At 54.3% G+C, this 69,751-nt stretch overlaps 2 protein-coding genes across 2 annotated transcripts; one reads left to right on the top strand and one right to left on the bottom strand.

Annotated features, from left to right (window-relative positions):
- The first annotated feature begins 9,944 nt into the window (after positions 1–9,944).
- Positions 9,945–34,602, top strand: Casq2 (calsequestrin 2). The gene is made up of 11 exons (XM_070006418.1): positions 9,945–10,299; positions 16,290–16,374; positions 17,572–17,672; positions 18,628–18,739; positions 19,860–19,933; positions 22,796–22,926; positions 24,182–24,227; positions 28,213–28,267; positions 31,437–31,537; positions 32,615–32,689; positions 33,559–34,602. The coding sequence occupies exons 1-11, from the start codon at positions 10,066–10,068 to the stop codon at positions 33,796–33,798; spliced, it is 1,254 nt and encodes a 417-aa protein (XP_069862519.1). The 5' UTR covers positions 9,945–10,065; the 3' UTR covers positions 33,799–34,602.
- Positions 34,603–36,896: 2,294 nt separating this feature from the next.
- On the bottom strand, positions 36,897–68,380 carry Vangl1 (VANGL planar cell polarity protein 1). The gene is made up of 8 exons (XM_070006417.1): positions 68,281–68,380; positions 62,577–62,747; positions 58,257–58,389; positions 51,616–52,223; positions 45,177–45,310; positions 43,403–43,535; positions 42,771–43,005; positions 36,897–40,761 (listed from the first exon to the last, which is right to left on the bottom strand). Exons 2-8 carry the CDS (start codon positions 62,645–62,647, stop codon positions 40,501–40,503), a joined length of 1,575 nt encoding a protein of 524 aa, XP_069862518.1. The 5' UTR covers positions 62,648–62,747; positions 68,281–68,380; the 3' UTR covers positions 36,897–40,500.
- Between the last annotated feature and the right edge of the window lie 1,371 nt (positions 68,381–69,751).

The raw sequence follows: 69,751 nt of genomic DNA, 5'->3' as shown, positions 1-69,751 counted from the left end.
AGCAGCCTGACGTGCCTGCCCCTGCGACCACCCTACTCCTACACGCGTGCCCACCTCAGACCCAGAAACCAGCGCTCCGGAAACGCGCTGTCCATACCATTTGCTATTATTTCTTCTTGTTCTCCCTTAATATTTGGTTAAATTCTTTTTGAAAACATCAGGTGGTCTCAGCTGTGCCTAGAGGAACCCTGGAACACAGTCCACCAACCGTTGAGCCAGGGTGGGAGGGGGCGGCCTGTGAGCCCCAGGGTGAGACTCAGGGAAGCTAAAGGGACCCTGCTTAGAGTCTGTTCCCCCACTCCCCTCTCCTACACCTCTGTGGGCACTTCTGGAGCTTGATTTCCTAAGAAAACAGTTTCCTGGAGCCAAGTACCTGTGCCCACGCCTGTGATCCTAGCTACTCAGGAGGCTGAGCTCTGAGGATCACGGTTCAAAGCTAGCCAGGGCAGGAAAGTCCATGAGACTCATCTCCAAGGAACCACCAAAAAGCAGAAGTGGTGCTGTGGCCCAAGTGGTAGAACAACAAACAGTCTTGAACAAAAGAAGCTCAGGTAGAGTGCCCAGGCCCTGAGTTCAAGCCCCAGGACCAGCATGTTCGTGCGCGCATGCGCGCGCACACACACACACACACACACACACACACACACACACACACACACACACACACACACACACACACACGGCAAAATCCAGTTTCCTTGCAGCACATGTGAGGTGCCAGGTGATTGTATAGACACCGGACTCACCCCAAGCTCTCACAAGTGCCCGGCACAGGAGCGGGGTCAGAACATCCTGTGGCCTGTAAGTACCCCGGAATGCCTCTGCAGAGACCACAGCTCCAGGTTCGCAGTGTGCAAAGGGCATCCCGGATCACCTCGGAGCCCCTTCCCTTCCAAGTCACGTGTCACTGGGCATGGGAGGAGGAGGGGCCAGTGCACACCTGTCCAGATGGGACCATGGCCATGCATGCCCCACGGCCGGAGGTGGTGGGCACGCAGACCCCTACAGGAGAGCAGCCACGCAGGCCCCGGCCTTCCTGCTTGCTCAGGTTTCAAGGCTGAAGGAACCAGCATTAAAATCCCGAGCCCAGTGCGCGGCTCCCAAGTTTGATCCGCAATAAGAAAAAATAAGAGTAGGAGGGCGTCTGCTCTCAGTGGACCCCAGGAAGGGCGCGGGGCTGATCTGAAGGCAGTTGGCACCCAAGGCTCCCTTTTCTCTTCTCTGCTTCAGTTCCATATGGAAGTGTGTTCCACCTAAGAGTCTTGAGCGGGCTCCGGCGGGCGTTCTCCATGCTTGGTCATCAGAGGAGGAGGAAATGGCCTCTGACACACAACATCCAGTTACGAATCTCTGAGGGAGGCCTGGGCCTGGCCGTCTGGGCTGGGTCCCCACTGAGGCCTGGCCCTGACAGCGGGCATAGGCAGAAGGCTGTTAGGAACAGATCACCAAAGGAGGCTGTCCTTCCACGCAGCGAATCCGTCCTCGGGGGGCCCCCGTGCACGTCCATGGCGCTGCTGCCCACGGTCCCAGCCTACCTATTTTAGATGAGTCTAGATTCCATTTGCAACAAGAGTTCAAACCTAGTCTCCCCCAGAGAGTTTTCTCCATCCATCCAGTACATTCTCTGCTCCTAGCTCAGGCCGAGCCTTCCACATGTGTGTACAGTGTGGGTTGGCGTATGTTTGGCAAGGGTGCCTTTGAAAAACACAAACTACCCAAACCTCTCATTTTGCTTTGCCACTTTCCGTGGTGTGAGTGTTCCCGCCAGGGCGGGGCTTGTGTTTGCAATGGAACGTCACCGGATCCGCCAGTGGCCGCTGGAGCCAGCAGTGACAGCATCCCGCCATACCGACACCCCTGCTGGCCCAACCTGGGAACGCGTGCTGTACAACTGGGGTGCTTAGGGGTTTCGTGCTTGAAATGCATCGAGTCAGTGTTGGTCTAGTGTACTTTGTTGTAGGTGTATACAATCACATTTTAATATTAGCTATGTTTCATCATGAATTCATAAAGTGTCCTCTCCCTCCCCACCTGTACTCTTGGCTTAGCTTAATCGCTCAAGGCTGGTCCTCTACCACATAGGCCTTAGCTCCACTTCTGGCTTTCTGCTGGTTAGTTAGAGATATGAGCATCATGGACATTCTTGCTCAGGCTGGCTTCAAACTGTGATCCTCAGATCTCAGTCTCCTGCGTAGTTCGGGAGACAGGCATGAGCCTGGCTTAGATCATCTTTAATAGGGTTCAGATTCTCAACCCCAGCGACTTGGGAGGCAGAGGAGGGAGGCAGATCACTGGCGGAGGCTGACATTTATTAACAACACTAGCCTGTGAATCCAAAAATAAAGAATAATATTCTTTTAACTACCAAAAAAGGAATGTAAAGAACTGACCAAGCCAAAGCATAAGACCCTATCTGAAAACAAAAAACAAAAAAGAAAAAGGATTGGGGTGTGGCTTAAGTGGTAAGAGCACTTGCCTAGGGAACAAGAGACACTGCATTCAATCCCCACAACTGACCCCTGGCCAGAAAAAGAAATCTCAGAGCTAGCCTAGGGGAAGAGAGAGGAATTGAAACATACGCACACGATCCATCTAACTTATCAGTTATTTCAGTTCCGGAAGGTCACTTAATGCTTGACTTCAAGGACCCTCTGCTCTGGAATCGGGGTGTGTGACACGAAAATGAACTGAAGGGACCAAAGTGTGTGGGGACAGTGAGCGGGTGGGGGAGGCACTTGGGGGCTGAGGTCACCTCCGTGGAGCTGGTGGGTGTCTTGCGGTCTGGTCCCACAGCAGAGGGACCTCCCTGTCACGTATCCACAGCTGCTTGGGCACTGGGGAGAGCTCTGTCCCCAGGACAGACCACGGAAGCTGAGCCCCCTTCCCCTCCCCACACTGGTCATCAGCTGGATGACAGTCAGGGGAACTCGAGGTCAGAGGGCGGCCATCACAAACCCAGCCCGGCACGAGCGAGAGGTGGGTGGGGGTCACTGCTGCCACTCAAGGTTACACAGGACCCCCGGTGATGGCCACAGACTCGCGAGGCCCAGCCTCCTCCGGCTGCGGCCCTAGCCACATTCCTTCCTCCAGGGGGCGATGTAGCTGGCTGCGGAGCACCTGGCCAAGCGCCCGCCACAGGGAGCACCCCGACTCCCTAACCTTGAGACTCCGGAGAACGTTGAGGGACACTGCCGGAAGTCTCCTGGGAGCAAAGGCACCTCTGATGGAGAGCAGCCTCTCTGGTCTCCGGCACCCAAGAGGTGACAGGGATGTGTAATGCGCCCCAGCCTTTTCATTCACTTATTCACAGCGGTGAAACCACAGCCACTGTAGATGGGGATACCCCACCCCACCCCGAATAGTTAACAGAGTGGTGGGTGACCGTGCATCTTGGGTGGGGAGTGAGGGCTGCTCAGACCCAGTCCAGCACTGGGACATCAGACATTAGCTGCTTCTTCCTCTCCTCCTCCTCTCTTCCTCTTCCTTCTCCTCCCTAACTAAGAACCTCAAATAATAATGTAAATGCCTTGGCACTTGAAATAAGAGTGCCGAGAGCTTTCCATTCAGGGACTCCATGTGGCGTCTGGGCGGGGCGGGGCCAACCCTGACTCGGGCTCTCAAATTAGCCCTCAGCTGCCACATGTTTGGCCTATGGTGGATATTTATTCAGTGATCTTTATTCTTAACTGTTACAGTGTCCTATTTGCACCGGCAACCCACTATTGCACAGACGAGAAACGAGGAACTGAAATGCAAGCGGAGAGGCGACCTCCAACACCCTGCTAGTGTATCTGACCCAAATGCCCATCTGCACATCCAGATGTCTCAGAGACATCTAGCCAGAGCTCACCAACCCTCTCGTGCTCACGATGGAGTTTTTGTCTTTCCTGGAGCTCAGGGCTGGCCACAGGGCGGCGGTGTTTCCCTGCATGCCTGTGCGGATCTTACTGCGCGCCTCGCTGCACACTGGGGTTGTGTCCCCATAGTCCTCGGATTGTTTTTGACAGTGGCCTGTGTGCCATTGGGGCGGTCCACCTCTTCTGGGTACCCAAGGCCTTGGGGGTCTGGGGAACCTTGGGGCCTTGGTCCAGGCTGAGGCTGATTCCATTCATCCCTTGCTCGGACTCTTATTTTTTGACTCGATTTCACGAGATTAGAGATAAGGGTTGCTGAGGGTCTGTGGCACATGAACAGCCCAAACCACAGTGACAGCTGAGTGCTAATCTGAGACACGGACAGGTGTGGAAAAGCCGCTGATGGCGCTGGCAGGAGGAGAGGGGAGCAGGGCCCCCCCCCCCCCGCCCCTGAGCTCGCTGCAGGGTGCCGGCTGACCTTCTCACAGCCTGCCCTACCTCTAACTGTGCTAATTATTTAGAAATAGACAAAAACTATAAACATACAATGACTCAAGCAAGTGAGACCTGCAAGAACCATGGCTGTCAGCTCATACAAGGATGCCGCTGTGTGTCCGTTTATAGACCACAGCTGTGTGCTAATGATGGTTAAAAAGTGTAAACTGCTCACAAGCCCTCTTCCCAAAACCAAATTTCTACTCTGAAACCCTAACAGCTTCCCCCTCCCCCCCACACACAATGTGGTGGTACGGGGATTTAGGCAGGGGGGACACACTTGGGGGAGGAGACATTGGGCCATGAGAATGGACAAGAACATGGACAAGAACTGTGCTCTTCTGAGAGGCACCTCAGCAAGACCCCAGGTCTTCCATCCCGTGAGACCACAGGAGAAGGAGGAAGTGAGTTTTCATGAGACACCAAGTCTCCTAGCACCTCCATCATACAGGCCCCCAACTCCACGACTCTGGGAGACAAACTCCTGCAATTCCTAAGCATGGTATACTTCTGTTCTGTTAGATTAAACACATGGACTAAGATACTAAATTTCAACCTGTAGCCCAAATGGAGCAACAAGAACCAAACTTAACTCTTAATGGAAATAGCAGACCACAGTTATGAGACACTGTACAGCAGACCATGGAAGAACACAGCCCCAAGGGACTAGAGCCAGCTGACAGCCTCCTGCTGGGCCCTGCCACCCAGGGAGAGATGCTGGGTGTGAGGTGACCCTGAATCCACACTGAGAAGGGGCTGACCATCCAAGGAGACGGCCCGAACCTGCAGGCTAGAGGAGAGCTGCCCAGAGACATGTCTGAAGTCTGCACAGGGCATCTGTCAAGTACTGAGCTATATGAAACCTCCTCTCCTCTCATCTCTCTTCTCCTTTCTCCCTTTCTTTCCTTCTTCCTTTTTCTTCCCTTCTTCCTCTCTTTTCCCTTCTCTCCCTCCCTCCCTCCCTCCCTCCCTCCTTCCCTCCCTTCCTTCCTTCCATTTTCCTTCCTTCCTTTTCCTTTTTTTTTTTTGGGTCAGTCACGGGGCTTGAACTCTGGGCCTGGGCACTGTCCCTCAGCTTTTCAGCTCAAGGCGAGCTCTCTATCACTTGAGCCATAGCGCAACTTCTAGTTTTCTGGTGGTTAACTGGAGATAAGAGTCTCACAGACTTTCCTTTCCCAGGTTGGCTTTGAACTGCGGTCCTCAGATCTCAGCCTCCTGAATAGTTAGGACTACAGATATGAACCATTGGCAACCAGCTTTCTTCCCTCCCTCCCTCCCTTCCTTCTTCCCTCCCTCCCTCCCTCCCTTCTACCCTCCCTTCCTTCTTTCCTTCCTTCCTTGCTTTTCTCTTCCTTTTTTTTTTTTTTTGTCGGCTGTGGGGCTTGAACTCTGGGCCTGGGCGCTGTCCCTCAGCTCTTCAGCTCAAGGCGAACGCTCTACCACTTGAGCTACAGCGCCACTTCTGGTTTTCTGGTGGTTTATTGGAGATAGGAGTCTCACGGTCTCTCCTGCCCGGGCTGGCTTTGAACCGCGATCCTCAGATCTCAGCCTCCTGAGTAGCTAGGATTACAGGCGTGAGCCACCAGCGCCCGGCTTCTCTTCCTTTTTTAAAGTTGTTGGTGTCATATTTTTCTCCTCCAGTACTGGGGTTTGAACTCCTTGTACTTGGTCAGCGACTTGCTTAACACTCTACCCCTTGAGCCACACCTCCAGTCTGGCTTTTTGCTGGTTATTTGGACATTCATTCTCACATACTTTTTCTGTCCGGGCAGGCTTCAAACTTGAAACTTCTAGTCTCAGCCTACTGAGTGGGTGGTATTACAAGTCTACAAACTCACTGTGTTGCTAAGAGACATAAATTGCTTAAATGTGTAAGAACTTTCACAAAGGCCTACACAAAGAAACGCCACGTATTTATTTAACAAATATTTACCCAATACTACTACAGGCCCAGGCAGGCTGGGAGGAATGCTGAGCCATGCCTGTTCTGTGAGGCTAGTCTGAGATTGAGTCCAGGCACTGAGATTTTTGAGCTTCCTGGGTCTGGACCGATGGTGATTCACATGGGTGGCGTTGTGTGGGGGGCTGTGCGGGGGGCTGGCAGGCGGAGCCCCGGGGCAGGGCTGGAGCGAGTTTCGGGGCCTGGCATTCCTCCGTTGCCTAGGCCAGGCAAAGGAGCTGCTCGGCCTCTGGGCGTGGTGTTTCCCATGTTCACAGGCCTTGTTTTTCTGACATGGATCTGACATGCCTCTGTGGCCGTGTGCCTTTGAATTTAATTATTTATCGGTGTGACCAGATGGTGGTTGTTGACTTGCACAAGTGTGGCGTGGCGGCGTTCTGTGTTGGCTCCGTTACTCAGAGTGGAACGGCTCGGGTCACAGCCATGGCTTCACCGAGCAGAGTGTGGAGTTTATACAGATGTTTTATACACCGTGGAGTGGCCTTGGTCAGCGGGCCCCGGCCCTGGTGGGACCCACAGAAAGGGAGGGAGGAACAGAATGGACAAAGTACGATGCCATGAAGTCTTCTGTCCACTGGGTGGAGCATTTTAGCCAAAGAAGCACCCGGAGGTCTCTCCTGGGCTTTGCTAGGGCTGGCAAGCTCGGGCTTGTCTGGAGTCTGCCGGCCAAAGCCCCCTCAAGGACTACGCAGCCCTGGTGTGTGCCGGCCTAGCCTGCCAAGGGGCCTTGGTGTCCATGTTCTAGAACATGCCAAGAGGACACTGGTCTGTGTTCTAGAACTGGAAGGGCAGGGATCAGCTGTCCTCCCACAGCTCAGCCGTGTGGGTGCTGAGGGGTGGACATTGCTGGGCAGGTCACTCCAGTGGGCACAGCTGCCTGGATGGAGGCCGGTGGGCCTTCCTGTATGGGTATGGCCTGGGGTGGGTGAGAGAAGGCGAGCTCTAACAGCTGACATTGACCCAGGAGGAAAACCAAGACGACATAAGGAGGGGGGGGGAGCCTGTCAGCCCCCCCTCCAGTGCTGTGGGGACCTCGCTCCCTGGAGGCCCTGCACCCTCTCCTACTGCTTGCTGACCCAGGCTTTCCTGTGCCCCCCCTGGCCCCCCTCCTCCCCCCGCAACCCCTGGTTACAGCTTGCTGCCATGGGCTTTCCCTGGCCTTTCTCCTCCTTGTTCAGGGCAAACACTTGGCCTGACACCTTTTGCACACACACACACCTGTGCACACGCTCACATGCACACTGACACATGCATATGTTCCCGTGCATCCATACAGGTACCCCACACATGTGCTCACACATGCATGCACACACGCCGGTGCCTTCACATTTTGGTTTTTGATTACTGTTCTCATAACTGACACCCGCAAGAGTGTCTGGTGCACACAAGATCCCATAAGATTTTTATTTAACCAACAAGCAAGCGAACAGACCATCGTGTCGAATCCCCATTTGCTTGGAACTTGAAAAATAGCCAATAAAATAATATATGCAAATTGCTCTCTCCCTTACCAAGAAGAAATAAATGCAGAGGATTGAGGTTTGAAGATTCTAGATTCTTCCCTCGCGGAGTGAAGGCATGGGATTTGATTAAAAAAGACCTTTCTTGGATTGTGTGCTGGTAGCAAGTGTCTGTTTGCATTTGGTTTGTTCATGTTGTTTTACCACAACAACGAAATATACCTGCTTATGGATGCATACAAATGCTCAAGTCTGCCAGGTTGCGGGAGGAGTTGCGGCAGCTAATGTGTGGAATACAAGCTTGATCCAGCCATGTTCACACAATGGACAGAGCTGGTGACCTCAAAGCACAGGTCTTGTGAGCAGACCAACCTGCCCCTCCCGGTCTGGCAGGGTCTGGGCGTCCTTGAGGCTTCCCCGAGCCCCACACAGTGCTCCTGACACTGGGCAGGAACCCCACAGACAGGCTTTGCCGTCAGAAGACACACGTCTGGGCTAAACTCAGTTAAAGAACACTTCCCTTGTTCCTGGCAGTTTTGCCAGTTGTAAGTCAGCAAAAATGAACAGACTGTGCCTTTAAATACCTCCCAGCTTTCCAGTCACAGAAGAAAAAAAAAAAGGAAAAAACCACAGGTACACACTAAGAAAAGTGGGCCAAGTTCTAAATCCGGCTGCCTGGGGAGAGATGGAGCGGGACGGAGTCGGGAAGCTGACCTTGGAAAAGGCAGCCAGCCCTCGCTCCACCCAGCAGCCTTCCACGGGAAAGCTCCCGGCCGGGGCTCACCGCTGGGATCCTTGTCCCTTCTGGTCCCAGTGAAATGACAAAGCCATGGCTTCCTAGGATCAAGAGACAAAGGCATGGCAGTGAGCTCCCTGCAGACCCCAGACTCGTGGAGAGAGGCTGGAGGCTCGAGCGGGTGGCTGAGCTCCAAGGTGGAGCTGAGCCCTCTCCAGCGCCGTCAGGGAGCTTCCCACGGGCGCTGAGCGTGGCTGCTCCGGCCTCGGGTGTCTGCGAGGCTCAAGAGGAGAAGGCGGGAGACAGCTCCGCCAGCAAGCTCAGGAGCCCTCTCCTCAGGACAGAAAGCCACACAGGGGGTTCTGGAGCTCTCCTGAGCGTTTCGAGCTCCCCAGCCACCATGACCCCCATTTATGCAGGGGCGAACAGGCAGATGGGACTGTTGAACCTCTGCATCCATCTTATCCATACTGGGGAGGAAAGTCAACACACAGGGGTCACCTGTGGCTCACGCCTGTCATCCTAGCCACTCGTGTGGCTGAGATCTGAGGATCGCAGTTCAAAGCCAGTCTGGGCGGGAAAGTTTGTGGGATTCTTCAACTAACCACACACACACACACACACACACACACACACACACACACACACACACGCACGCACGCACGCACGCACGCACGCACGCATACACGATAGCTGGAAGCGTGTGTGTGCATGTGTGTAATGAGGGTGGTTCTTCTGTCACACCAAGGCTCAGATGCAGGCAGTGGAAATGAAAAGGAACTGGGGTGTTGGGCAGGCTGGGGTCTCAGAGCCCCTGGTGGGCTGGGCTGGCGCTGAAGGATGTCTGTGCCCGGTGCCCAGTGCTGACAAGGCCACCAGGACCCGGCGTGGAGGCTCGGCCAGGGCCAGGTTTCCAGGAAGACTTGGCCAGGCCAGCGGAACTCGATCTCAGCCCTGGGCCCCTGCCCGCTCCCGGGCTGCCATTCAGCGGGCAGAGGACGGTGGGCAAAGGACGGGCCTTGCGGCACCACAGGGTTTGACAATGCCACCTCTGAGCGGCACCTGGCTGGGCCTGAGCGGCTGCTGCCTCAGTTTCTCTGTTTCTCATGACCTCTCTACCCGGACTTCTCCCCACCCCGCCCCCATCTTCCATGCCCTCTCTCCTCTTTCTCTTTTGGATGAGTGGGGTGTCCAGATGGCAGCACACGTACACGCCCCTGCCCGTGGCCTCTCCGCCCTCAGACACGCTGCCCAGAGCATCTCTCCACAGTCACGTCGGACTTGTTCTTTAAATTCATGGCACCGTTTATTTTTAGCCTGAAACAACTGCATCCTAAAAATGGAGCTCTTAATGAGCCAGGGGCTGGGCTGGGCAAGTGATCCAGCCCCTGGCCCCCCAGCCTCCCCCCCACCCCCGCCCAGGCCTCCCTCAGTGCGCATGTGCCCAGATCCTCCACTCCGTTCCCAGTCCCCAGCCCAGGACCACACGGACCTCCAGCCCAGGGAACCTCCCTGCTCCCACTTGCCGTGTTGGGGGAAGAGAGAGAAAACTCTCCCCAGATGGAGCGAATTCACCTCCTGGTGGTGGGGGCCTGTCTGCTGAGCTGCTGCAGGGCGGAGGAAGGGCTGAACTTCCCCACGTACGACGGGAAAGACCGTGTGCTGAGCCTCTCAGAGAAGAACTTCAAGCAGATGTTGAAGAAATACGATGTGCTCTGCCTCTACTACCACGAGCCCGTGTCTTCAGATAAGGTGGCACAGAAACAGTTCCAGATGAAGGAGATTGTCCTGGAGGTGAGTCGGGGGGAGGGGAGGGGAGGTAGCTTCCTGCCTCGGTGGGCCCAGGGGTCAGGATGCCTTTGGCCAGGGCTTGGGGTGTGGAAATGAGGGTGCAGAGCACACATCGCCTTTGGCGATGGTCTTGCGTTAATGCCAGGATGTGTGAGTGAAGCCCACAAAAGGGAAACTGACAGTCCCAGGTCAGGTGCACAGCGGCGTCCCGGTTGGAACTTCCCTCTGGCTCCATGGCTTTTCCTGAGCGAGTGTAGAGTGCCGGAGGACAGGATGTTTAGGGGTCACCAGCCGTGCTGGCCCTCTCACCCCCACTCTTGGGGACAAGGGTTGTTTGACCTTGCCTCTCTGCAGCGGTTTTCCTCTGGCTTTTCGCTACAAGGCGTATAGTGTGGCATTCTCAGCCGCACATGCGTGAGTGGGAATTTTTTTCCTCTCAGGAAGTTCTTGGTGTGGGCACAGGGACAGGCTGACGTCACTTCTTATTTTATCTACATGATGCGGCCTCTCGGCCACCTGGCACCAGGGCTGCTTCTAATCCCCTGTGAGTGGCTCAGAAACAATCTCTGTAGTATCTCACGGCAGCTGAGGGCCACCCACAGCCCCAGGGCACCATGCCAGAGCCCTCCCAGGCCCCCTGAGCCTCCTGCAGGCCCCACCCCAGCCCAGCCCTCCCGCCTCTCTGCAGAGATCCCCTTGGGACCTGCACCGCTCACTGGCTAGTGCAGCCAGACAATTTGGGTTCATCAAATAGTTCGATCACTAAACTTCCCCCCGGGAAACTCAGGATGAGCCGAGATCCCCAAGAGATGGACTATAATACAATCCCACAAAGCCACCCAGGATTCACCCAAATAACTTCACCAACGTAAGAAGCATCCCGGAATCCCGAATGAGTTCTGGGGTTCACTGCGCTGCCTCTCGTCTGTGAGGGCCGAGTGTGGGGTTCGGGCCTGTCTGTGGACGCTCAGGGCAGGGGGCAGGGAATGAGGCGAGGACGCGGGACCTTTGGGTGCAGAGAGGACATGGAGGGGAGCAGAGTTTACTCAGCTTGAGAACCGGCGCCCACATAGCTGCCTGCACACCTGCTCCCAAGCCCACTAGCAGAGGACCGATCAGAGCGCGCTCATGGCCAGCTGACGGCATGCTGTTGTCTCAGAATGAGCCCACAAGAGGCCCTGACCCAGCTGCACACCTTCCCTCTAGGCAGTGGTGACAGCAGAGAGCAGGAAGTTCAGCCTGGAGCTGATCTGCTAACTCTAGACTTCTATGACCAGGACAGGGAATGCAGAATTTGCTGCTCTGGATTTTCTCTCCTCCTCCTCCTCCTCCTCCTCCTCCTCCTCCTCCTCCTCCTCCTCCTCCTCCTCCTCCTCCTCCTCCTCCTCCTCCTCCTCCTCCTCTTCCTCTTCCTCTTCTTCTCCCATTTTTTCCTTCCATCCATCTTCTCCCTGCTTCTTTCCTTTTCTCCTTCCTTCCTTCCTTCCTTCTTGCCCTCCTTCCCTCCTTCCTCTTTTTCTGTCTCTGTCTCTGTCTCTGTCTTCTCTCTCTCCTTTCCTGTGCCATACTGTCCCCCTTCCCCCCCCCCCTCAGGCCATGGCCTGTACCTGAGCGGTAAGAGGCTCTGACCCAGGTCATGTGGCCACATATGAGTTCGGTCACGAGGGCCGGGGCCTTTGTCTGGGTTACAGGCTCAGCCCTGCCTCCCCCAGCGCCTCCCCCAAGGCCTCACAGATGGAGGAAGGCTCAGAGGGTGGAAGCGCCAGTCTGCCGGTGGCCCAGCTGTGCCTGCAAAGAGGCGGGCCTGTGGTCATGGACCTTAACATCAAGAGTCTCCGAGAGGGGCTCGTCCCTGAGCCCCGGGTCCCTTGTTAAAATTAGTCCCTCTGCTCCCACCACAGCTCCATCCATCTCCCTCCATGGAAAAGTGCTTACCCCCAACCTTTTTTTTTTTTTTTTTTTGCCAGTCCTGGTGTTTGAACTCAGGGCCTGAGTTCCTTTTGCTCAGAACTAGAGTTCTATCACCTGAGCCACAGCACCACTTCTAGCTTTTTCTGTGATTCCATTGGAAATGAGTCTCACAGACTCTCCTGCCCTGGTTAGCTTCAAACTGTGATCCTCAGATCTCAGCCTTGTGAGTAGCTAGGCATGAGTCACCAGCACCTGGTGGAAAGGTGCTCTTACCACCAATTAACCATCAAAAAGGCAGAAGTGGAGGCGTGGTTCAAGAGCTCACGTAGTAAAACACCAGGCTTGAGGGAGCAAAAGGTCCTGCGTTCAAGCTCTAGTACTAGCACACACAGTCATACACAGGTTCATGCACATGCACACACACACAGTCACACACAGGCACACATACACACATACACACGTTGTGTGGACATTCACTCGCTTCCCCTGTGCTCCTTTCATTAGGAACCTGTGCACACAGCGTAGGAGAATGACAGAAACCTGTGCCTGCAGTGTAAGACCAGGCTGTGCCACCCAGGGAGGGGGCCACGGCATGCCCCTGGGCACCCAAGGCTCAGCTCGCTACCTTAAAATATAAACCACAACATAAAAGCCGGGCGCTGGGACTCACACCTGTAATTCTAACTACAGGAGGCTGAGATTCAGGGATTGTGGTTCAAAGCCAGTCCAGGCAGGAAAGTCCGTGGCGAGACCCTTAGGTCCAATTAACCAACAAAAAGCTGCAAGTGGAGCTGTGGCTCAAGTGGTAGAGTGCCAGTCTTGAGTGAAAAAGCTCAGGGACAGCGCACAGGCCCTGAGTTCAAGCCCTAGTACCAGCACAAAGGAAAAAGCACACAGACAACCAAATCTCTGTGGTCTTCCTGCTTCAGCCTCCTCTCATGGGTACAAGGTGTGCGGCTTGCTAGCCCCAAGGCCCTCAGCCTGGGCCTGACTGTAGGGCGTGGCTGGAGGGCGTGGCCAGAGGGCACAGGCAGCGGCCAGGTAGGAGAAGCATCAGCTCTCCCGTTCAGGGAGGACTGGAACCTGTGGCAAAGCCAGCTGGCGGCAGGGAGTGTCATAACCACAGCTGCTCAGCCTGTGGGGTACCGGGGTGGGGGGGTGGGGGGAGATGGGCTGGCAGTCAACGCCAGGCCGCAGGACCATTCGCTCAGAGCAGAGATCGGGTGACATTCAGGTGCCTCAATTCCAGACTCTTCTTTATTTTCCGACTCTTGGAGCTACAGCAAGAATCGCTCCTCACTCCTTCACGAGGCCCAGTCCTCACACCCCACGAGTGGAACAAATCCCACCTCCTCGCCTTCCTTCCTCCTCCACCTCCCGGGAATGGGCGCCACCGGAGGCTCCTCCCATCTTCCCCGTCGGGGCGGATGGCAGACGTGGTGAGATCTGGGGGTCGTGCAGTTCTGTCCGGCCCAGAGCACCGGCCACGGCCGCTCTGCGCTCACCCTTCCTGTCCCCGCGAGGCTCAGCGGGCCGTCCGCACCTGCTGCAGCCCGTCCTCACCACCCACTCGACGTTTGGTGCCCGGCACCCTGGCTTCTGTCCCAGCTTTCCATTCAAGGTCATCCGTGACTTACCAGTCCCAGGAGCAGAGGCCTGACGGGGGCCCTGGCTTGTGCCAGGCCCCAGGGACACGTGACGTGGACAGCCACTGGTTCCCAGGAGGCTGCGGCTGACCCACCCCTGCCCACGGCCTCTTCCCTGCCCCCTTCTCTCACCTCCGCTCTGCGTGCCAGCATCCTTTCCCAGAGTCACGGTCCCAGAAGCCGACGTGTGTCTTGCTCTGTCCATCTTAATGAACGGTTAGCATTCTCCTCCCATTTCCACACTGTAGACTTTTTGTTTGGTGTTAGAAGTAGGTGCTTTAGCCTTTTCACTCAAGACTGGTGCTCTACCGCTTGAGCCACAGTTCCACGTCTGGATTTTTTTGTGATAAGAGGCCCACAGGCTTTCTTGCCCAAGCTGGCTTTGAACCATGATCCTCAGATCTCAGACTCCTGAGTAGCTAGGATGACAGGCATGAGCCAGCGCCCTGCCCAGTCCTGCGTTGTGTAAGTCACGTGTAATCATAACATAGGTCCACATGTGATTGGGATGGTGCACAGGGCGGAGCAGAACTGCACAGGCCTGGGCTGGGAGAGGCCCCACTCACACTCCTTTCAGTTCTCCATTCAAGTCTTTCTTGTGTGTAATTGTTACCATTGCTAGTGTTTTTCTTCTATATTAACAGCAGAGAGGTGCTTTTTATTTTAAAAGGCATTGAGGAATCACCCAGAACCAGAGGAAGCGTGAGACCTTGTACTTCAATACACGAAGAAATGAAATGCAATGCAAACTCCTTACAAGTAATAAATGGATCTAGCAAGACACATGTGAGCAAGATAATGGCATTTTGGTACACTAGCAATATGACACCAACGATAAAAATATCATACCACTTACAATCCCTAAGATAACTTAAATCAGATTTAAATCAGGGGAGATTGGATGTGCTTCAGGGTGGCATGGATGTAGACAAACATTTGCATAGAAAAATAACAAGAAGACTTACAACGTTGAAAATTACACCATGCAAATGAAAGAGACCAGAGACAATCTAAGAAATGGAGATGCGTACAATCTTCATGTTTCAAAGATGCAATATAGGAAATACATCATATACTGGCACAAAAAGATGGCATTCTCCCCAAGCTGGCAGATTGAATATACAGATTTAATACAATCCCTCCCCAAATCCTAGTAAAATGTTTTGTGGACATAACAAAGCTTATCCTCAAACGTATGTGGAAAAGTCAAAGAACTTCAAAAAAGAATAAAGCCGGGAGAGGAACTCACCTGTTTCCAAGACTTACTACAAATCCTAAGGGTATGTGGGGAAAAAGCAACGACAGGACTGCAGAATATGAAACAGGACTGGAAGGGGATGAAGCTAAGTTCCTAACATTGAGAAGAGAAGAACAAACAAGGGTCCCACAGACTGCTGTGTGGGTGGAGTGTCAGCGTGGGGGGATGGGGACTGAGGAGAGAAGCCAGGAGGCGGCCCCGCATGCTCACAAGTGTGTTCCCATCACAGTGCAAACACAGGTGTGGGGCAGACCCATCCCTGCTGGCACACAAAGGTAAAAGAACCCCAACCTGTCTTACTCCTTACACCAAAGGTATCAAACAAGGCCAGACACCAGGTGCTGGGGGCTCACGCCCGTCATCCTAACTACACAGGAGGCTGAGATCTGAGGATCACGGTTCAAAGACAGCAGGAAGGTCTTGGGAGACTCTTAACTCCAGTGAACCCACAGAAAGCAGGGAGTAGAGCCACTGGCGCCTGCTGTTCCTCCGTTTTATAAGCACGACTGGGAAAACTAGATAAATACAGATGGGATCTCCGCGTTATTTCTTACAATTGCATGGCAACGAGTGGTTTTAAGGTTAACCTTTAAAAAGCAGGAGTAGAGCTGTGGAGAGGGGCAGCTCAGTGAGTAGAGCAATTGCCTGAACATGAGGACATCTTGTGATCTGCAAATAACAACAACAACAACAACAACAACAACAGCAATGTCTCTTTTAGATTCTCCCCTCTCCTAATTCATTCTGGAAACTTCTCCACACTTCCTATTCTCTGCCCTTTGGGATGGATGGTAGGAGTTGGCCCATAGCCAGTGGGGTCTCCTTTAGTCCTGGGGCTCAGATTCTCTATTCCAGGCCCTCTTGGGTTCCTACGTGGGATGGTTTGGCAGCTTGGGGGCACAGAAGACAGCTGTCTGGGATGTGCGGGTGTTCTGCTCTGCTGCCTTGTGGATTCTCTCTCTCACTAAGCGCTCTCTGCCTGGGGCAGAGCTCAGTGCCCGCAGGGCACACACGCATTCCTCTCCGGCCCATTCCCAGCATGTGTGGTTCCTTTTCTAAGTGGCCAACACAGGTTACTGCAGCCAGGGGTGCGCTGGTCCCTGAGATGTGAAGGAGGAAGGCCTCCTCCCGCGCCCCCAGCCCTGCCCTCAGCCCCCCGCTCCTCTCTGTCCTTTCAGCTCGTGGCCCAGATCCTGGAACATAAAGACATCGGCTTCATGATGATTGATGCCAAAAAGGAAGCCAAGCTTGCCAAGAAATTGGGTAAGTGTGATCGGAGAGATAGAATAGGAAGAAACAAATTGTGTCTTGTAAACAAAACAACACAACGAAGTTGTATTCTTGTTTGATAACTGGATTCATCTTAATAGAAAATAGCCTTAGTCCCGGGTTGAAGAATACTTTCATAAAAGCAACAGGCTCTGGTGTCTCACGCCTGTGATCCTGGCTGAGCTGTGAGGGTCACAGTTCACAGCCAGTCCTGGCTATGAGACGATCTCCAATTAACCAGGAAGAAGCCATAAGGGGAGTTCTGGCTCAAGCAGTAGAGAGCCAATCCTGAGTAGGAAAAAGTGAAGTGAGAAAGGAAGAATGCAGACCTCTGAGTTCAAGCCTCTCCCTCTCCCCTTCGCTCTCCCCCTCCCTCCCTCTCTCCTTCTCTCTCTGTTTCTGTCTGTCTGTCTGTCTGTCTCTCTCTCTCTCACACACACACACTGTACTGTTAGAAAACTAAAATGGGGTGGGAAACTAGATTTTTCTTTTTTTGGGGGGGGAGGGTCCGGTCGTGGGGCCTGAACTCTGGGCCTGGGCGCTGTCCCTCAGCTCTTCAGCTCAAGGCTAGCACTCTACCACTTGTGCCACAGCGCCACTTTCAGCTTTTTTCTTTTTGCTTATGTGGTGCTGAGGAATCGAACCCAGGGCCTCATGCATGCAAGGCAAGCGCTCTACCATTGAGCCACCTTCCTAGCCCGTTAGATTTTTCTTTTAAGTTAAAACCCAAGTGGACTTGTTAATTCTTGGCTATTTCAAATGGAGTGCATACTTTGAGAGCTCTGTGTGTGTGTGTATGTGTGTGTGTGTGTGTGTGTGTGTGTGTGTGTGTGTGTGTGTGTGTGTGTGTGTGTGTGTGTGTACTGGGGCTTGAACTTAAGGCCTCGAGGCCCTTGCTTGACTTTTTGCTCAAGGCTGGCACTCTGCCACTTGAGCCACAGCTCCACTTCAGCTCTTTTGTGGTTAGTTGGAGACAAGAGTCTCACAGACTTTCCTGTCCAGGTGGCCTTTGAACTGTGACCCTCAGATCAGGCCCCTGAGCTGCTGGGATTGGGATAGCTGTGTGGAGGTGGTGTTTGGAGAGGTCTGGGTCTTTGGTTGTGCTGACCCCATCACTGTTCCGACCAAGTGAGGGCTTCCCTGGTATCAGTATGGCCTCAATGTTGACCTCGAGCCTCTCGGTGCTTCCAGGCTTTGATGAAGAAGGGAGCTTGTACATTCTTAAGGGCGATCACACAATTGAGTTTGATGGTGAGTTCGCCGCAGACGTGTTAGTGGAGTTTCTCTTGGATGTGAGTATCTGTGCGGTGTACCTGTGCAAGCCGTCTGGGCTGGGAGACGGGGAAGGAAGGGCGGGAAAGCAGGGTACCCTGACAGGGGCCAAAACAGGGCCTTGGCCTTCACGGAGAACAACAGCATCCACATTGCAGGGCTGACTCCCTGTCACCATGGAAACAAGGCACTGGGGTCACAGGTCTGGATTGTGTCACAGCAAGATGTGAATTCTCTCACTCAGTGCAGCAGTCTGCTACACTGGCAGAAGGAGGGGAAGGGACGAGATGGCGTGAGAGATGCCTCCCCAGGCAGGCAGAGGGGCTCCTCTGTGAGGTTCGCTGCAATAGTGCAGCGACATCCAGAAAATATGAACACAGATCGCCAAGATGGTAAATGTCGAAGGTCCTCCTCACCCCAGAAGAAAGGTCATCTCTGAGGGGATGGATATACTAATTAGCTCAATTTAATAAGCCCACGTTGTATTCACAACCCATGCTATCACTTCACATCCTGTCAATGTAGTTAGTTATGATCAGTCGAGGTATAATCGACACTCAAAGGAATTAGGTTGACCCCACCCCTCCCGTTAAGTTGTCCACCAGAAGTATCGTCTGGTGAGCGGCTGGGCTGGGGTGGGACAGGTTCAAACATCTAGACTATGGTCCCCGCTTTGTGTTCTCCTGGGGAGGTGTGGGGGTGCCGTGGTGTGAGATGTGGAGTGCAGGGGTGTGGAGTAGGGGTGCAGGTATGTGGGGGTGTGGTGGGTTTGTGGGGGTGTGGGAGTGTGGGGTGCAGGGTATGGGGGTGGGGTACAGGGATGGGGGTGTGGGGTGCGGGTTGAAGATTGTGGGGGTGTGGGGGTGTGGTGTGTGGGGTATAGAGGTGTGGGATGTGGGGGTGTGGGGGTGTAGGGGAAGTGGGGGTTGCTCACCTGGACACACCTGTGCTCACTGGAGTGTGGCTGCTTTTCAGCTCATTGAAGACCCGGTGGAAGTCATCAACAACAAACTGGAAGTCCAGGCCTTTGAACGCGTGGAGGACCAGATCAAACTCCTGGGCTTCTTCAAGAACGAGGACTCCGAGTGTAAGCCGTCCAAGCCCCCCCTCCCCCGCCCCCTGCCCACCGTCCCCTGTCAGCGTCAGGGCTGTGCTCTGACAGGGGGTGTCAGGCCACCTCTGTGGGCGCGGGTCTGCTGGGAAACGGAGATGAGAATCCTGTCCTGCTCCTGGAGGTAGGGGACGAGCATACAGAAATTGTGTCAGCTGGCTTCTATGGCGCTGTGTGTGTGCATATGTATGTGTGCATGTGTTTGCGTGTGCATATGTGTGAGCTAATGCACGTACGGGAGAAACAGGCCTTCCTCCTTCCCCCACCCGCCGTCTCGCAGCGCACCTCCCTGAGTAGGTCTCAGGTAGCCATTGCAAGGCTTACGGAAGAACTCCACGGCGGCGGGTTGTGGGAACGGCTGGGCGAGCCCCCGGCTGACCAGCAGGCGGCTGCCTTCCTGCCCCATGCCCCAGGGGACCTTCCCCCTTTGGTGGCAGGCCCTGTTCTTGGCCTGGAACACTGCAGGGGCCCGGTCACACTGCCTCCTCTTCATCGAATTGCCCCTTTTGTACGCTGATTGTTGGGGCTGCATCCGCTCTCCTTCCTCTATGTGGGGCCAAGATGCCTTCTCTTGGGCAATCAAATACCAGTTCATTCCAACCCTTATGGGAAATTATGGGTTGAAATAGTACTAAAGAATGAGCAGCCAGGGGTTGGATGCGTGGCTCAGGTGGTAGAGCACCAGACAATGAATAAAAGTGTCAGATAGTGAGTTCAAGTTCTGGTCTTGGACAAAACAAAACAAAAAAAAAGCAGCCAAGCACTGAGTTTTACACCTGAAATACTTGTTACTCAGGAGGCTGAGGTCTAGAGGGTGAAGGTTTGAAGCCAGCCCTGGGAAAAAGAAGAAAACGTTTGTGAGACTCCATCTCCAACTAACTAGCAAAAAGCCGGTCTGGAGACATGGCTCAAGTAGTAGAGTACTAGACAAGCAGGCAAGCTGAGTGAGTGTGAGGCCTGAATTCAAACACCTCAGAACCAGCAAACAAACAGAGCTAGCTGAATAATACCTGCTAAATAATCGTGCAGTCATTTTACAAGAGAAGCCTGCAGCATTCCTGAACGTGATTCTTCCATTGTTTGTTTTGCCTCCCAGATTACAAGGCGTTCCAGGAGGCGGCTGAACACTTCCAGCCTTACATCAAGTTTTTTGCCACTTTTGACAAAGGAGTAAGTACCTAGGGAAGGCTGGGGGGCAGCAGGCTCAGCAGAGTCCAGCAGGAGGTCCTAGAGCCGGGGCAGGAGGGGGGGATCAATTCATACCACACCCCCAAGGAATGTCAGAGGTCCCAGGCTAGGACAGCATTGCCCAAACACCGGGCCAGGCTCCAGGGCAGGATGTGGCCTCTGACGAAGGGAAAGTGGAAACGGCGCATGTGGGAAGAAGACACCATTGAGGAACGGAAGATGCAACTCTGCTGGCACCATGCTGAGCAAACGCACGCCGTCATTCATCAGTCATTCAGTCACCTGCCCCCCTCGCAGCCATACATGCCGAGCACCTTCACCGCGCCAGGGCCTCACCGAGAAAAACCAGTGCTCACCTTCGTAGTGTTTCGAGCTAAGGGTGGGGAGGAAAGGCGTCAGCAAACCCACAGCCATGCCACGGGCGGAGAATTGTGAAGAGAGGGAGGCCGGACATGCTGCGGGCTCATACCTGGAGTCCTGGCCACCCAGGAGGCTGAGCTCTGTGTGTCACAGCTCAAAGCCAGCTCGGGCCGCAAAGCCTGGGAGGTTCTTATCTGCAGTGAATCTGCAGAATTGGAGAAGTGGAGATGCAGCTCAAATGGTAGAGTGCTAGCCTGAAGTGAAAAAGCTAAGGGACAGCAGCAGGCTGTACCTATGTTCAAGTGCCAGTACTGGCACAAGATAGATGGATGGATAGATAGATAGATAGATAGATAGATAGATAGATAGATAGATAGATAGATAGATAGATAGATAGATAGATAGATAGATAGGTAGGTAGGTAGATGGATGGATGGATAGATAGATAGATAGATAGATGGATAGATAGATAGATAGATAGATAGATAGATAGATAGATAGATAGATAGATAGATAGATAGATAGATAGATAGATAGATAGATAGATAGATAGATGGATAGATAGGCAGGCGATGGGCAGTCCAGGCTGCTGTACTGGGAAACACTGGTTCCTCTGACGAGCTTTTAGAAGCCCTGCTGCGACATGATCCCCTGGAAATCTGGACATGTTTAGGATGGTGATAGAACCTGGGACTCTGCAGTTTCAAAACCTTCCAGAGAATCTTCACTGAGCAGTGTATCGGTGTGAGACCTGCAGAGATCTACCAGTCCAGAGCCTAAATCAAGCTTTAGGGAGACTCAGTTCCAGCCGTCCTGCCCGCGCGGCCCCCTGTTGGAGGACCCAGTGAGACAGAGAAGTTGTTGTCTCTTTTGATGTCACCAGGCCCGTGGGGAGCTGGGGCTAGCCCCTTGGAGGTGATGGAGGCAAGAGAGGGTTGTGAGTCCGTGGGCGCTTTGAGTTGATTCTTCTCTGGTTGCCGGGGTGGCTCTCTGGCGTGCACAGAAATCAGCTGCTTCAACATTCGCAGGCACGCAAGCCAACCACAGCCATCCATACTTTGTAGCGTTTCTGTCTTTACCAGAATTTCTCCCAGATCAAGGTTGGCGCTCTGCCTGGACCACAGCTCCACTGCTGGCCTTTTGCTACTTCATGGGAGATAGGTGTGCCATGGACTTTTCTGCCTGGGCTGCCTTTGAACTGGGGTCCTCAGATCTCAGCCTCCTGAGTAGCTGGGATGACAGGCGTGAGCTGCCGGCACTCGGCTCAATGCCTGTCTTCACCCTGTCAACAAGAAGGTAATCTTAAAACAGACATTTGGAGTATAGAGGGGAGCGGGAGCTCGGCGAGCCGCGGCGGAGTGGCCATCCTGCTTCGCCACTGGGGTCACTGGGTCGTGGCACAGTGGCAGGCCGGCGGCTGCCCCAGGCGCTGGCTCCAGCCCAGCCCGGTCCTCGGGGACATCAAGGGAATCAGTGTCCTGCTGGGGCCGTCTTGGATGGCAGCTCTGAGCTGGAAGAGAAGCGCCCTGGGCTTCTCTGCGCACACATTCCAAGCCTCTCACATCACATCCCAGAGAAGAGCCGTGAGGTCAGCGCTGATGGGGGCTGGCGTGTGGCTTCCGGCCAGAGCGCAGGCTGCTCCTTCCTGCTCCATCTGCGGGAGTGACTCACCCCTGGGCTTGCAGGGGGCTGAAGAGATTCTCACACCGAGGGGCTCACAGCCCAGGAACCCCTCTGCCCTGGCTTCCTCTGACTGCCAGTGAGCGGGGCCATTCCTAGAGCCTGGCAAAGCACCAGGCAGACCTAGTACAAAGAGGCTGTACTCTGGTGCTCACACTCCACCCGCAGCCGCTGCGGCTCCCGGGCTCATGCAAGGCATGGAGGGAGTGGATCCGATTCTGTAGATTGTGTGCTGTAAGCGTTTCCATCAACTGCCCGCTCCAGGAAAAACTCGTTCAGTTAGGGGACACAAAGGCTCCCACCCCTAATCCCAGCAAGGCCAGAGGCCCTGGATGAGACTCTTCTCCTCAGTTAACCAGCAAAAAGCCACAAGTGAAGGTGTGGCTCAAGTGGTAGAGCACCAGCCTTGAATAAAAAAGCTAAAGGACAGCGTCTAGGATCTGAGTTCAAGTCCCAGGGCCAGCACAAGAAAGATCCCAGTTCATCTAGATCCAAAGATCCTCTGATCGTCGTTCACTTCCTCTCTCCTGCCCTGGCTCTTGAGGGAGAGCTGTGGTGACCGCACAGCTAGATTTCTCTCGGTTCCTTCTCAGGGGTCTCTGCCTCTCCTTGAGCCCAGTCTTTGGGTCAAAGCCAAGGACTGGCGCAGCCCACACCACAGGCAAAATGAGTTCCTGCCCCTGGCACTGAAGTTAAAACTTCCCTCAGCTGCCACATCTGCCAGAGAACGCGCGCTCGAGTGTGGGGCAGAAACACCTCTGCTCCTCCATGCGCACAAACCCACGCGTCCCATTTCTGTTACAGGTGGCGAAGAAGTTGTCCCTGAAGATGAACCAAGTGGACTTCTATGAGCCGTTCATGGAGGAGCCCCTGCCCATCCCCGACAAGCCCCACACAGAGCGCGAGCTCGTGGAGTTCGTGAAGGAGCACCAAAGGTGCCCAGGCTGGCGTGGGGGTGGGGTGCGGCGGGGACACACCCGAGGGACAGCACAGAGCATGGCTCTGGGGGACGCTGACACAGGGTGGAGACATTGCCACCTCCTAATGGGAATCTATGGAGGTCAAGAAGGGCCAGACTCCTGCTTGGATTTAGCAAATCCCCTCAGAGCCTCTGTGTGTGTGTGTGTGTGTGTGTGTGTGTGTGTGTGTGTGTGTGTGTGTGTGTGTGTGTGTGTGTGTGTGTGTGTGTGTGTGTGTGTGTGTGTGTGCCTGCATGTACTTGTATTGGTGCTTGAACTCAGGGCCTTAAGCTCTTGCTTGATTTTTCTGCTCAAGGCTAGTACTCTACCCCTTGAGTCACAGCTCCGTGTTTAGCTTTTTGCCGGTTTGTTGGAGATACAAGTCTCATAGACCCTTTGGCCCAAGCTGGTCTTCAACTAGGATCCTCAGGTCTCAGCCTCCTGGGTAGCTAGGATGACAGGCGTGGGCCACCAGCACCCAGCGAGAATACTTTTTCTGCATCAAGAACCATGCCAGGGAGGTTGTGAGAGCTACGTTCTCTCAGCCCTGACTCCCAGAGGACTCGCTATTAGCCCCATTCTTTGGAGCAAAGAGTGAGAGCAGGGCAGTGGCCACAGAACCAGAGCCACACTCCTGGAGAGGAGGACATCCCGCCATGCAGACCTGCTCCCAGAGAGGTCAGCTGACTTGCTCTGCAGGAGCCAGGTGACACATCTTTCAGGTTCTGTGGGTGAGCTCTTCATCGTCTTCACCCCTTCACTCTGCCCCCTTGCATGATGGGTAAGCAAGGGGTGAAGAGTCGTGTCTCCCCCCCTGCAGTTCTTGGCCTCTCGAGCCTCTCGATGCACGGGCCGTGTTTGTGGGCTTACCGCCTGGCTGTCCTTCCTCCCGCGTTGGTGTTGTTTGTGGCTTTTGTTTTTCTGGCGGGTGATCCCATGACCACGCAGCAGCGGCAGAGCCAGCCGGGGCATCCTGTGCTCTCTTCCTTCTCATTCCGGGCCCGAGTGGGGTTCTGGAGCGGCTGTGTCGGTGAGGAGGTCCCCGAGAAGGAGCCCACCTCCGTGAGCCCAGGGTCTGTGGCCTCGTGTGGAGCCAGGGCGCTGCCCGCACTCGGCTCTGTGTTCTTCCTGCAGCAGCGGGCCTGGAGCTCGCTCGCCCTTCGTGCGTGGCGCCCCCGGCCTGCCACGGTGAGTCCTGCACTCAAGGATGCTCTTGGTTTTGTTTTTCTAGACCCACTCTTCGTCGCCTGCGCCCAGAAGACATGTTTGAAACATGGGTAAGGACGTGGCAAGCCCCTTCTGTGTGGCTGGGTGTGTGTACCCCCAGAGAAGCCCCAGGACACTGTCTGTGTCTGGGCTGGGGCAGAGGTGTGGGGAGGAGCATTGGAAACAGGGAGCATGGCTCCCCGGGAAAGATGGGGAGACCCGGCTCCCCTGACCCTGTGGGCCCGGCCATGTTGCTCGCCTTCACTGCCACAGCACCACAGGCTTCGAGCCTAGGGGCCCCGGGCAGGGACAGAGTGCTCAGGCTACTAAGTCACAGATGCTTAAGTTCAAGTCCAGCATCTGCCACCAAGCCACTTGGTCATGTGACCATCTCAAACTTTTGGTCTCCCCATTGAAAATGGGGGCAGGGGTTGTAAGGCAATGTGAGATGAAGAATTGAGAGCCCCAACAGGTGCTCCAGTAGTGAGTGGTAGCTTTTAATTATTTGTCTGTCTATCTATTCTCAGTCTGTTTGTCTATCAATCTATATAACCTATTTTATCTATCGAATTATCTCTATTATCTACCTAACTGGTCCACAACAATCTTTCTGTCTAATCTAATCTCTCTTATCTACATAATCTATCTAACCTATCAATCAGTCTATCTAATCTAATCTATCGAATGTGTCTATCTATGTATCTGTCTGTATCAGCTGAAGGCTCCCGACACTGGCCTCCTGTCCTCTAGGTCCGTGTCCCGGACTGTGTTAAGCAACTCAGATACCATTAGAACGAGAGGCGTGGAGACTAGCCCTAGGTTGTAGACATCCCTGCCTCCAGCTGACATAACACCCCGATGACAGACCCCAGCCACAGCAGCCGAGAGCAGCAGGTGACCTAGAGCAAGTATTTCTTTCCCCGATTCACAGATGGGGTGGATGAGGCTAACTACTGAAGGATACAAAACTAATGGGCATTTCTTCTTGAGGCTTAGGGACATCTGGAGCCAGCTGTCATGTCTTCTCCACACAGCTCCATGGGGCGGCCATGTCCCCCTGGCCGCCGTCGGGGGTCTGGGTGGGGAGGAGGGGTTGTCTCGGACGTTTATGTAACTCTCTAAATTACAGTCTGAAGTAGTGGACGAACAGAACCAGGCACTGATGTAAAGTGTCATGCGACTTCATTTCTTCTTGGGCATGTAACTTCATTTCTTCATTGGCATACCTTCATTTCTGAGGGCTGGGCAAATAATTGCATGAAAGGAGTTAGCTGGGCACCTGATCTGCAGGATGGTAGTTTGAGGACAGAGTGGGCAGGAAGTCTGCTCCAGAATCAGCAGCAGAAAAGCGGAATAGAGGTATAGTTCAAGTGGTAGAGCACCAGCCATGAGTAAGCAATCTCAGCATGCTTGAGGCCCTGAGTTCAAATCTCAGGGGTGCCTGTGGGTCACTGCGCTGTACCTTAGCAGGGAACTTGCTAGTCCAAGGTATGTTTTGTTTCTTTGTGTCTCCTTTCGTGTGGAAACATTCAATAGAGATGAAAGAAACAGAGCAAAAGACTGGCCGGGGCATATGCCTAATTGGTAGGTGTGGATAATATTTTCCACATTTTTCAATAAGCATGTAAAATGGGGATGGCCCTGTTCTTTTTTGAATCAATAGATGTTAACAAAAGCTCACCGCATTGCGCTAAGGGTGGAGGGGTCAAAGGGAGCCTGTCTGTCCTTAGGAGCTCAGGGTTGAGAAGAGGAAACCTCAAAACGCAATGCCTGTCGGGGGACGAGATGGAAGGGGATAAATGCTGGGGATCTGAGGACCAGGTCACCAAGGCCATCGCCGAGCTCCTGCTCGTTGGGGGGTGTGTGTGTCTGGTCTGTGTGTGCTGAATTGGCAGCCCCCCCCATCACTTAGAGCTGCAGATCCACGTTGACCATGTCTCCTGTAAACCTGGCAGAGGGCAAACCAGCCATGGAGCGCGTGGGCGCCATGGCCATATGCTGCCGTCTCCCCAGATCCCTACTTTGAACCCCACACTCATGGTGGCCGTTAGTGGTTAGATCACGAGGGCAAAGACTTCCCAACTGGGTTCAGTGCTCTTAGGAAATGAGCCAGGGCCGGCCAGCCGTGGCGGCCACGCCCACAACCCCTGGACAGCGGAAGCCAGGGGGCTGGGAAGGTGGCTCAGTGGTACAGTGCTTGCCTTGAATGCATGAGGCCCTGGGTTCGATTCCTCAGCACCACATAAGCAGAGAAAGCTGGAAGTGGCACTGTGGCTCAGTGGTAGAGTGTTAGCCTTGAGCTGAAGAGCTGAGGGACAGCGCCCAGGCCCAGAGTTCAGGCCCCACAACCGACAAAAAAATATATATATATAAAGGCCAGCAGGGGCAACATGGTGAGACTTTGTTTTTTGTTTTTTGTTGGTTTTTTTTTAAGAAAAAGAAAAAAAGAGAGGAAGGAAGGAGAAAAGGAAGAAAGGGAGAGAAGACGGAAGGGAGGAAGAGAGAGTGGGAGGGAGGGGAAAGGAAGGAAGGAAGGAAGGAAGGAAGGAAGGAAGGAGAGAGAATAAAACAAGAAATCCCATTAGCTGGTGGTAGGCAAGCCCTCATCAGACACCAAATCTACCAGAACTTTCTTTTAGACTTCCCAGCATCCCTTAGTTTTTTTCACCCAAAGCTGGTGCTCTACCACGGAAACCAACTCCAGCTTTTTTTTGTTGGTTCATTGGAGATTAGATCAGCCTTTCTTTGAACTGCTATCCTCCGATCTAAGCCTCCCGAGCTGTTAGGATTACAGGGGAGAACCACCAGGGCCCACCCTCCACTCGGCTTCTTTGAGCTCCGAATAGGAATGACTTCCATTTGACCAACTCCTCCTCTCAGAGAGCCTGCCATCCGGTTATGAGGGATGGTTTGTGCGATTCCACAGAGAGGTGCCACGGCAGGGTGAGCCAAAGTCTCATGCATGACGAGTGTCATGCAGGCGCCCGGGCTAACCCTGGCTGGCATGGCTGGCTCCATCGAGGGGTGCACCCCCTTCATGCCCGAGGTAACCATGACTCCCTGCTGGCCTACTGAAAAGCCTGCCCTGGGTGTCTGCGCAGGTGTTGGGTTCCGGATTCACATGCTGAGCCCTGAGCCGGTGGGTTCCTTGTGGGGTGCGGGGGTGTGGTGCCCCCCACCCCTGTCTCTTTTCACCCAGTGGCTGCTCAGGCTTGGCACAAGCAGTCCCTTAGAAAACCAATAGGGATTCTTCATTTTAAAACCGATTACCAGATGTGTTCTGGAAGCCCCGCGTTTTCAATAATCGTGTTTGCTGTTTAATCTCCGCTGACAGGTTTTGTGGTTGTTTTTTTTTTTTTTTTTTTTTTTTAGAGTTTTTCGTCCATTCCAGACTCAAAGAAGGAGGAAAAAAATTAGCATTTAGATAGGATTGCTGGAGGAGCATTCAAATCGGTTGGAGTGGGGTGGTGCCCCCTCCGCCCCGCACCCCTGCTCCCCCCACCCTCCCCCCTGCCTGCAGGGTGTCAGTCACCCCATGTCCCTAAGCACAGGCTCCACTCCCCCCCCCCCCGCAAAGACCCTGGCAAAGGGGGCAGAGCAGAGGGGCCCACAGCCCCATCTCCACGTGGGGACGGGTTTGGGGCCTGTCAGGGGCAAATTGGAGCTTCCATGAGCTGCTGTGCTGCTGGCTGTAACTCCAGGGCTGGGCACGCAGAGACTTCTAGAATGCTTTTTGCCCTGGGCTCCTGCGAGGCCAGTCTGACTCCCGTTCTCCCTCTCTCTCCCTTTGCTGCGGCTCCTGGGACCAGCAGACCCCGGCAGTGAGACCCGTTGAGCGTTAATGTCTCGTGTGTGTTCGCGCTGTCCCGTTTGCCGTCCCGTCCGTCCACGGTCAGGCGCCATCTGAGCGTGTCCACCTGCTCATCCGTGTGTCCGGCCTTCGTGTGTCCCTGCCCCGTCGTGCTGTGTGTCCCTCTCCACACCGCCCTTCCGGCCTGTGAGTCTCTGGCCCAGGCTGGCTCCTCGAGGGTAAATTTCCATTCTTATTTCCCGCAGGAAGACAACTTGAATGGGATCCACATCGTGGCCTTTGCGGAGAAGAGCGACCCTGGTAGGTGCCCGGCCGCCCGGCCTTTCACAAGAGCTCCTGAACCCTGGGCAGGGCTCACATCTGCCGTGCTGGCTACTCATGAGGCTGAGATCTGAAGATCGTGGTTCAGTGCCAGCCTAGGCAGCAAAGCCCATGAGATGCTTCTGTTCAATTAACCAGCGAAAAGCTGGAGGTGGAGCTGTGGCTCAAGTGGTAGAGTTCCATCCTGAGGTCAAGCCCTACTACACACACACACACACACACACACACATACACCAAACTACTCACCTTCCTCTGTTCTCCCCATTCTCTCTCCCTTCCTTCTACAGTGCACCACCCTGCCCCCGTGGTGTCTGTGCTCACAGCTAAGGGAAGACAGGGTGAGGAGGCGCTGGAGCCCCAAACACTGAGCTGAGCTGTGGTCTGGGAAGGCACAAAAGCAACCCGGCCCCCGGGGTGTGTGGATATGATCTGCCGGTTGTGCAAACGTTCACTTACGAGTTTTGTGATCAAGCACGTGGATGTATATGCCAAACTCCTACTTTAGGATACCACGAATTGAAGAACCAGAGCTGTGGCTCCAGTGGTAGAGCACCAGCCTTGAACACTTGGAGGGGGAGGTCCTGAGTTCAAGTCCCTGTGCCGGCACACTCACACACACACACACACTCACACACACACAGAGTTGCATCCTTTGGTGTATATATATAAGCAGTTGGTTGTGCAAAGTGGAAAGGGTGTTGGGGACATGGCTGAGGGGCTTTGTTCTACTTCTGCATCTTGCACAGGCTTCCTGGTTTGCTCTTTAGCCCAGGCAGAGCAGAGCTGTCGATGCAGGAGTGACACACGGTCATGAGGGACAGCCTTTGCCCCCAGACAGGCGTGGTGCCCCACGGAGCGGGGCCTTGGCTGTGAGCATCGGGACAGGAACTCCAAAGGCTAGCAGTCTCCCCCACTCTAGAGACTGGCTGGGCAGGTCTGGAGGAACGGGGACTCAGGGGACCTCCGGGCTGGCCGTGCAGTGCCGCCAGCTGTGGCTGCGGCAGATATGGCCTTTGTCAGGGCCTCTGTGTCTCTCCTAGAGCAAGCACTGGCGGAGGCCAGGAAACAGTCAGGAGCTTGGCCTCCGGGGGGACACGGGTCCCCTGAATTCCCATGGGGCATGACCCATGCATGCTCCAGGGGTAGATGGTGAGAGAGGCAACCCACTTACCCACCGAAATCCAGCATGTCTGGGCTTTTCTCGGGGGAGTTCCGGCACATGCCTTCCCCCACTCTCGGTGGATACAGACATTGGGGCATTCGTGTAGGTGGGAATCACGCAAGCTCACGCTGCGTGCCCTTCTGTGTCATGGTTTATCCATTACACAGCATGGATCAGAGGCTCGCTCCTTTTCAGGGCTGAATAATGTTCCATGGCCTGTCTTGTCTCCGAGTTTCCGCCATGTTCTGTCTTCATTCAATCCCTTGAATGTCCATCCAGGTGCCAGGCCTCCTCCCCCAGGGAGCTAGGCCTCTCCACAACCAACACTCAGAGAGAAAGAAGGCCGCTGTGGCTTCTTTTCTCAGGTTCTGCCCACCTCTTTACCATGGAGGAGAAAGGCTCCTGGAGGCCCGTGCCTGAGGCTTACAGGCTGCGATCACGCACAGTGGACCCCAGTTGTGTGAACAGAGACTGGAGTCTGCCCTGGTGGCTGGCGGGGCTCCCCAGGTCCGGGACAGGAGGGGCCCTGGAACAATAGAGCATGTGGCCCCCCTCCCTCCCCAAAGCCGCAGAAACCTGTTTGGGGAGGTTGGTGTGGCCGTGAATCAGGCCTCTGGAACGTCTCCCTCCCTCTCCCTGCACAAATACCCCTGGGCCCAGCCAGAGCTGGGGACTGAGGCTGGGAGCAGAGCCGTGGGGGTGGGGGAGGGGGGCGGAGCTCAGCAGGTTGCCAGCTTCCAACCCTGGGCAGGGCAGGCCTCACTGCTCAGGGCTCTGGGGCTGAGAAACCAAGTCTTGACTTGGCTTTTGTCTTTGTGTAGCCGGGGCTCTCCCATTAACCACCACAAAGCTGTGCATAGAGTCTGTGGCTCAACTAGTAGAGTGCCAACCGTGATCATAAAAGCTAAGGGACAGCACCTAGGCCCCAAGGTCAAGCCCCAGCATTGGCACAAAAAGCAAAACAAAACAAAAAATAAGGCCTAATGATCCGTGCCCTGTGCCCTGTGGCTCTCCATCCTACCCACAGGACACCATCAGAGCCACCTGCAGACACAGGTGTGCACGGGTGTGTTCCTCATATGTGCACAGGCATACACATGCACACACACGCAGTAGTTATTCTCAGGGACCTAAGAGGACCTAAACTCTTGTTGGTGTTCTAGCAGGGGTGGGGAGGGGTGGGAAGGTGGTCCTGAGCATTAGAGGGCGCTGTTGAGCACTGGTCCCAGGCGCCGGTGGCTCGCGTCTGGAATCCTACAGACTCAGGAGGCTGAGATCTGAGGATGTCAGTTCAAAGCCACTCTGAGCAGGAAAGTCCATGAGACTCTTGCCACCCATTAACCACCAAAAACCCAAAGTAGAGCTGTGGCTCAAGTAGTAGAACACCAACCTTGAATGAAAATCTAAGGGACAGCGCCCAGGCCTTGAGTTGAAGCTCCAGTACTGATGTGTGTGCACACACACGTACAATATTCTTGCAATTTTTTTTTGTTCATGGCAAAGAATGTTTTTTGTCCTCCAAGGTTTCTTGACGCCAGCTCCTCCCTCTCTGCCTCCCTCCCTTCCTTCCTTTTTCTGTTCCTGTGCTAGAACTTGAATGCAGGGCCCCTGAGCTTTTTACTCAGGGCTGGCACTCAACCACTTGAACCACTTCTGTAGCACTTGAGCTCCGTTTCTGGATTTTTGCTGTTAATTGGCCGTAAGAGTTTTTTGGACTTGGCTGCTCAGACTGGCGCAGGCTGGGATCCTCAGATCTCGGCCATCCCCTGAACAGCTGGGATTACAGGCGTGAGCCACCAGCACCAGGCATCTTTCTGTTTCTCCATGGAGACTTGCTGTTGCATCCGAGGGGCTCGGGACCCACAGTGCTCATCAGATTTGTTTTTCTGAGCAGTCTAGTGGGGGTGGGCTGGGCATCAGAGTGCCTGAGAACCCCTCAGGAAACACGCACATTCGAGTTGCTCGACCCTCCTTGCCCTTTTCCAGATGGATACGAGTTCCTGGAGATCCTCAAACAGGTAGCCCGGGACAACACGGACAACCCCGCCCTGAGCGTCCTCTGGATTGACCCGGACGACTTCCCACTGGTGAGCTGCTCGGACCAGGGCCCTGTGGTCACTGCCCTGGGCTGGATGGGCAGGAGGCCCCGAGCACTTCGGACAAGGGGAGTGGGGGAGGAGGGGAAGGCATGCCCAGAGAGCTGACGCCACCCTGTGTCCTGGGAGACGCTGGCCCTGGCTGCTCCGTGTGTATTCTTGTCACAGACAGGGCCACAAGTGTTATTGTCAAATTCTTTTTCTCCCCTGGGCCTGGGGCTTGAGCAATGTCCCCGAGCTTCTTTTGCTCAAGACTAGCACTCTACCACTTGAGCCACTTCTGTTTTTTCATTTTTGTTTTTCTGGTGGTTTATTGGAGATAAGAGTTTCATGGACTTTCCTGCCCCGGCTGGCTTTGAACTGTGATCCTCAGATCTCAGCCTCCTGAGTAGCTAGGATGACAGGCGTGAGCCACCGGCACCTGGCACATTCCTATCTTTTTTATATGTGCCTGTACCGGTGCTGGGGCTTGAACTCCTTTGTTTGTTCTCTCCTTTAACTTTTCCATGCAAGACTGGTGCTCTACCATGTGAGCCATATCTTTGCAGCTGTAGTTTTGCTCACCACCTTCCCTGGGCTGGGCTGGTTGTAAACGGCGATCCTCAGGTCTCGGCGTCTTGAGTAGCTAGGGTTACAGGCGCCAGCTTGTTTCCTTTTTGCAAGAAGGAACGGAGTTTGTACCCCATGAGCTGGAGGGCGGGGATAGCACCCTCTGCTGGATGTGGCCTTAGCTGTCTGCCCTGGGCATCCATCCTGTCCAGCCCTCTCTCGGCAGGCCATGGTGGGCATGGATTCTGGGTTCTTCCTCACTTGTGAGGAATGACAGCTGGGGGAGGAGGGCCAGGGTGTGTGTGTGTGGGTGCCACGTTCCCACCCAGGTGCATGGCAGCCGAGAGGCGTCCTTAGAACTGGAGGGCGGGGCCAAGCCTTCAGTCCTTTCCGAGCCTCAGCCTGGGTGGATGCAGACCTCACTGGCACCAGGGCAGTGGCCGGTGGCCGCGGACCGCATGTGGCCGGGTCAGGCCTGCGTGGTGTGTGGCCCTCTAACCCCATGCTCTGTTGCTGCAGCTCACTGCGTATTGGGAGAAGACCTTCAAGATTGACCTGTCCAAGCCGCAGATAGGCGTGGTGAACGTGACGGACGTGAGTGCCACACCCTGTCCTTCCTAACACAGGCACACGCACAACCACATGCATGCACACGCATGCAGAGTCCAGCATCCAGGCCTGGAGGGCTCTCCCGGCAGTCCCAGTTCTGCACCGGCCGAGGGAAGGTGGTGAGGTCCATGGAGGACATAGTTCTCAGGCCTCATTCAGATGTCCCAGGCAACCTCACAGTCCAGTGGGCTCAGCGGGCGGCAGCATAGCCGCATGCCATGGTGGTGCAGGAGCAGTCTCCTGGGAACAGGAGCCAGTCGTCTTTGGCACTGTGTTAAGCTATGTGATGCTGTGTGAAGCATTCATTCATTTGCTTTGAGAATTAGTAGGAATGATTGCTTATGTGCTTGAATTCAGGGCCCAGGAGCCATTCCTTAGCTTTTCCATTCAAGGCTGTCTCTCTACCACTTGAATCACTTGGAAGCTCCACTTCCAGCTTTTTTATGGTGAATTGGAGCCAAGGCTCCCACAGATTCATCTGCCTGTGCTGGCTTCGAACTGCAATCCCTCGGTCTCAGCCTCCCAAGTAGCTAGGATGACAGGTGTGAGCCCCTGATGCCCAGCTGTGCTGGTTATTTTGGAGATGGAATCTCCAGGAATTTCCTTCCCCAGGCTGGGTCCAAGTCTTGATTCTCTAGATCTCAGCGCCCTGAGTAGCTGGGATTATAGGCAAAAGCCACTGGCTCCTGGCTACAACAGCTGCAGAAGACCCGGCAGCCTGCTCGGTGCCGCTGCCCGGAACCCAGGGTGGGGCCCAGCCTCTGAGTACTCGCTCCTCCCCTGTTCACTCACCCATTCATTCATTACCCATCCATTCACTTATTCACCCACCACCCTGCCTCCCCTGGCTGCAGGCCGACAGCGTGTGGATGGAGATTCCGGACGACGATGACCTACCCACCGCCGAGGAGCTAGAAGACTGGATCGAGGATGTGCTTTCTGGAAAGATCAACACAGAGGATGATGATGATGAAGAGGACGACGAGGATGATGAAGATGATGACAACGATGATGATGATGATGATAATGATGATGAAAACGATGATTCTGATGAGGATAACAGTGACAGCGATGAGGATGATGATGATGAGTAGCTTAGAGCCAAAGGACCTGATCAGAACACAATCACAGCCCCCGCCCCGCCCAGCAGTTCCTCTCCTTTTCTGCACCCTTCCTGTTCCCTTCCCATCAGGAGAACTCCTTTCTAAATGCAGGAACCCAGGCTGCTTGTCCCCACCGACCTGCGGCTGTTCCTGCTCTGTGAAGCTGGGTGGAGCCAGATCGGGTCTCCTCACGATCACCTGTTGTCTCTCCCCATCACGTGACTCAGGAGCAGGAAGTGACTTTGTAAGAAGAGCTGGGACAGGAGGCTCAGTCCCAAACCTTTGCATGGCTGTGGAGAGGTCTGGGAGCAGCAGGACGGGGACGGGAGGTTGGTCTGCTGGCTGACAAGTCTCCTAGCTGGCTGACAAAAGTCTCCACGCTGGCTGACAAGTCTCCTCGCTGGCTGACAAGTCTCTTGTGTCCCCACCCTGATGGCGGGCCCCTAGGGACTCAGCTGACCTCCGAAGAGCCATTCTCCATGGCTACTTGTGTGCCGTCCCGTTTCTGGCTAAAGGTTGCTTTACCCTGGGTCGGCTAGCTCTCATTTAGCAAGGCCCACAGCATCCAGAGCCGGCTGGGGCTCTGTTCCCAACCAGGTGCTGAGACTCCGAGGGACTCCCCAAGTGCCTTCTGCTGCCTAATAGCTTCTGTGTTAAGTATCATCATTGATTTTCTCCATTGGTTAACACGTATGAGATACTGCGGTTTCTTGATGTGTGGTTTATTTTCAGGGGGTGGAAACGCTGCTCGCCAACTCTGTCATTAAACTCATTTTGTAACGTGTTGAGACCACCTTGGAGCCTGCAGTGGTTTTTCCACTCGACCCACTCCCTGCCCCCCTCTTCACAGAGACCGGGTTTGGCTGCATGAGATACTACCTGGCCCGTTGCTTAGTGACCTGGAGTGCCGGGTCCCCTCTCTGCTTCAGTGGCATTCTGTGTGCGGTCTGGGTAGTTGTCGATCAAATGACAACACGTGTACACATTCAGAGCAGCTTCGTCAGAGACCGGAGTCAACTTGTCTTTGTGTCTCCAGCTCTTCTGACTTTGCCCATCACACAGTAGAGGCTCATTATGGAGCTGGTTCATTATGGAGCTGGCTCATTGTGGAGCTGGTTCATTATGGAGCCAGCTCATGCACACTGGACCAGAGCAGCCATCACCCCTGGCACTCCCAATAGCAGCGGGTGCAGTGTCCTGGCTGCCGTGCGTTTGTCACCTCTGTGACAAAACACTTGAGTAAACACCGCCAGGGAGGAAGTGTGGCTGCTTGCGTTCCCACAGCTTCCAGCCCCGGCTCCTTGGCTTTGAGATTGTGCTAAGGGGGCCGGGGGGGGGGGGGGGAGGCAGGGGGCTGCTCTCCTCTTGGGGGAGGGAGTGAGGGGTGGAGGGAGAGGGAGAGAGATAGAGAGGAGGAGGAACAGGAGGAGAAGGAGGAGGAAGAAGAGAGAGGAGTAGGAGAAACAGGGTCTCCAGGAGTTCTTCCAGGGCACCCTCTGATGACCTCTTCCAGCCCTACCCCCACAGCCATAGCTGAGCGGGGCTCGGGGAGCCAGGCCTTGGTGACGAGACACCTCTCGGACCCCGGCTCTCAGCACCATGGCCCTGGGGACCAGGTCTTTGGGTGACACTTCCTAGCCAAGCCCTCTCTGGCTGCCGTAACAGAATACCATAGACTGGGTGGCTGGAAGCAACAGAAAGTTGTTTTCTTGCAGCTCTGGAGGTTAGAAGTCAGAGAGGCCACCGTTGCCAGCTGGGTCGGCTCCTGATGAGGCGCTCCTGTCTCATTTTGTTCAGACGTGGCCTTTTCTTAATGAGGAGAAAGGGAAAGAGAAAGAGGAAGAGGGAGAGAAGGCAGGTGGAGGAGGAGGTGGAGGAGGGAGAGAGGAAGAGAAAGAGCTAAAGAGATAGAGATACAGAGACACAAGGGAAGGGAAGAGGAAGACTAAAAGCACTGTGGTTTCCTCTAATGAAGACACCTGTCCTGTCAGGTGAGGCTACACCCGTGACCTCATCTAACTTTAATTAGTGCTGCAAAGTTCAGGCCACAGCACAGAGCCTCTGTGTTTATTTCCTCCTTCCCCAACCAGAGGCCCTTGCCAGGCTGGGCTGGGCTGCACCCCACACCGGCCAGTCACACATAGAGTAGGTGCTTGGGGAAGAGGAATTCTCACACAGTCCCTGCTCCTGTTCTAGAGTGTGATCCTTCATGACAAAGGTCTGTTCCACAGCCTGGGACAAATCTTTGTTGAATGCCTGCGTCAGGCCGGTTCTAGCCCTGTAAGCTGGTGTTTAGCCGACATTTGACCACGACATTGTACACAGTGCTTTACATATGCGATCATATTCTATCCTGCTCATTTGATGGATCACACACTTTGAAGGAGGGTCAACGTAACCGCATTTTGTGTATGTGTGGACTGAGGCTTGCATTCAGGCCTCACATTCTCCCTTAGCTTTTTTTGTTCAAGACTCGTGTGCTCTACCATTTGAATTACAGCTCCATTTCTGGCTTTTTGCTGGTTGGTTGGAGGCTCAGAAGTTTTTCTACCTGAGCTGGCTTTGAACCAGGATCCTCAGATCTCAGACTCCAGAGCAGCTGGGAATACAGATGTGAGCCACTGGTGTCCGGCTTACATTTCTTAAAACTTTTAATTCCTAATAAGTACCTTCACTTCGGGACCCAAGCCAGGCAGAAGAGTATGGCTAATGCTAGTGCACAACGGTATCCGAACTGGGATAAAGAACATTATTTTTTTAAGTCTTATTTTACATCTGTTATGCCAGAAGCCAGTCCTGATTAGCTGGGATTATAGGCGTGAGCCACTGGCACCCAGCTTGATCTTCCTTTTTTCTTAGATGTAAAATGGAAATAATCTTTACTTAACAAAGAATGTGTCGATTACAAGGCTATGTAGAATGTAGAATACATCATACTCGATAAAATGTTAGTACCCTTCCACTTCTTCTGTTCCCAAAGTAGTGTTTTGCCAAAATGTCTAAAATCAAATTTTCCTTGCATCTCAAGTGGTTTGGTTGGACCTGTCTTAACTCACCACTGCACAGACTACCATTCAAGCACCACACTATGACCTTATAAAAATCCATTCTTTATTTATGATGGGATATGACAAGGTTACATTGTAGTAAATTCACAGTAGTGATTTGTTTTTGTAAGTAACAAAATCTGGAAAAAAAGAACAAACACTACCCAGAAATACTTAACGTTTGCTTTGGAATAGCAGGGCCAGTGCTATAGGCCTTTTAAAATAAATATGTAACATTTCTGTGCTCCTTTAAGTAACCAATCTTTTTTTTTTTTCTTAGTAAACTGCATTTAAAAAAATTTACAATAAGGCTTACGGGGTGGTGAAGTTTTGGGTGGTAATTCTCTGTCCTTTCTTTGTCTCTGTTTTGCTGGTTTTAGGTTATAAGGTCCTACAGCAAGAAAGAATCCATGGCTGCAGCAGCAGGAAGAGTCCCTTCAGTGGAGGCTATGGTGCTAGAGCCCTTACCCATGGGGAGAAATAATACAGAGGAGAGAAAGAGGTGGTTTCAAAGGCTGGACGCCATTAGGAAAGCCGCCCAACACTCAGCCACATGCGCACTCACTCACAAGGGCCAGCTGAGGCTTTCCACCATCAGCCCAGTTAGTGTGGTGTCCCTGTCTACCTGGGCACAGGCGCACTGCACACGGTCCACACACACCCATGTGGTACCAAGCACCTCCCCCACAGCGCCAGCCAGTGGCAGGGAGGGGCACAGCAGGACTCCAGAGCTCTAGCTTCCCTGGGGGTTGGGGCCTCAGGGCTCAGCGACAGGCCATGGGGGGAGGGCTGGTGTCCCCTCCTACTCCCCCTTCCCCAGTGCTAGGGCTGGGCTTCTGTGTGCACAGAGGCAGACAGAATTAGCCACCCCATGGACAGATACAGAGGGGCCCCATGGGCTGCCTCTCGACCAGTCTCCCCATTAAAAAAAAAGCCTCAGGGCACCGGGATCCAAGTGCAAAGCCAGCCAGCAGGTAAGTCCACGAGACTCTTCTCTCCAGTTAACCAGCAAAAAGCCAAGTGGAGCCATCCATGGCTCAAGTGGTAGAATTCCAGGACTCAGGGCCCAGGCTCTGAGTTCAAGCCTTAGTACAGGCAGAGAGAGAGAGGAGAGAGAGAGAGGGAGAGAGGGAGAGAGAGAGACCTCAAGCTCTTGACCAAAGCACACACATGGGGCCACCTAATGCTCTTAATTAATTTCAAAGGGACATAAAGGAAGAAAGGGAGCCGGGAGCTGGGAGTAGGGAGAGGAGGGTGGGGTCAGGCATGTTCTCCAGGCCCGGCCTAGAGATCTACTTTCCACTTTGAAGCTCTGGATGGATGAATCGCAGAACCTTAAAACTGCTCCTCACTCTCCAGAAAGGCAGGCTTTAACATTCAGTTCATGGACTATTAGAACATCCTCATATATATCTATATATTTTAAAGCATACACTTTGCACAAAATTTATCTACTTGTTCAAACGCTGCTGCGCTCCTCAGTGAGTTCCTTGCTCTCATTTAATGTTAGAATTTTTATAACTTAGGTTGAAAGCTAGAGAAAACTATAAAGATTTTGGGTAAATGAATTTACATCCAATGAGCCTTTAGGGCACAAGCTCCTGGGTCCAAGAACTGAACCAGGAATTATTCTGTGTTCAAGTGTGAGCACAGTCTGTGAGGCCTGAAATCTGTCCTCCCTGCCCCCCCCCCCCCCCTGTGCCCTGTAACTCCAACCTATTAAGGGTTCAAAGTGCAAAGGCTTTGCAAGGATCCTGCATTGCATCTGGGAACTCACTGTAAAATTAGTGTTAAAAAAAATCAGTACTCAAAACAATGATCTTAGGAAATGACATTCTGCTATGCAAAGCTGAGGGTGGGCAGAGAAAGACAGGGAGACAGAGAGGGAGGAGGGAGAGACAGGTACTGAGGGAAATGGAGAGGGAGGGAAGGAAGGAGAGGGAATGAGATTTATTTGCCAGAGTGAGTGAGCCCCACTCCAGCTCTGTGGGGTCCCCAGGCTTCAGGACGATGGAGCCGGTCATCATCACCCGTGATACCTCCAGGTTCACAGAGCCACAGCAGCTCCCCTGGGACTCCGTCCCCCTGTGACCTAAATCTCATACATACTCACCCCAAATCCCCTACCCTCTCTTAAAATATTTCCTGAGAAAGACATCAAAAGGAACTTCCAGTGTGAAGGGACTGGAGGCTACACTGCGAACGAAAGCACCATGGCTGGGGGGGTGGGTGAGTGTGGGGGGGGTCTGTTTTTATACAAACAGAACCAGAAAACCTCCGCCCTAGCTCCCCCAACCCCCAGGGCTTCCCTTCTTCTCCTCTAATTTATCTCTTGGCACGGAGATTCAGACTCAAGAATAAAGTTGCCTCTTCCAGGTCTAGGTGTGTTACCAACCTCGCAGGCCAGTTCTGATTTAAAACAGTGACAATGACACACCCTAGGAACCCACCCACTGGGTGGGCTGTGTACCTGCCTTCCCCCCCTCCCCCCCATGGGCATGTTTAGGAAACTGCAGGTAAAGGCCTGCTGCAGACACAAGAAGGTAAACTGAGTCCCAGACAACCTGGGACAAGGCATAGCAGGCCCTGCTAGGAGATGCCTCTGCTTACCACCCTGACACTGGCTGCCTTTAGAATCAGGGGTTGGGAGACAGAACATTCTAGACCAGGCCGTCAGCTCCCCACATGACATACCTGAGGGCAGGGCACACAGCGGAGGCCACACAGGCTGAGGGGCCGGGGATGGGCAGGAGTGGATGGCACTGCCTGAGCTGCCCGGTGGGGCTGGGTTTGAGCCTGATTAGAACTGGCTTCCCCAGGCTCCGAGGGGTACCTGCCCCTTACGCTCAGTGTGGGAGCCCAGGCTGGTGTGGAGCAAGGTGGGGACGGCAGCCCGGCCGGTCCAGCTCCGGCAATCCTAGGGCTGGGAAAGGGCTGTGGGCCTTGGCCAGCAGAGGACCAGGAGCAGAGACAGAAAACAAAATGCGCACAGGATGGCCGCCACCCGACAGATCTTTCTCAGAGGATATAAGGCAACAAAGAACAAAGACAAGGTGGGCATCTCCTGAACTGCTCACCACTCCCGGACACACACACACACACACACACACACACACACACACACACACACACACACACACACACACACACACACACACACACACACACACACACACACACACACGGGCACAGTATCTGGTATCCTGAAGCTAAATAAAGACCAGTCCCCTCACAGCATGAGGAGTGGCCCAGAGATGGGGGGAGAGGGCATAAGGGAGGTGGCTGGGGGGGGGCCGGCGCTCCCTGCAGCAGCTCTGCTTTGATTGACAGCTGTCACAGGGATGAGCCGATGGGGGTGGGCTCTGGGCTGGCGGCAGCAGCTCCACTTTGGTTGGTTGCTGTCCCAGGAACTCTGGGCACAGCTTCTTGAAAAGTTCCATCCACGAAGAAGCCCCGAGTGCCACGGGGGCTGTGGACGGGGCGGTGCCACCTCTTCCTCCTTCAAGTAAAGTGCGGGCGCGCACAGGGGCTGCTGTCACTGCCAGTCCGTCACCAAGAACTCACGAGACGCTCAGCACAGACACATCTCTGCTTATCCTCTTCTGCTGCTGCTTCTTTTTAAAAGAAAGCCACCTGTGCAGAAGTTCTAGACCGACGTCTCTGATTGCAAGCGAAGAACAAACTTGTGGGCCTTGGGGTCCAGGAACTCCTCGGAGAGGACGGTGAAGGGCATTTCCTTCACACTCACCACCAGGCTGAAGTCCAGGCACTTCAGGACAAACACCATCCCGTCCCGCAGCCCGCTCGTCACCGCCTCTTCGCTGACCAGCCTCCATTGCGTCGCCAGCCAGCGGTCCCTGTCGTACTGCAGCGTGGGGCCTGCGCTGAGGTATCGTTCTAGAAACGCCTAGAAGCAGAGAGATGGTCTTAGGAGGAGACCCCTGCTCCTGGGATCCTGCCACTGGCCTGGGAGCTGGAAGGATGTGCCCACCAGAGCACAGCAGTGCACCAGAGCGCACAGCCCAGTCATGGTGGGGGCGGGAGTGGGGGGACTTGCACACCCCTCGGCTACAGCAACCAGGGGGCACTCAGTGAAAGCCAGATGCACGTGCGCTGGACACACGGGCATGCCTCACCGCCAGTGGTCACATGCCAGGTCATTTCCTGCATGCAAGTAGCTTGTGGGGCTGGGGGAGGAGTGTGTGTGTGTGTGTGTGTGTGTGTGTGTGTGTGTGTGTGTGTGTGTGTGTGTGTGTGTGTGTGTGTGTGTGTGTGTGTGTGTGTGTGTGTGTGTGTGTGTGTGTGTGTGTGTGTGTGTGTGTGTGTGTGTGTGTTCTGGGGCTTGAGTCAGGGTTCTCACTCAGCTTTTTCTGCCCAAGGCCGATACTGTACCACTTGAGCCACGGCTCTATCTCTAGCTTTCTGGTGGTTGATCAGAGATAAACTTCTCCGACTGCCTGGTTGGCTTCAAACCTTGAACCCCAGAGATCCGCCTCCTGAGAAGCTGGAGTGAGCAAACAGCCCCTGGCTTGAGCGATGGTTATTTTTACGTTGGACTGGCTAAGCCAGGAGACAGCCAGGCAGTGCCCTGACTCCACGCCACCTTCCCAAGGTCTTTCCTGGGGCGGCTGCCAGGCTTGGGCTGGTGTGGAGGCTGGGCGTGCCTGGGGCCCAGCAGGTGGCGCTGTGTGCGCAGTCCGCATCTAGGTTATCCTCTGTACCCAGTGCAAGGCAAGTACTACGCACAGACACCTTATACTGCATCGCTCAGCAAGCACTGACAGGGTAAGCCTGTATGGGCTTCTCCCCACCCCTGACTATTTTCCACCTGTGCTTGGACTTCTGGATATGGAATCTCCAGAACTGGAGGAGAGGAAGAACAGGCACGGGTCAGCTTCTCTATTAGCTCCCGGTGGCCAGCAGGACAGATAAACACAGTCCCTATTGTAAAGAGCCAGCTAATATTACAGGTGTGTACACTTGTTACATGTGTGCACTGTATGCTAACACCAAGCCATACTACTGCCTAGCACATGTTACATACTAAGTAATACTCTTCTCTCTTCACAAAGAGAGAACCAGTGTACAATAACTCGTTCGCAACACTAGACAATTCAGTGATGAAGCCAGGATTTGAACTCACTGTTCCCTGAAGTCCATGAGATTCTTATCTCCAGCTAACAAGCAAAAAAAAAAAACAAAACAGAAGTAGTGGCAGAATTCCAACTTTGAGAGAAATGCTAAGACAGGGCCTGGGCCTTGAGTTCAAGCTCTAGTCCTGGTGTGTGTGTTTGTGTGTGTGTGTGTGTGTGTGTGTGTGCGCGCGCGCACACACACACACACGCATGCGCACACACACACACATACACATGCAAACAGAGAAGAATTGAGCTACTAGTGTGACTTGTAATCATTATTCTACAGTTAGGTCCAGGTAGAATTCTTCTCCTGATGGAATGCAGAGGCCTTTAGAGGCCCACTCAAAAACAATCGCACAGCGGTGATATTTGCACGTATGAAATGTGGAAGAACCGCTACCTAAAATCCTCCGGTGTTTTGAGGCAGCCTGTGACTTTATCGCTCCCATGCCACTTTCACACCCGTAAAACCCCAAATTAAAAAATGCCCCCAAACCCAAAACTTTCTTGAGCATGAACACGATGCCCCCAGTCTTTGAGGTGCACAGCAACAAACTACTGCGTGCACGAAAGGCTTGGGAATATTGTGCAAAAACCACCTCCAGGCTATGTGGATGAAGTCCGTATAAAGAGCTAGTGAACTGCACGTTTAGACTGGGGTCTCATTCCCAAGACATCTCATTGCATATGCAGAGGTGCCTGAGTGCTTCTCTTGGGGAGCAAGCCTGCTGGGGGTGGAGGGAGGGGAGAGGGAGGGAGGGCCGGCCGGCCCACGCACCTTGGGCGTCATGCTGTGGGTGATGCAGAAGGTCAGGTGCTGCAGGATGCCCTCCATGCTGTGGCAGTGCTGCTGCCGCGTAGTGCGCAGGTACTTCTGCAGCGCTCGAGCCATGGACGGGAAGATGGCCTGTGCCGCCTCCCTTGGGTCCATCACCTCCCCCGGGGCCTTCTGCTGCTCCTCGGCCTGGAGACGCTGGATGTGGAGGAAGGCCTCTTCCACGGCCACCACCAGCCTGGAGGGAGAGACACGCGTGAAGGGGAGGCCTGCAGCAGGACCCAGCTTGAGAGCGGGCCTGCAGGCCGCACAGGGCCTCTGGCCCTCCCGCTATGGCCTGTTCTACCACCAACCTGCCCACACTGCTCCCAGCCCTGGCTACTGACCGAAGGCAGAGGGGGAGAAAGAACGCAAGAGCAGGCACAAGATCAAAGATGAGCCAGCACAGGTGGCTTCCGCCTGTAATCCCAGCTGCCCAGGAGGCTGAGATCGAGGACTGTATTTCAAAGCCAGCCCAGCCAGAAAAGTGCATGAGATTCTTATCACCACTTAACCACCCAAATACCAGAAATGGAGCTGTGGCTCAAGATGGTAGAATACGGGCACAAAAAAGAAAGGAAGGAAGGGGCCCGTGCCTGGCTCTCCGCTTCTTCACCCGCCGCTCATGCTCTGCCTCTTCGTAGTACAGCTGGTTGTGGCTGGAGTCCCTGCGCCGTGCGGCTGCAGCAATCATCGCACGGGACTGGCCTGTGGTGCTGTTCGCCGGGCCTGGTGGGGGAGGAGAGCAGAGGGGACTGCTTTAGAGCCCATGCCAGAGACACGGCACAGACACCAGCGCCAGCGTCTGCAGGTCCAGCTGCGGCACCGTGGAGTGCACAGGTCTCCTCGGGCTACCTTGCAGGAGCCCAGCACTGGAGCCCACATCCCACAGCCAGGCCTCCCTGAGCCCCAGCCCTGTGGGGAGGGGCGGGGAAAAGACCCCATGGGGAGAGCTCATAAGACAGGGAATGAGGCCCAAGGACAGGAGTGTCACTGACTATCTGCTTCACAAGCCTCCGGTGTGGCCATCGGGGCAGCTAGGCTTCAGAGTTCAGGAAACAATGAGAATGTGCAGGATGGAGATCAAGACAGAGGAAAGAGGAAGTCGAGGGACCTGCTAGCCAGGGTTGGGGCAAGCGGGCTGGATGTCACCTGCTACAACTCACAAACACCAGTACCTGAGGACATGCAAAATGGTCTACTTATGTATTTCACTGTTCTGTACCAGTACTGGGGCTTGAATTCATGGCCTCATCGTCTCACTTGGCTTTCCTGCTCAAGGCTGGTGCTCTATCACCTGAGTCACAGCCCTACTTGCAGCTTTTTGCTGGCTAATTGGGAGATGAGTTTCATGGACTTTCCTGCCTAGGCTGACCTTGAACACAATCTCCAGATCTCAGCCTCCTGAGTAGCTAGGATTACAGGTGTATGCCCCAGCTCCCATTTCAAAAACATAGAACATGAAACTTGCGTCTCATCCCTGACCGCTGGCCACCTCCATGTGCCAGGAAGGCCAGGCAGAATGCCCTGCTTCCCCGTAGGGGACCTGCCTATCGGGTGACTTGTTTCACCAGTGGAAATCTGCTAGGTTTTCAGGTCACTTCAGGATTCATGTCTGATATAGAAAATACCCAAAAAACTCACGGAGGACATGGTCACCAACCCTTCCCGTGTGAGTGGACAGCGCAATCCTGCTGAGTCTCCAATGCTCTCGCCCCGAGCCAAGGAGCCCCGCAGGACATGACACTGTGTCTTGTTTCTCGATCTTTACCACCTGATATCTTGAAACTAAGCCTGTGCCCGCAGCCTACTGCCACCCTGTCACCTCTTGCTGGGACTGGGAGATGGCATGCCAGATGCCAGAGCTACTGAGATTTCTAGGCTTGATGGACATGGATAGCTCTAAGATTCTTTAGGTGTTATCCCCATTTTGAAAAGTAGCCCTTTTCTTTTTGTGTATGTGTGTGTGGGGGGGGGTAGTACTGGGGGTTGAACTCAGGGCCTTGTAATCCCTTGGCTTTCTTATTGAAAACTGGCACTCTACCACTTGAGCCACACTTCTACTTCCAGATTTTTGGTGGCTAATTGGAAATGAGTCTCATGAACTTGCCTGCCTGTAACTGGTTTTGAACCACAGTTCTCAGATCTCAGGCTCCTGAGTAATTTAGGGTCCACAGGTGTGAGCCACCAGAGCCTGGCTCCTAGGAGCTTTCATAGCAGGTGAACCCAGCAGGATCAGAAACTATGCTAGTTGTTGTTTTCAATCAGAAATTCCCCACAAAGGCAGAGTGTCAACCAATAATCCTCCTTAAGGAAAAAAAGAGAAAGCTCTGAGCTTGGAAAGGACCCCAGGTCTGCTCGTCCACGCACCGTCCACGTCGTAGACCTTCAGGCCGGCCATGTGCTTGGCTGCTCGGAACTTGGAGGCTGTTAAGAGGTTCGGGTTATAGATGGAGAAATCTTTGTAGTAATTTTCCAGAACCACCAGAGCTGCTCGCTGGATGCTGAGAAAAGAGGGTAGAGTTAAAGCAGAGCTTCTCCATGGACTCAGCAGATTCAGGAGTCAGGGGGTGGGGGGGTGAGCAGGGGAGACTTCTGAGGTTGCGCGTGTTCATGCACGTGCACGAGCACACACACACACACACACACACACACACACACACACACACACACACACACACACACACACACACACACACACACACGTCTCCAGGGTAAGAATGTGGCTCACACCTAGAGCCTATAATCCCTGTCATCCTAGCTTCTCCAGAGGCTGAGATCTGAGGATCACAGTTCAAAGCCAGCTCACTCAGGCAGGAAAGTCTGTCAGACTCATCTTCAGTTAAAGAACAAAATGCCAGAGGCGGAGATATGGCTCAAGTTGAAGAGCACCAGCCTTGAGCAAAACTCCCAAGCAAGAGGGCAATGTCTCTTTTCCCTGAGGGTGGAGTCATTGCTTCCAAGAGGGGGTGGGGGGCAGGTAGGATCCCTACAAATAGTAGGGAAACAGCAGAGCCTAGGGCAGGATATGCTGGTATCCTGGAACCTGCCTGATTTTGGGGGGGGGGGGAAGAATGAGGAAGTAGTAAGGACAAAGGAATGCAGAACTAAGCCAGGACTGCCAATCCTCCATGCCACAACCCTACCGGAAACGAGAGAGGAAACCCACGGGGCAGAAAGCCATGCTGGAGGACAGAGACTCTCCTGGTTTAAGCCCAGGCCCTGCTTTGTAACAAGGTAGGTGGAAGCGGGGGGTAGCTGCTCATATCTATGCCTCGTGCTCTCTCTGCTACATTTCTTTTCTAATAAAAACATATCATCTTAAAAAGAAAAACGAGATTAGTAAGATCACTTATTTCAAAGTGCTTGGTCCAAGTACAATTCTAGCTACCCAAGAGGCTGAGATCTGAAGATCACAGTTCAAAACCAGCCTGAGCAGCAAAGTCTATGAGACTCTTATCTCCAATGAACCACCAAAACAAAAAAGAGCCTGAAGGAACTGTGGCTCAAGTGGTAGAGTGCCAGTGTTGAGTGAAAAAGCTCAAAGACAGTGGCCAGGGTCCGAGTGCAAGCCCTGGGACCAGAGTGTGAGCAAGTGTAATCAGTGCCACTGGGGACAGCCAGGCTGTCCCGTACAAAGTAGCACCTACATCTCCTGACCTTCTGCCTTTTAATTAAGCTCATTTACATCTCCTGCCTTGTAATTAAACATCTGTCCTGCAGTTAGACTTGGGTTCGCTCACCCCAGTCCCACGCAGACACTGAACAATGACCATGATGGAACTTAAGGGCACAAGAAGGGACAGGAGCGGGAGGGGGCCTGGCCTCTGGGACTCTGGAAGGGCAGTGCTGGGGTGGGGGACAGAGCCCTAGGTCTGGAGGCCAGGCACATGCCATCCCTCCCGCCCACGGAAGAGTGGATTGACACCAGTGTGGCGGGCCAGGCTGGCATGGAGTCTCACAGTCACTTCCTGAGGCCACTGGGACACACAGATGTCCACACTGCCTGTGTCCTTGTACCAAGAGCGACTCAGCTTGAGCGGGAATTCCCAAGGGGGGAGGGGGCGCGGCTCTGCCCTGTGTACTGGGCTGTGCACAGGCGTAGGGTGTCACTAGGAAAGAAAGATAAGCCCGCAGGTGTGAGGCCCACAGATCCATTTCCAGAGCTCCAAGGAGGACTGGATGGATGCCTTGGCAACCGGGGTCCCCTGCCAAGCTGCTGGGTCCCCGGGTCCTGCTCCACGCTCTCAACTATCCCTGGATAGTTTACATCAATGACGTGTAGTCCTGGGAAGCACTGTCTTTAGTAACAGGAGAAAAGTGGAACTGGAGGTGTGGCTCAAGTGGTAGAGCCCCAGCCTTGAGCAGCAAAAGCTGTGACGACCGCAAGGCCCTGAGTTCCAGCCCTCGGAACAAACACAACGAAACAAGAAAGCACACGCTCAAGGGCGCCCGGAGAAGCCCGCGCTGTCCACGCGGGGAGGGGGTCTCTGGTGAGATCTGCTTCTTCTGATGACAGGAACAAAGTGACCAACACTAGGCTGCTGGAGCAAGCGCCCACCTGGGCACCGGGAGGCTGTAGGAGCTCACCGACATGGTGGCCCGTTCCCAGACACCGACCACGGTGGTGCCACGGTGCACACATGGACAGCTGGAGTCCCTGCCCGTGGGCCCATTGGCACCCCTGCAGCGTCAGCTCCCTGAGCTGAACCACAGTGAGACATGTGGCAGTGTCCAGCATCTGGGGGGTTGGAAGGTCTAGCCAGATTCAGATGAGGAGCCTGAGGGCCTGCCGGGACCCAGCTGGCCTCCCTCTCCTGGCCTCCTCCTCTTCAGCAGCAACACTTCTGGTCTTGGGAGGCCTCTGGAGCACACTGACAGGTTGGAGGTCCAAGAGTGGAGACCAGGGCCTGGCTGGACAAGGAGCGCACTAGAGTGGAGCCGTGGCTCCTGGTCACTGCCCCCTCCCATGCCCTGGCACGCAGAGTCACCGCACCCCACCCACTGCGGCAAGAGTGGACAGTGGGGACCGACTGGAGTCCTGGAGGAAAAGGAGAAGCACCACACCCCTCCACACTCTGGCGGGCTTCTGGGACAAGCCACAACCCTGGGGATGCTGGGGGTGTGCACCCGTTCCTGATGCCACCCCCAGGGTGGCCATTGGGGCAGCTGCGCACGCACACACTCACACACACACACACACACACACACACACACACACACACACACACACACACACAGAGCCTCCTTGTCTGGGCACTGCGCTCTCCTCAAGGCCACTTCTAAGAGTCACCACAGCACCAACCACCAACGGCAGCTCCGTGCCCGCTGTGGGAGTCTCACACAGGGAGCTGGCACCCCCCCCCCCCGACTCCGCGCGCGTGCCTCCACCTTTTGTAGGCCTGGCCAAGTCTCCTTACTGGAAAGCAGCTCCTCAAGCCAGAAATACCCTTCCTTCTAAAAACTAAGCACATGCCAGACCACGGCTGCAATAAACGCGCACCCCGAGTGGTCATTTTAAAACATTGGCCGGCATCCCAGCCAATGGCAGGGGCAGGGCCTGGCCCGGGCTGACCCACAGAAGACAGCGTCAGTGCAGACCTGGGGCCCTCCCTCCTTTACTTTAGCCACAAATCTGGGGTGCACTTGGAGAGGCAGAGCCTCCCTCAGAGCCCAGTGGTGCTTACTGAGCTCACAGTTTCCCGGCCTGAGCTAGAAGATCATCACCGCTCAGCATCTCCCATCCCAGCACAGCCCCATCACAAGAGCTCCATGTACAATGCTACCTTTGGTACTTATGCTTAGTCTCAGACCAAGCATACAAGCAAGCGCACAGGAGGCCAGCCTGGCCAGCCCCTAGCCGCAGGCACCTGCTCCCTGCTGGTGACTCCCAGCTGCCATTCAACTATTGTAGCAACAACTAAGATGCTGGGCAGAGAGAGAGAACTCCTGCGACACACGGCCACACGGGGACCAACCCACACCAGAATGGAGAGAAACGGGACTGGAGGTTATGTCATGATACTGGCTGTGGGGACAAGAAAAGGTCTGAAATCTACCGCTGTGATCCCAAGAGCCAGGCCGAGCCACCAGGTGAACAGCTAGCGCTGAGCGCCCGGCGTCTGTTCTGCCTGCTGGGGCTCTGAGAGGAGAGTCCAGTGGGCATGACTGCACACCGCAGCAGCTGGTGCACGGTGAGCCAGGAGCACAGTGGGCTCCGGGAGCATGGTGAGTTCTAGGAGCAAGGTGAGTTCCGAGAGCACGGTGATCTGGGAGCATGGTGAGTTCCGGGAACATGGTGAGCCTGGAGCACGTTTAGCCTGGAGCACAGTGAGCCAGGAGCACGGTGAGCCAGGAGCAGTCAGCTCTGGGAGCACGGTGAATTCCAGGAGCACAGTGAGCTGGGAGGACAGTGAGCTCCGGGAGCATGTGAGCCTGGAGCACGGTGAGCACTCAAGCCATGCTGGCGAGCTCATGCATGTGTTCCCACAGCAACAACGTGAATGTGAACCCTCTACTCAAGGGCAATGGTGGGTGGTTAACATTGTTCTGGAACAATCTTTGGCTCAAGGCTCAAAGCCTGGCTCCCACAATACAAACGGCAAATAGCGTGTGCCTTCACAGTGCACTTTACACATGAGGCCTCAGTCTCCTTACCACCCGCCGGACTGTAGCGACTGCGGCCCTGAGAAGGTGCCTGGCACACAGAAAGACTGTAGCGAGGCACTGGTGGCACATGCCCATAATGCCAGCTACTCAGGAGGCTGAGATTGGAGGATCACGGTTCAAAGCCAGCCTGAGCAGGAAAGTCTGTAAGACTTGTATCTCCAATGAACCACCAAAAGGCCAGAAGTGGAGGTGTGGCCCAAATAGTAGAGCACCAGCTTTGAGTGAAAAAGCTCAGGGACAGCGCCTAGGTCCTAATAAAAACCCACCACCCAAAACAAGTAAGACAATGTGATTGTTCAGTTAGTTTTCTCTGTGGGGCTTTGTTATATGGCTCAGTGGTAGAGTGCTTGCCTAACATGCATGAAACCCCGGGTTTGATTCCTCAGTACCACATACACAGAAAAAGCTGGAAATGATGCTGTGGCTCAAGTGGTAGAGCGCTAGCCTTGAGCACAGAGGCCCGGGGACAGTGCCCAGGCCCTGAGTTGTTACACACCTGCAATTCCAGCGCTTGGAGCTTATGCCGGGCCTGGGTGACGTGGAGACCCCTCCCTGCCCCCCTCCTCACCCACACCACTAATCTTTGGTGAGACAGTGGAAAAATTAGCAAACCACCATTAAAGTGGGGCCCAGTGGGGTGTGAGGGGAGCCGCCGGCCGTGCAGAGGCCAGGCCTGCAGACGTTCAGAAGCCCTGCCCTGAGCCATGAGCGGGCCCTGGGCTCTGACCCAGGCGGGGTCCGTGAAGACTGGCCTCGTGCAAATCCCATGACCCTTGTGGGCAGGTGCACCACCATGTATTCACCGTGCCTCACTCCCGCAGCAGTGACCTTTCACACTCCTGCAAGCTTTCAATGGCACTCAATGGCAGCCCGAGAGCGGCTCAGCAAGGGCCTTTTATGAGCGCTATCTTGAGAGCCTTGTTTTCTCTAAGACCAGAGAGAGGGCATGCTCTCCTTCACTCAAAAATAGCTCAGTGCGGTCAATAAAACCACCTCTGATGCAGGAACAAGAGAACTCCCCACCCCGGGCCCCCGGGCCCAATGGGCACTCTGCAGCAGGGCCTGCATACAGCAAGAGGAGCAGAGGGTCTGGGGCCCACTGCTCTGGTGCTCCCACATGCTGCTCTGGTGCTCCCTGCGACCCTGTCCCCCTTCCCGCCAGTGCCTATGCGTCACAAAAGGGCTTAGAAGTTCAATTTCTGGCCCAGCTACTGCTGAGTTTGAACCAGATTTATCCCAAAGACCAGCAGGTAACTGGGCCGGTGCTGTGCCAGGGTCGGTGCCAAGCCCAACCCAGCCCTGAAGCCTGGCTGGTCCCTGGGCACCAGCCCTGATGAACAGCTCCATTTCTGTTTATTCTATTTTGTTCTTGTGGTGCCAGTACTGGGGCTTCAACTCAGGGCCTAGGCACCAGCCCTGAGCTTTTACACTCAAGGCTGGCACTCTACCACTTGAGCCAAAACTCCACTTCTGGTTTTTTTGCTAGCTATTTGGAATTCAGAGTCTCATGGACTTTTCTGCCCAGGCTTGGTCCTCAGATCTCAACGTCCTGAGAAGCTAGGATTAGAGGGGTGTCTGGGTCTGTAAGTTCCATTTCAGAAGTAGAGATTTCAACTCTGTGGGTGTGTGCACGTGTGTGCTAATGCTGAGACTTAAACTCAGGGCCTTGACACCGTTCTTTAGCATCTCTCAAGGCTGGCACTCTACCACTTGAGCCACATCTCCACTTCTGGGTTTTTGGTGGTTCACTGGAACTAAGTATCTCATGGACTTTCCTGCCTAGGCTGGAAATGCGATCCTCAGATCTCAGCCTCCTGAGTAGCTAGGATTACAGGCATGAGCCACCGGTGCCATGCACATCATTTCTGTATCATTACTGGGGGATGCCAACGGGTTTGGTGCAGCCAAACCTGAACGTAGCTGATCTTGTTCAGAGTGCTGTGATGGGCGGATGCAGGCTGCACACACACCTGTTTACATGCCCGCACACACACGCACACATGTACACGCACACATACCCACATGTACACATGTCCGCACACACGCTCCTCCAGCAGCAGCAGTGCTGGCTCCCGCGTGCCGTGGTGCCGGCCGTGTGGGGGTCACCGGTTGACCCCGTCTGCCCGAGGATGCCCCGTACCTCAGGTGGCCCAGGCTGTAGAAGCGCGCCTCGCCGTCGGAGGAGCGGAGCACCTGCAGGGTGAACGCGGGCTGCAGCTGCCGCAGCTCCAGCAGGACAATGGCCAGGTAGTGGATGAAGAGCAGCGTGTCCACCAGGGAGACTGCGTACTGCACGATGCCCTGGTAGCTCCGGTCACGCGGGTCCAGGATGCGGACTCCGAAGAACAGCCAGTAGGAGACCACGCACAGGAAGACTAGGACCAGGAGCAGGGCGCGGAAGACGAAGAGCCGGGGCACGGTGGCCCGCGGCCGGCGGAAGAACAGCGCCCAGGTGCCCACAAGCAGGATGAGGAGCTTGAAGGCCATGGAGATGAAGAGCCCCTCGCAGATGGGGCCGCAGGGCTCCAGCTCCGCCCTCCACAGCGCGGGCGGCAGCAGAAGGAAGGCTACAGGCGTGAGGAAGACCAGCAGGCCTAGGAGGGCGGCCAGGGCCAGGCTGAGGTGGCGCCGGCAGTCCAGCCCCACGCTGTCCTCCAGGTCCTTGCCGATGCGGGCAATGTCCTCCTGGGAGATGCTGTGTTCTGAGGTACCCGTGATGGCCGTGGTGGTCTCACCCCAGTTGTCATCCTGCAGGGAGGGAGGACGGTGAGGAGGGCCCTGAGCAGACCACCTGGTCTTTAGAAAGACTGAACCTAGGAGGTTTTTGCTGGGATCCCAAGATGCATTCCATCTTTGCCTCTTCAAACACAAAGGCAACACTCAGCCTTTGCGTCTCACTGACCATCACCCCCTGTGGCAAACAACCCCACTGCTGGATGAGCTCAGGAGAGCCCGCCTGAAGTACCGCCCCCTCCCACCCCCCACTTGGGAGCAACCCTCCCAGGTGTGTAGTGGGACAGCTCCAAGCTGTGGACGTGGAGGACACTGCCAGGCAGAGCGGAGAGTGGGGAAAGAACTTGGGTTCCTGTCCACGTCCACACTCGCCCGCAACGAGTGCCAGGTCCCCAACCCTCCACGCCGCCTTTGACCCCCCCCCTCATAAGCAGCTCCGCTCCGTGGGATTGCCCACTCAGCGAGCAGAGCAGATGCTGGAATCTATCCCTCAGAACAGCTCAAAATTTCTTTCCAAACCTATGCTTTCAAGACAAACTAAACACCAAGGGTATGGAAATAATGCGGTTTTATTCTCTTGCTCTTTTCTTTTTGGTGCCGGTACTAGGGCTTGAGCTCAGGGCCTGGATGCTGTCTCTGAGCTTTGTAACTCAAGTTCAGCTTTCTACCACTTTGAGCCACGCCTCTACTTCCAGCTGCTTTTGATCAACTGTATATAAGAGTCTCATGGACTCTGCTGCCCAGGCTGGCTTCTAACACTGGTCCTCGGATCTCAGCCTCCTGAGTGGTTGGGATTATAAGCATGAGCACCGACGCCTGACATCTCTTTTTTTTCAACTTTTGGGTAGTTGGAACAATGAGGGCATTCATTAAACAAGGTTCAGCTGCTAAGACTTCAAACAGTTTTGCTGTTTCCATGTGAACGGTAACTCTCAGCACAACAGAGCGCGGAGGCACTGCAAACTCACATGAGCCCAAAGAGAGTTTGGACCCCAGGGATTTGTGTATCAGAGTGAACTTAGAAGAAAAGAGTCAGAGGCGGCTGCCGACTGGGGAAAAGGCCATCAACTATGGAAAATCAAGTTCCACAGCCAAGTCAGCAAGACAGGTCTCTCATAACTGAAAAACCTCAAACCTGGTAATTTTACCCACATTATCTATGAAAACGTAGGCTGTAGTAAAGGGACAACATGTGGAAAAGTTCTCAGCAGATAAATACCCAGACCTTGGTCTTGAAAAGTATCACAGGGGCTGGGAAGGTGGCTCAGTGGTAGAGCGCTTGCCTTGCATGCATGAGGCCCTGGGTTTGATTCCTTAGCACCACATAAGCAGAAAAAAAAAAAAAACAGAAGTGTCACTGTGGCTCAAGTGGTAGAGTGCTAGCCTTGAGCTGAAGAGCTGAGGGCCAAGTTCAGGCCCCACAACTGGACCCAAAAGAAAAAGAAAAAAGAAAAAAAAGTATCACATACCATAAGAGAAATTACTTGAGATAGCCAGGTGCCAATGGCTCACACCATAGCTGTAATCCTAGCTACTCAGGAGGCTGAGATCTTATAAGATCTTATCTCCAATCAACCACCAAAAATTCAGGAGTGGAGGCATGGCTGAAGTGGTAAAGCATCAGCTTTGAGTAAAAAAGCCAATTGAGAGTGCAAGGCCTTTAGTTCAAGCACCAGGATCGGCACATGTGTACACGCACACACGTGCTCACACACACACACACACACACACACACACACACACACACACACACACACACACACACACACACACACACACACACACACCATAGACAGCAGGCATCAGCCACCAGAGCTCTCAGACATGGCTAGGTGACATCTATGAGGAAACATAGTCTCTGAAAAACTCTCCTGACAGTTTCACAGAAATTTAAATATGCACTGATGGCCGAGAAATTCAGCTCCCAGGTTTTGCCCCAAACTAATGAAAGCACATGTACACGTAACATTGGTCCCAGAGCTTCTAGAACCATTTCACTCACAGCTACCAACATGGGAAAAGGCAAGCCAGCCACCACCATGTTGGGAACCAAACTGGGGTAAATTCCCTTCAACATCCCTCAGCAAAAATGTTAAAAAATGAACTCCTGAAACACACAGGAACACAGATAAAGGCCAAAGTCCTGCTGAATGGGGAAAAAGAAATCACAGGATTCTAGTTATGGCGAGTTCTGACACAGAGACAGAAAAGGCAGCATGCCAAGTGCCCTGTAGCAGTGCAGAGGAGCGATGGAATGAGCAGGAAGACCCCGAGAACTTTCTGGAGTTTAGGTTACATGGTGTGTTCATCCGTTAAAACTCCAGGCGCCAATGGCTCATGCCTGTCATCCTAGCTACTCAGGAGGCTGAGATCTGAGGATCATGGTTCAAAGCCAGCCCAGGCAGGAAAGTCCGTGAGATTATTATTATTATTATTATTTTTGGTCGGTCGTGGGACTTGAACTCTAGGCCTGGGCGCTGTCCCTCAGCTCTTCAGCTCAAGGCTAGTGCTCTACCACTTGAGCTACAGCACCACTTCCGGTTTTCTGGTGGTTTATTGGAGATAGGAGTCTCACGGTCTCTCCTGCCCGGGCTGGCTTTGAACCACGATCCTCAGATCTCAGCCTCCTGAGTAGCTAGGATTACAGGCGTGAGCCACCAGCGCCCGGCTCCGTGAGATTATTATCTCCAATAAACCAGCAGAAAACAGGAAGTGGTGCTGTGGCTCAAGTGGTAAAGCATTTGCCTTGAGCTGAAGAGCTGAGGGACAGCGCCCAGCCCCAGACCAACCAAAAAACTCCAAAAAAAACTCCTAACGTGTATACTTAAGATCTGTTGTATTTCTCGTAGATTTAGGTCATTTTTTAAAAGAAGGAAAAAAACCCCCACATACTGATGTACTGACATTAGCAAGAGCTGCAAATTCAATGATGCACAACTTGTTAATGTGAGGTGAGGATACAAATGACAAAAAATAATAATAATTTACTTGTAACAGGCTTCCTAGAGACTCTGTTGGTGCCCAGCCTGCTAGTCAGGAGACAGTCAACGCTAGAGTGACTCACAGGCTCTCACAGTCTGTGCTTACCACAGCGCTGTTTGTTGATCTCCCTCCTCCTCTCCCACCCCCCTCGCCCGTACCAGTACCGTACCGTACCGGGGCTTTAACTCTGGGTCTCTCCATCTCACTTGGCTTTTTTGCTCAAGGCAAAAAATGTAGTTAAGAGTCTCATGGACTTTCCTGCCCAGGCTGGCTTCTTATTGAGATCCTCAGATCTCAGCCTCCTAAGTAGCTAGTGTTACAGGGTCAGTCTCCCAAGCCTGGTTCCATCATTCTATTTCCTGCCAAAGAGTTGCTCACTAAATCCGTTGTCCATTTGAAGAAATTATACATACCTCTTGTTTAAAAAAAAAAAGTATGTGTAGAAAGCTCAAGCTCCTTCAGCATAAAAAGGATCTGAGCTCTAATCCAGTCAGGGCTTGGGTGCTGTCCTTGGGCTTCTTTTGCTCAAGGCTAGTGTTCTACCACTTGAACCACAGCACCACTTCTGGCTTTTTCTGTGTATGTGGTGTTGAGGAATGAAACTCAGGGCTTCACACATGCTAGGAACCACTCTACCACTGAGCCACCTTCCCAGCCCAGTCCTTAGACTTTCAGTGAAGAAACTGGAAGTCTCCAAAGGCTATGCCTGCCCTGGGTAACACAGCTACCAGAACACAGACCTCTTGATACCCCTTCGGTGAGAACCCAATGTAGCAAGAGATGCTTTCCTGGAGAGTCGCCAGCACCCCTGACCTGTTTATGAGGGATCTGAGGCATTGAAGGGTTAGTCCATCCCATGACTGACCCCTCTGTCCTCCATCTATCCTTCCTCCATCATCTGTCCTCCTCCCTCCATCCATCCATCTACCCCTCATCCATCCATCCATCCTCCATCAACCCTCCATCTATCCTCCCTCCATCATCCATTTATCCTTCCTCAATCATCCATCCATCCTCCATCCATCCATCCTCCATCAATCCATCCATTTATCCTCCATCCCTCATCCATCCATCCATCCTCCATGCCTCAACCATCCATCCATCCATCTACCCTTCATCTAGCCATCCATCCTCCATCCATCCCTCCCTCCCTCCCTCCCTCTCCATCCATCCATCTATCCCTCACCTATCCATCCATCCTCCATCCATCTACCCCTCATCTATCTATCCATCCTCCATCCATCCATCCTCCATCCATCTCTCATCCATCCATCCTCCATCTATCCTTATACCCCCTCATCCATCCATCCATCCATCTACCCCTCACCCATCCATCTACCTCTCATCCATCCATCCTCCATCCACCCATATACCCCTCATCCAGCCATCCATCCATCCTCCATCTATCCCTCATCCATCCATCCATCCTCCATCTATCCTTTTACCCCTCATCCATCTACCCTCCATCCATCTACCCCTCATCCATCCATCTATCCTCCATCCATTCATCTACCCCTCATCCATCCATCCATCCACCCCTCATCCATCTATCCTTCCATCCTCCATATATCCTCCCTCCATCATCCACTTGTTCTTCCTCCATCATCCATCCATCCATCATCCTCCATCCCCCATCTATCCATCCATCCATCCATCCATCCTCCATCCATCCCTCACCCATCCATCCATCCTCCATCTATCCTTCTACCTCTCATCCATCCTCCATCATCTATCCATTCATCCTCAATCCTCCATCCATCCCTCCCTCATCCATCCATCCATCCTTCATCCATCCATTCTCCATCCATCCATCTATCTGTCATCCATCCATCCATCCTCCATCCATTCATCTACCCTCATCCATCAATCTATCCTCCATCATCATCCATTCATCTATCCATCCTCCATCTATCCTCCCTCCATTATCAATCTGTCCTTCCTCCATCCATCCATCCATTCATCCATCCGTCAATCAATCCATCTACGCACCCATTATCCATCCATCCACCCACCCACCCACCCACCCACCCACCCACCCACTCTTCTAGAGCTAAAGCAAACAGTAAAATAAAGCAAAACAAAACAGTACTAAAGATGTCTGCTCATCTGGTTTTTGGTTCCCAGAGCACTTGAGTGCTCTGAGGCACTGTGTTCTGTCTGCCTTTGTGGTCTGTGCCCACCTGTGTGCTGTAACACACTGATAGTGGCTTATCTGTCTCCCTGTATGTTCACGCTGCACAGGCACGCTTTGTTCTGGGGGCAAGGCTGGGCATGTGTGCGGTTCAGGAGAATGCTAGGATATGTAAACATGCCTCTCAGTACAGCACAGATGTTTATTTAAATCGAGGGAGCTGCCAGACAGTTGGGACCCAGAGAAGAACTTGCGTAATATTAAAAAAAAAATTGCCAACATTTTCAAATTGGGTCATTATACCTAAAATTCTACCACCCAATTTTTCTTTTTTGGTGCCAGTACTCGGGTTTGAACTCAGGGCCTGGGTGCTGTCTTTTAACTTTTTTGCTCAAGACTAGTACTCTACCACTTGAGCTAAGCCCCACTTTCAGCTTCTTGCTGATTAACTAGAGATAAGAGTGTCACAGACTTTCCTGCTGGAGATGGCCTGGAACCTCTATCCCCATATCTCAGTTTCCAGAGTAACTAAGATTACAGATGTGAGCCACCATGCCGGACTAACTTCTCTCTCCTTCCTGATACTCCCCAGGCCTTCTGGAAAGGGAGTTTCTTTCCTTCTTCTCTAAGAGTGTCCTCTTAGGATTGGGTCTCCAGGGACCAGGGACCCATCACCAGGTTGCAACTTTCCCTTCCTTGCTCTGCTTTCAAATGACTCAAAGCAATCCTACTTCCAAGGAACCGAAGCTCCCAGATGACACCCAGGCTGTCCTTAGACCCATGAGCAACCGCAGGGGCACAGATACGCTAACTGACGTGCTGGGAACATAAAGCTTAAAAACCCAAGGAAGCCTATCACGACAAGACGGAGGAAACCATCAGCAGAGCGGATGCCTGTCCCCGGTGGCGTGCCCACAGTCCATCTCCATCCTCACCTGCACTTCCTCGGTCTGCGTAGAGTCGTTTGCCAACAGGGACTCTCCAGGCGGCGCTTGAATGGTGACGGATTTTTCCGACCCTCTACCATCTTTATTTCTGTGTGATTTGTGTCTCTCTCTAGTTCTTTCTCTGAAAGAAAACAATGTCTGTCATATTATGCCACGTTAATGAATTCTCTGGTTCACCAAAAAGTATTGCTAATTTTTGTTTGGAATCTGGGAAACCTCTGCACACAGCACGGCTATTCATCTCCAACCCTGCAGTGGGCTGTCTTCATTCTCTCATTAGCACTTTCTTTCCACTGTCCCCGACCTGTCCTTCCTCCTCCTCCTCTACAGGAGAGATCACATTTTTTTTTCTGAGTTTAAAATGGAAACTTTAGACTTTCTGTATCTAGGGTATATCACTAGCTCACCTAAATTAATTTTCTACTCAATTTTTTTATTGGGTCAACACTGCATAATATGTAAGCTTTGGTCTAGCCAAAAAAAAAAAAAAAATCTGGGACACTCTGTCACCCTACACTTTTGGACAAGAAAAGAAAAAGGAAATTCTAAACCAGGAGGGAGAATCATTTTCATTCTCAAGAGTTCAAAATGAAAAGCCATTCCTCTAGGTCCTGGCTGAACTTGGAGGCTCCCACAGAAACAAAGCAAGTGGGACAAATGACACAGGGGTGTGAGGAGTGTGTATCTGTACCCCAGGTGAACTCTCTGGGTGGTCTGTGGGGAAACAAGGGCCACCCATCCTGGAGGCCCAGCCCACGCGGGCTCATATACAGTCCAGACAAGAGGACCCTATGGGAAGACCCAGCTCCCCAGTCCCTAGTAGCCAGTGGCAAACCTGTGAGCCCTAGGAAAGCAGCAGAGGCCAGAGGCCCGGAGTTCCCTGGGTCCCGGCCTGCATGGGCCAGGCTAGCTTCGTGACATCAACCACACTGCCTTCCTTCAACCCAGGGCCTCCACAGAGACAAAGGGCACCATGCTTTATAAACAGTCAGATCTCCTGCTGGCTCACACCTGTCATCCTAGCTACTCAGGAGGCTGAGATCTGAGGATCGTGGCTCAGAGCTACATAGGTAGACAAATCCAAGAGACCAGCAAATGGCCAGAAGTGGAGGTGTGGCTCAAGTCGTAGAACACCAACTTTGAGCAGAAAATACTAGAGAAGAGCATCCAGACCCTGAGTTCAAGTCCCAGTACTAGCATGCATGTTCGCACGTGCACACACTTACACAAGCATGCATGCATACGCATTATAAGTAGAGCCATCAGTACTGTGGACCCCAGATTTCCACACGTATCTCCCATCCACCTGCTGCTGCGCAGGTATCTGCCTGGCACCAGCCCCCTGACAGACATTGGATGGTCCCCCGAAAAGCCAAGGCTGGGTGCCGTGAGGCACTCAGTGACCAGCAATCCCTTCCACATGCTGAGAAACAGATGTGCTCTGCTCAAGTCTGGTGTTTGTTCTAACCCAGCAACTGAACAGAGCTGTGACTTACAACGCCCACCATACCTTCCCTTTCCCCAATTTTTGGTACACTTACCAAGTACTAAGTACCGTACTATTATTCAGTACCTGATCGGTACTTAGCACTTTACCAGTACTTAATATGAGAGTTTTACTAGCTTCATTCATTCCTAACAGTGGCCATAGGAGGCCAGTCTTATTGTCCCCACTTTCCAGATGAGGAAACTGAGGCGCAGAGGTTGTGTGACTTCCTAAGCTGTGCTAAGTGGCAAGAGAGGATCTGAATTCAAGTCTGTTGCCACTGGTGCATCTGTTCAGTCTCTTTGAAGACTTCGGGGGTTTAGGTGGACCCTAGGGCCTTAAGCACGGTGGGCAAATGCTCAGCTCCCACCCACCCCTCCCCCACGAAAGACTTTACAGAGTACATTTCCCATCCTCCCACTTCGCACCTGTGGAGCTGCTAGAGCCAGCACAGCCTCTGAGGCCGCACAGGCCACAGGCTCGGCTGCCAAGCCTCCTGCTGGCTCCGTCTTCACGGCAAGTTAGACCTGATTGTCCAGATCAAGGCCCCATGGCCGCCAGACAGCCCCTCTCTTACCTCGCTCATTTCCATTTCCCCCAGGTGTCCTGATCCACAGCCAGGCCACCGTCCTGCCCACTCACCCCGCCGCTCCCCAGCACCAGCACACATTCCACCGGAAGTCAAAGTCCTTTCCCAGTGTTGCCTCCAGGGCAGAGGCGGTTGGAGCCGCCTGCCCCACCACCCAGCCAGGCTCCTGAAGGGCCCACAACCACCCAGATGTTCCACAACTGTCCTGCAGGACACCTCGAGGAGGCAGACCACAACCTTGCATCTGACAACCCGAGAAAGCTTTTGTAACCCTAGAACCCACAACCCCTGAGTGGGTGCTTCTGGTGCTTGGCTAGACTCGCAGGCGCAAGGAGCAGCCCCTGAGTGGGTGCTTCTGGTGCCTGGCTAGACTCGCAGGCGCAAGGAGCAGACTGAGGTGGAGAGAGTCCCCACAAGCACCTGTCAGGGGACACTGGGAGTCCCGTCTCCCCTAAGCTCCATGCAAGGGTCCGGGAAATGATCCCGAGACCCCACACCACAGCAGCACGTGGCGAAGGGTTGAGCGCAGCCTTCCTGGGGGCCTGCCCACCTGCCCTGTGCAACACAGGGCTCTGTCCTAAGAGCACTGGTATCTGCATGGCCCCCAAAGCACTACCATGCACAGTGCTTCGGGATAAAGGGTGAACTGCAGCATGCAATCACAAGGGTGGCTCAGAGCCAGGAGCTTTCTGCACAGTGAGGGAAATGTGTCAGCCACGGAAGCCACTAGTTATGTGCCACGGATGCAGTACATGGCACGCGCCCAATATGGCATGCCACCCAGACATGGCACAGCGTCCTGAGGAAAATCACTGCTGCTCCATGATGGCACAGGTGGGCGTCTGAGTGCAGCCATGCCTCCAGAGCAGGGTCCTAAAATCAACTGCCATCTAAGCCCAGTGCCAGTGTTCACGCCAGTAATCCCAGCTACTCAAGAGGCTGAGACAAGAGAAGCTGGTTCGATGCCAGCTTGGGCAGGAGGGTCCCTTGATACTCTTATAACCAATTAACAGGCAAGCTGGAAGTAGAGCTTTGGCCAAGTGGTAGAGCACCAGCCTTGAGACAAACAGCTCAGGCCCTGAGTTCAAGCACACACACACACACACACACACACACACACACACACACACACACACACACACACACACACACACACACACACACACACACTAGGACTGGGGGATTTGAACTCAGGGCCTGGGTGTTGTCCCAGTGCTGTCTCTTAGCTTTTTCATTTAAAGCTAACACTTTACCACTTGAACCACACCTCCATTCCTGGCTTTTTGCTGGCTAGAGATAAGAATCTCATGGATTTGGGACTGGGAATGTGGCCTAGTAGGAGTGCTTGCCTCCCACGCACAAAGCCCTGGGTTTGATTCCTCAGCACCACATACACAGAAAAGGCTGGAAGTGCACTGTAGCTCAAGTGGTCCTTGAGCAAAAAAAATAAAAATAAAAAATAAAAGCATTAGGGACAGTGCTCAGGCCCTGAGTTCAAGCCCCAGATCTGGCAAAAAAAAAAAAAAAAAAATCTTTCTGAGCTGGCTTCAAACTGCGATCCTCAGATCTCAGCCTCCTGAGTAGCTGGGATTACAGGTGTGAGCCACTGTGTGCAGTGCAGTGGGGATCTTTGAACATGAGGCTGCAAGGCCATCATGAGCAGGAGCAGAGCCAGACTCTGGTGGCCTCCTCGGTGCTGGTTAGAACCTCATGAAATCCTCTTAACAAAACCCTGCAGAGAGGGGCGTGGCCCCCGCCACCTGTGTCACCATCTCCTGTCACTCTGCAGGTGGGTTCCACAAGGGGGAGGGGGCAGATGTCCACCACCAGGTCAGCTTATCCAAACCAGGCCTGCTCACTAAAAGACAGGCTGGTCGGCCAGGCTTGTCCGGGCTGGGTTGGGGGACAATGCCTGCTGGGCCGGTGAGTCCATGAAATGCAGTGCTTCATTCCTGGGGTTCTGACTTGCAATGGCTTTCCTAGCGCAGCTCTGGGAGGCATGGACGAGTATGGGAACTGCTTAGAACATGAGGACCACCTCTCATGAGACTCATTTAAAGGCAACTGGGAGAAACGAGGGCGTCGGGAGCTATGAAATGGAAATGGGGTGCACTTGCTCTCAAAGCTTCAGCTGCACCGCCGCGCCTCCTCCTCGTGCAGGACATCAGGGCTCGGCCTTTCAAGCAGCCAACCCACAGTCCCCCAGAGACTTGCACCCTCTCTGCGTACGTACCCCTGTCGGTGAGACTTTTTGGAGTGGCTGGAGTAGTAGGAGTACCCAGAGTAGGTGGACTCCGTATCCATAGCAACGGAGGGCCAGGTGCGTCTTCCTCAGGTAGTGGCCTGTGGCCCCCACAAGTGTCAGAGGCCTTGGGGAGCCAGGGAAGCTGCGTGGGAGCAAACCCTAAGAAAGGGGGAGAAAGGCAAGAGGTCAGCCTCAAGTCCTCACACGCTGAGGGGTCACAGAGGAGCTGCCCACCACTCCATGCTAACTCAAGGCCGTGCTGGGCATCTGGCAAACTGGATGGGGGCTGAGCCCCAAATCCCATCTGAACAGCAGGAATGCGGGGGAAGGCAGTGGGGGAGACTGGCATCTGCCCTCCAGGCACAGCTCCCAGAGAAACCATGTGTAAGGTGTAAGGGATTTGGTGAGCCTTCCCAAAAGTCAATTTCAAAAGTTCTTAGTCTTGTTAATTCCAGAGTCCAAACTCCTATGAACTAACCGTTTGAGAACTTCAAGAAAAAAAAAAAAAAGAAGTTGTAAGGTTGGCTCCTGGATGGCGAGCAGACTCTACCCTCCTCGCAGCAAAGTCTCCACCCAGTACCTGCGTTACCTAGGCAACTGGGACACCTGGAAGAGGTCACATCTGCATCCGCTGAGGTCACATCTGAATTTGATGTGGCCACACCTTTCCCCGCCCATATCCCAGATAAGGCCTAGCCCAGGCCCAGATCCCTCTCTCTGTTCTTTTCTACCTCTCACTCTCTGCTCTTTTCTAGCTCTCAGCTTTTTCCTTCTCTTCTCTTTCCCAGCTCCCTTCTCTTTTTTCTAGCTCTCTCTCTGCTCTCTCTGCTAGCTCTCTGCTCTTTCTCTGATCTCTCTCTGCAATTTTCTAGCTCTTTCTCAGCTCTTTCCTTCTTTTCTCTTTCCCAGCTCCCTTCTCTTTTCTAGCTCTCTCTCTGCTCTTTTCTAGCTCTTTTCTAGCTTTTTCCTCTCTCTTTCCCAGCTCTCTCTCTTTCCCAGGCCTTTTGCCAGCCGTGCGGAGTGCCAGCAGGTCTACTGAATAAACCTATCCCTTACCTGAATACCACGTGCGTGCGGCTGTTCTTACTCAGCTATCTCTTTTTAAAAACCTAACAGAAGTGTTGCCTCATTGCCTACAATAACAAAAACATGGAAATAATATAAATTCCCAACCCCTCCACCAAGGAAGAAATAAGGAAAACACACCTCAAGAAATCAACTACTTATATAAAATGATGGTGTAAGGAAAAGAGATGTTCATGGATTCAGAAGGTTGAAAGCAGGACCCAGGCACAGATACAGGCAGCAGGGAGAGCAGGAGGAATGGGCAGAGCGAGCACCGGCAGCCCAGATGCCGGGTCCTTTCTCACACTTTGCTGAGATGATGCTTTGCAATAAAAAGACACTGAAGCCGGGCATGGGGCTCCAGTTTACAACCCCAGCTATTCTGGAGGCTGAGATCTGAGGATCCTATGACTGTGGTAGAAAACAGATCACAAGTTTCTATTTCCCAGCCCCCACTTTCCTGTCTTTCCTTGAAGCCCCCAGGAAGCTGAGAAAACAAAAGACTTGCAGGTGTCAGCCCCGCCCCTCTCAGGAGGCCAGCCCCAGCAACTGTCTTCAAAGAGAAGAGCAGCAGGTGAGGTGACCACAGCCGCCCCCCCCCAGCCCATTCTGCTACCGCCTTCATGAGGAAGGGGCACGCTTGTTATTTAACTGTGTCTCTGCCAGTGGAGCATGTGGGGTGCCTGGGCGCCAGACCCCACCCATCAGTCTTCACCTGGGATGAGCCACTGGTCTCTGGAACCACAGCGTGACTACCAGTAAACTGGGCCACAGGCTTCCATCCCCCACTCCATGCACCTCCTGGCTCCGAGGTCAAAGGGCTTAGCCTCTTTGAAGCCCCATTTGAGTGTCAGGATGGCAGGGGCAGCACGCGCCCACTGGGCCCTCAGAAAGTCAATGCAGGTGCCCACATCTGTAATCCTTGTGACTGAGGCTGAGATCTGAGGATTGAGTTCAAAGCCAGCTGGGGTAGGAAAGTCTGTGAGACTCTTTTCCAGTTAACTCACAAAAAGCTGGAAATGGAGGCATAGCTCAAGTAGTGGAAAAGCCAAGGGATGGCACAAGGTTTGGAGTTCAAGCCCCCGTCACCCACGCCCACAGCAAAGTGGGCCATGTTCTTGTCCCTGGCAGAGAGAAAAGCCTGGAAAGCAGCGGCCGACAGCGCAGGCCTGCCTGCCGGCTCAGCCTGCCTTCTATGCAGGGCACGGCACGAGAGTCTGGGCCACAGGTCCCGCTCTCGCAGCTGTCACTACAGCAGCGCTGCTTAACCTTGGAGTCCATTATAAGGAGGGGCTCGAAATACACTGGAGATGCAACAGGCACTGGGGGAAAAGCCTCTGTCTCCCCAGCTGAGGCCTTGGGGGCTGAGGACTGAGTCTTGGGGCTGAGGTGGGGAGGGGTGCTGAGCCCCACATGGCTGGAGGACTCACACCACCCTCCTGTCTCCCAATACTCTCATCAGCATTTTCAATGAGCTTCTAGCACTTTCCAGTCTTGCTTCCCTTCTGCTCCAGACTTGGCTGCTTTTCCCTGGCTTTACCCCTGGCAGACAACCAGCTTCAGGCCAGGCAGCAGAGCTCCCTGCAGCCTGCGTGCTCTGGCTCCTTCCCCAGAAATTCAGCTCGCCTTTTAACATCCAAACGAAGGCTGCAAGCCAGCCACGGTAGCTCACACCTGTCATCCCAGCTACTCGGGAGGCTGACATCTGAGGATGACGGTTTGAAGCCAGCACGGGTAGGAAAGTCCATGTGACTCTTATCTCCAGTGAGCCACCAGAAAACTGAAAGTGGAACTGTGGCTCAAGAAGAAGAACGCCAACCTTGAGCAGAAAAGTCCAAGCAAGAGCACAAGGCCCAGAGTTCAAGCCCCAAACCACACCACACTAACAGTCATGGTGCCAGATGGGGGCAGAGGCACAGGGCACTTCTGTCTGGGAGCAGTGTCTCACATTCTGGAATGCCCAGGCCAACGTGCCAGGGAGAAAGCTCTTCACCACCCTTACGAAAAGCACAGCGGAGGTGCGGGGGCAGACACAAGCCCCCTGCGGCCAGGTTCTCACACACGGAACACACCTGAGTCCCACACAGAAGACAAACGGTGACTGAAAACCATGGCGGAAATGATAGGCTGTGATAATGACAGTGGTCCACACACGTTAGCCTTCAAGAAAAGGAAGCTATAAAAACATCAACAGCTCTGCCTAAAGTCATTAAGTAATTAAGGGGCCTGGGTTGGGAAGGAAGAAAATGGGGGGGGGTAGACAGACACAGCCCCTGCTCAGTATATACATACCAGCTGCATTACTCGGTTAACTTCACTTTTTTTTTTATAACCATACAGAATTCAGACAGGTTTGCTCTGCTTGTTTTTAATTCTATCTTGAAGCTAACATTTTTCTTTTTGCATTTTGGCACAAATAATTTCACAGCGCAATTCAGGAAACCAAGGTCCACACAGCATTAAGTGCTATAGTCAGGGCTTGAACTTTGAGAGCTGAGATTCAGAACCTGGGTTCTTCCCTGGGGAGAGTTTCTAGCAATGTGGCAATGACCAGAATGGTGTATTTACACCGCACAGGCAACATGCGTCGATTGTTTCAAACCATAAAGGGAACTGAACATAGAACGGACACTGCAGCTTGAACTCTCACAAGGTCAGTTTTGAACTGACAGGCACTAGAGGACTGGGAGAAAAAAAAAATTGAGCCCAAGGGGCCTAGACAACCCAAAAGGGGACCCCCATCTCCTACAGTGAAACTCCTATGTGACAAGGCAGGGTGGCTCACAAGCTGTGTCCCCAAAGCACTTAGCCAGGTACTGTGGCCCATGCCTGTCATCCTGGAGTTCAAGCTCCAATACCAGCACAAAGAGAGAAGAAAGGGAGGGAGGAGAGGTAGAGGGAGATGGGGGTAGGGGAGAGGGGGGTTTTCTTTTTGGGAAGAAGACTTACATTTCCTACATGGTTTCATACTGTCTCACACCATACCTAGGACACTGAAAACTTATTTTTTGAGTGGATTTTGTTTTGTGCCACTATTAGGGCTGACACTCAACACCTGGGCACCCTTCTTTAGCTTTTTCATTCATTCAGGGCTGGTGCTCTACCTCTGGAGTCACTGCTCTACATTAGGCTTTTGGGTGGCTCATTGGAGATAGGAGTCTCCGATTTTCCTGCCTGGGCTGGCTCTGAACCAATCTCGGGCTCCTAGGTAAGTGGAATTACAGGCCTGAGCCACAGGTGCCCAACCAGACACAACAGTTCTTACCACCCAGCTTCCAAGTTGAGCTGGACAGGGGGGCCCAGCTAACCTTATACAAGCAGACTGTGCCTGGCAGAGGCAAACCCTGAGCTGGAGGTATGGCTCAGTGGTAAAAGTGCCCACTAAGGAGAAAGCCCTGAGTTCAAAATCCAGTACCACCACCAAGAAAAGAGAAACAGCAGACGCCCGTGGGAACCACACTGGGTGTCCTGAGCCGGCAGGAGGGGCCTGGCCTGTAGGAAGGTTCGCTCCCACAGCCACAGCCGTGTCATGCAGACTTTAGAAACAGTGATTAGTGGTTATGTTCAGTGGCTAATGACGACCCTCAGACTCACTGCCGTTGGGCAGCAGCTGATGACTTGGCCTGGACACGGCCTGGGGGTGAGGTGACACAGGATGGGGGGGGTAGGGCGACACGGGGTGGGGGTGACACGGCGTTGGGGTGACACGGGTGTGGGGCAGGGTACACAGGCAGAGTACACAGCGTGGGGCGGGGTACACGGGCGTGGCCGGGTTCTGTCTGTCGGCCACGCGTGAGTCTTAGAACTTGCCAAGCGCAGGGGCCTTCAGGTCTCGGGGCGCGCCTCGCAGGCCCAGCACCCGGTCATCCGGCTCGGGCTCCGGGCATCGGGCTCGGGCTCCGGGCATCGGGCTCGGGCTCCGGGCATCGGGCTCCACCCACATGTTAGAATTTTCTCAAGTTTCCCGGGGCAAGAGGGTGGGGGCCGGGGTTCTGTGGGCGAAGGCCGGTCGGGCTCCGGGCGGGGCGGGGCGGAGCGGGGCGGGGCGGGCACCCCGGGCGGGGCGGGGCGGAGCGGGGCGGGGCGGGCACCCCGGGCGGGGCGGGGCGGAGCGGGGCGGGGCGGGCACCCCGGGAGGGGCGGGGGACGGGGCGGGGCGGGCACCCCGGGCGGGCGGGGCGGGCACACCGGGCGGGGCGGGCCCCTGGCTGCGGCGGCGTCGCCGTCCGGCGTTTTTGAAAGTAAACTCCCACCCGCCTGTTGCGCTCCCCGAAGCGCGGCCGAGACGACAACGCGCGTGGGTCCCGGGCCGCCCCGCCCGCGCCGCGCCGGGGAGCGGGACCTCCACCGGCCGCGCCCCGAGGGCCGCCGCGGAGCCGGGCGCCGGGCCGGCCGGGAACCCCGGGCGCGGGGCGGGCGGGCGGGCGGGTGGGCTGGGCGGCGGGGCCCCGGCGACCCGCAGGCACGGGAGGAGCGGGTTCGGGGGAGCGGGCGGGCGCGGCCGCGTCCGGACTGGACCCGCGTGGACCCGGCGGAGGGGTCCCCACGGCGGGGTCCCCGGGCCCGAGGGGTCCCTACGGCGGGGGTCCGCCCGGCCGCCTCCGCGACCCGCCTCCCGCGGACTTACCTTCCGGCCAGCCGGCCAGGCTTGGCGGCCCCGCGGCCCCGGCTCCGCGGCCTGTAGCTGGGTGCAGTGGACGCCGACCCGCCGCCGCAGCGCTGGCTTTCCGCTTCCTGTCCCGGCGCCGCCCCGCGGCCCCGGCCCAGCCCAACGAGCCCGGCGCGGCCGCGAGCCAAGAGCTGCGAGCGCTGCGGCCCGGGGCGGCCGGCCCACCTGCGGCGGGGGCGGGGCCATGGGCGGGGCCTGGGGAACATGGGCGGGGCCGGACCTGTGGGTGGGGCCTGCGGGGGGCGGGGCCTGCCTGCAAGGAGTGCTGTGTGGGCGTGACCAGAGTGGGCGTGTCCGAAGCGCTGTGGGTGGGCGCGCTGTGGGCGTGGCCTCTGTGGGCGTGGCTGCGGAACGGGAGCTCTTTGGAGGAGTCGGGTCTGTGGGCGGGCCCTCCGTGGGAGGGGACCTGCAGGGCGGGTGCTCCATGGGTGTGGCGGCGGGGCGGGGCCAGCGAGGTCCCAGGACCTGCCCCTTGCTAGTCCCTCCAGGACTTGCGCTGGCAAACTCACATCACGGGTGTGTGGCGCTAGGGCTGACACTCCGTCCAGCTCTCAACATGCTCGCACCTGCACACTCACGCACAGGCGTGAATACATACACACAAGTTTTTGCACAAAATCCGTGTTCACACTTCCAGTGGCACACACTTGAACTCAAGACATGAAGCTGTGGCTTGAGCCGTAGAGACCTGGCCTAGAGCAGGAAAGTCGAGCAAGCGCTCAAGTCCCAGTGCTGGCACACACATACACATGTCCATCCCTGGGTGTAGTCAAAGCAGCTTCAAAAAGAATCACCCCAAACTGAGCCATTCAAATAGGTGATAGCTGAGCTGAGCCCGTCTGCTGGACAGCCCCCGCAGGCTGGGGGATGAGGGGACAGTGCCCGCAGGCTGGAGGACAGGGCATGCTTCCCAAGAAAGATTGAAGACAATGAGACTCAGACCTGGCTGGGGGGAGAACGGGGGAGGGACGGCATGCTGATCCCAAGGCTTGAACTCAAGGTCTAGGTGCTGCCCCTGAGCTTTTTAGCTCAAAGCTGGTGCTCTACCACTTGAACCGCGGTGCTACTTCTGGCTTTTGGTGGGGCAGTTGGAGATCAGAGTCTTACAGCCTCAGAGAGCTGCCTACAGTTCTCTCTTCTAGGGCAGTGCTCCTCCAGCCTGGTCTTTTGTGCCTGGTGAGGGCAGCCTTGGCCTGTAAGTCCACACGGGGTTAAGGCTGTGTGGATCTGCCTCCTCACTGGGGGTCCCCCTGACTATCCCTAGCTCCTTTCCACGGATGTCTGGTTGGCACTGAAGTCTTAAGTGTTCCCTTCTTAGGTTTGCTTTGCACACACGTTTATTTGATTTTTTTTCTACCTAACATAATATGTGTATTGCTGGCGCCAGTGTCTCACACCTATAATCCCGGCTACTCAGGAGATTTGAGGA

The sequence above is a fragment of the Dipodomys merriami genome, unplaced genomic scaffold (assembly GCF_024711535.1).
Source record: "Dipodomys merriami isolate MVZ:Mamm:240054 unplaced genomic scaffold, mDipMer1.0.p SCAF_7, whole genome shotgun sequence".
NCBI lineage: Eukaryota > Metazoa > Chordata > Mammalia > Rodentia > Heteromyidae > Dipodomys > Dipodomys merriami.
Note: the sequence above shows the minus strand (reverse complement) of the source record. Positions and strands in the feature narration are given on the sequence as shown.

Bases quoted from the DNA above. Each gene is read 5' to 3' on its own strand.
- Casq2 (XM_070006418.1), top strand. From the start codon at position 10,066: ATGGAGCGAATTCACCTCCTGGTGGTGGGGGCCTGTCTGCTGAGCTGC. The intron at 18,740-19,859 runs GTAAGCCGTCCA...TTTGCCTCCCAG, and splicing joins CAAGAACGAGGACTCCGAGT to ATTACAAGGCGTTCCAGGAG. The intron at 24,228-28,212 runs GTAAGGACGTGG...TATTTCCCGCAG, and splicing joins AAGACATGTTTGAAACATGG to GAAGACAACTTGAATGGGAT.
- Vangl1 (XM_070006417.1), bottom strand. From the start codon at position 62,647: ATGGATACGGAGTCCACCTACTCTGGGTACTCCTACTACTCCAGCCAC. The intron at 58,390-62,576 runs GTACGTACGCAG...GTTTTCTTTCAG, and splicing joins AAAAAGTCTCACCGACAGGG to AGAAAGAACTAGAGAGAGAC. The intron at 43,536-45,176 runs GTGCGTGGACGA...CTCCCCCACCAG, and splicing joins GAAGGTCTACGACGTGGACG to GCCCGGCGAACAGCACCACA.